At 34.8% G+C, this 72,089-nt stretch overlaps 1 protein-coding gene across 3 annotated transcripts; it reads left to right on the plus strand.

Annotated features, from left to right (window-relative positions):
- The first annotated feature begins 4,983 nt into the window (after positions 1 to 4,983).
- LOC101888984 (DNA ligase 1) lies at positions 4,984 to 44,949 on the plus strand. Of its 3 annotated transcripts, none has more exons than XM_020039985.2 (6): positions 4,984 to 5,570; positions 28,593 to 28,724; positions 30,084 to 30,234; positions 30,299 to 30,972; positions 41,811 to 42,016; positions 44,429 to 44,949. In XM_020039985.2, exons 1-6 carry the CDS (start codon positions 5,453 to 5,455, stop codon positions 44,618 to 44,620), a joined length of 1,473 nt encoding a protein of 490 aa, XP_019895544.1. In that variant the 5' UTR covers positions 4,984 to 5,452; the 3' UTR covers positions 44,621 to 44,949. The 3 variants fall into 3 exon arrangements, with proteins under 3 accessions (XP_019895544.1, XP_011296266.1, XP_005176798.1); XM_011297964.3 differs by having other exon boundaries at positions 30,299 to 30,957; positions 44,399 to 44,949; XM_005176741.4 differs by having other exon boundaries at positions 4,985 to 5,570; positions 44,399 to 44,949.
- The last annotated feature ends 27,140 nt before the right edge of the window (positions 44,950 to 72,089 follow it).

Below are 72,089 nucleotides of genomic sequence, written 5' to 3' on the forward strand. Positions count from 1 at the left end.
TTTAATGTATTTTTGATTTGGCCGGGACTAAAAATATTCGCGGTTTAGTGGAACTTTTCGTATTTTTTGATATTAAAGATATACCCTAGAGCTCCGAACCCCCAGAGTCCCGATTTGCGTCGTTTCAAGTTGCACCGCTTTTTAAAAAACAGAAAATTCGATCTGGCTATCAACATCACTGTATTGGTTAGAAGTGACCTTTTAATGTATTTTTGATTTGGCCGGGACTAAAAATATTCGCGGTCCAGTGGAATTTTTCTTTTTTTTTTGATATTCAAGATATACACTAGAACCCCGAACCCACATAGTCCCGATTTGCGTCGTTTCGAGTTGCGTCGCTTTTCAAAAACCAGAAAATTCGATTTGAGTCGTTGCAATTTCAAGTTGCGTCGGTCCGAGCTACATTGTGGATTACTATTTTTTGCGTTTGCAGTGCCTGATTTAGCATCTTTTCTGTCGTTTAGAATTTTTACAACTTCTGGCAACACTGATCGTCACCTATACGTTAATAAATTTTCAAATTGCGTGAAATAAGAGGAATTCCCTTTTCTTTGTGGTGCTAAGAACAACTGTCTGGATGTGGTAAGAATTTAGAAATAAATCCCTTATTGGTTAAGATGGAGTCCGTTTTTCAATTTGGATACATGATCAAAATAAGCGAAGAATGCCACTGAGCAAGGACGTAATAGAGAATAAAGCTCTTTCTATTTACTCCGACCTTAAAAAAATACTGCATCTAGTAGTAACGGAAATTCTGATTCTTTCGAAGCCAGCAATGGTTGGTTTAACCACTTTAAAACATGGGCAAACTTACATAATTTGGCATTAAAAGGAGAGTCAGCTAGTGCAGATTCAGCAGCTTCGGAAAATTTTAAGCTTGAGCTGATAGCCATTATTGAAAAAGTTGGGTATTCTGCTAAACAGGTTTTGAATGCCGACGAAACAGGTTTTTTTTTTTTTTTTTTTTTGGAAACGGTTACCATCGAGAACTTACTTGTCAAAAAATGAGAAAGCATGCCCTAGATATAAAGCAGATAAGGACCGGGTAACACTATGGTCAGCACTTATTGATGGAAACGAAGATAGTCCCGATGATGTTCCAAACGTTAGTAATGAGTTGGCTAATTTAGCTAGAGAAGCCGAATTCGAAGCAATGGCGGAATGTGATATTAATGAATTTTTGCTGTCTCAGGATGAGGATATTCAGCATGTTTCAGAAGAAGATGTCATAATAAGGGCGTAGCAGCATCTGTTGATCAAGCCATTGGTTGTTACAAAGAAATATATCAACAAAAAAATCTTTAAAAATTCAACAAACTTTAGACATTTTTGTTAAAACAAGTAAAAAAAGAGTAAGTTCGGCTGGGTCGATCTTTGAATACCCTTCACCATTTGGATGGTATTCCATTTTTAATGGATTTTTTTTAATTGCCAAATTTGTAATTAAAAAAAATCCATTAAAAATTCTGTTAAAATCTTAAAAATACCAATACGACAACGTGGACCTGCATAGGCAACTTTTGTCATAAACCATTACAATATTCAAAAGCGAAACTTGAATAAAAAAAAACGTCGAATAATGTAGCTAAAATCATCAAAATTCCAAAACGTGGACCTACATCATCCATTTTCAATACCAAAAGTCCTGCAGGTATAATACACATTTGAGTAAAATTTTATTAATCTACTTCATTTCTTTCGGAAGCTAGAGTGATTTTCACAGACGGACAGACGGACGGACATCTTTAAATCGACATAGAATTTTATGCTGATCAAGAATATACGTACTTTTTGGGGTCTAAAATGTGTATTTCGAGGTGTTACAAATGGAATGACAAACTTTATATACCATCCATACTATGGTGGAAGGTATAAAAACTGTAAGACCATCCAAACAAATGGATATAAGTGTTGTTGATTTAGATTTATAGAAAAAGGTGATTCGATACGCATCGTTTTGAGTTGCGCCGCGATTCTCCGGACCCAATTAACGACGCAAGTCGGGGCTCTATTGTACTTTATTTTACCCGCTAAATATTGTCCGATGACCTCCAAATTGGTAGACTTCTGCCCAGCCCTAAATTCTAACTCCATGCACAATTCCGTGGATTGGTTTATAATTGTGGCCCGTACAACAACAGCAAAATCAGGATATTTTTCTGTTTTTAGTCCATTTCAACCTCTAGTGATCATCTCCAAAACAATTTCGTGAGGATCGGGCCATAATTGCGACCTGTAGCGTGATTAAAAATTAACATGGACAGACGGACGGATGGACATACATAGCTAGATCGATTCAGCTCGGAAGATCCATTTATGTCGGGGACCAATATTTCGTGTTACATAAATGTTGGCCCAATCTAACTTATAATACCCCCAACACATAGTGTTGTAGGGTATAATCATATACTTTCTTACACATGTGTTCAAATATTTTTCCAAGTTTTTCTAATGAAACCCCAATATCACGTTTTCTCTTTAGATGTCTCTATTCCATTGAACATACAAATATTTAATATCTGAATATGAAAATATCACATTGTCATATAATAAGGACTGGTATGATTATCATTATTGATTTTAACACCTCTATTTAAGAAGGCATACACACAACCCATACATAAAGTTGTATCCATGTTTATGGAAATTATTGAAATACTACGGCTTTTGTCTATTCAAACCAAGCTCCAGATACATCTCTAATTTAGTCAAGTCATGCCTATATTCAATGATTTTCTTCTTAATAATTTCAATAATTTGTCTTCATATTTATTATACCCTACAACACTATGTGTTGGGGGTATTATAAGTTTGATTGGGCCAGAATTTATGTAACACCTCGAAATATTGGTTTCCCATATAGGAAAGTATATATGGATCTTCCTAGCTCGCCGAGCTGAGTCGATCTAGCTATGTATGTCCGTCCGTCCGTCTGTCCGTCTGTCCATATTAATTTGTAATCACTCTACAGGTCGCAATTATGGCCCGATCCTAACGAAATTTTGCACGAAGGTGGGGTTAGGGTCAGAATAGAAGCCTATTTCTTTTGGAGATGATCGCCAAATGTTTAGGGGTTGAAATGGACCAAATACTGAAAAAATTTCGGATTTTGCAGTAGCTATACAGGTCGCAATTATAGACCAATCGACGCGGAATTTCGCATGTAGCAAGAACTTAGGGTGGGGAAGAAGCCTACCAATTTGGGTGGTCATCGGATAATATTTAGCGGGTAAAATAGACCATATATTTTTTGTTGAAAAAATTCAAAATTTTTAAACCGCTAATATTTTAAATCCCTGCGAAATCACAAAGCCATGACAAGGTTACGTCTGATCTTTACATTGACGTTAAGATCCAATAAATCGAATATATAGCAAAATATGTGCGATATATATGTCTATCAAAGAAGATATGCTTGAAAGATCACTTATATGTCGAGAACGGCTGAACTGATTTCAACAGTTCTCATTAATTCAGAATGGCCTCTTGGCAGGAAAGAAAAAACGTCTAAAAAATTGCATAAAAATATCTCTCTAAAGATGAAAATATTGATTTTCTAACATTTTCTCATATTTTTTCAATTTTGTCATATTTTTGGCATATTTTCATTTTGAATTAAAAATTTGGTAATATTCCTACAGCTAACAAAACTAAGTAGTTAGGATATCAGGATATCATATACAGATCGCATTTATGGCCCGATCCTTACGAAATTTTGCATGGGGATAAGATGAGGGTCAGAATAGAAGCCTATTTTTTTGGAGATGATCGCCATATATTTAGGGGTTGAAATGGACCAAAAAACTGCAAAATTGTCGGCGGGTCGTAATTATTGCCCGATCCTCACGTACATTTGAATGGGGGTTACCGCACATTGCAAAAGCCAAGCAGTTTCGGATGGCCATCCAAAAATATTCAATGTGTGAAATAGTTTGCCAACTTTTCTAGACAAAATACGAAAATGTCCATTTCAGTGACTTTTTGGAGAATTCACAAATACAGGAAAGACGCACTTCTGACTATTTCGTTAACGCTGATTTCGTTGAAGAATATAGTCAAATGTCTGTATCTCATATAGATGCGTTTCAGTCAAAAACCAATAATAAATGTTAATATTTTCCAATTCTGAGAGATTATAGGTCTTTGCGAAATATTGGTTTCAGATCTAGGAAGACCATTTAGGTGCAACATCTTCCAATAAATTGGAAATGAGCAAATTAGTTTAAGTTGCTATTATTCGAAAATTAGAGAACGAAACCTGATGGTTTTCTTTATTTTTTTTGTCACAATTTCTTGTGGAATTCTGTCGAGTATTTCGCCTATATAAACTGTATGGTTTATTATAGTGTTGTAGGGTATTCAACGGTCGGCCCCGCTCGACTGTAGCCTTTGCTTACTTGTTTTTAACTTAAATTGGATCATTTAAAAATTGTTTAGTTTGGTTTTATAACTAAGATATATTTCATTAAAATACTATATGTGAATGGAGAAACACACGTGAAAAGTCTGAAGATACAAACTTGCAAATTTCAAATATTTTACCATTTTTGGTGACAGTGAACAAGTCCTTTATGTGGCAGTGGGCAATTGCGCTTTGTGCATTTTGTGGTTTGGCCACAAACAATTAGCACTGCGTTGCCACATAACTACTCACCGGTTAAGAGTCATGGCCAAAATAGCTAGCTCCCACCATGTGGTCGTTCAAACAAACTCTCTAACCGATTTCCATGAAGTGTTGGTGGTAAGTGTGTGTAATTGTTGTCTCTCCAAACTTTGGTGAACTTGTTGCTGTTATTCTCTCTTAAAACCGCTTTTCTCTTTCATTTAAAGACAAAACCACTCTTAACGCCGAGGTTGAATGTATGGCGCTGGGCTAAGATGACAGCCGGTATAAAACTTCTTTGGTATGCTAGTCATGGCTTAATATTACCTTGAACTTGGTAGAGTGCGGATGGTTTTTCATTAGTTCTCCATTCATTTAACTAAGTCTGTTGGTGCTTCTTCGGTGCATCTGTGTGTAGAAAAGTGTGATGAAATCAAATGTGTAACGCCAGGCACATGCGCATCTTTTGTTCATTAATGAATTGAGTGAAACTGTGTGTGTTGGTAAATTTGAAAAAAAAAATTGCTTTATAAACAAAAAAGCAGAAAGAAGTCGAAGAAGAATTACTCATAAAACGGTTGCTGCAACGGAAGAAAACTATAAATTTGATTTTGTAACCCAAAATTATGATAATGATGTAAAGACGACAAAGAACCGCTAACAGCTCCAAACTGGAAAATGGCATTACCATAAATGCAAGAGCATCTAAACAGTAAATAAACGAACATATCGATGACAATTAAAATAACGGTCTGTTGTTGAAGTGTGGGTTTGTGTGTGTGAGTGCCAGTTTTTTTTTTATCAATAATCAAGAACATCAACTAGAATTGGTCTCTGTGGATCCGTGCAATGGATCGATATTACAGCATGAGTTTACTTTTGCTGGTCATGGCTTTAATGACAAATGTCTACAGTTGGAGTGCAGTACCCGCAACGACACGAAGTATTAATGGACACCAAAGAAATGGTAAGTCTGGCAACTTGTATTATTGGTTTTCTTCAAAGCTTGTATTGATATCTTGTTATTGTTGTAACGATTTTATTACAATTTATATGGATGAGCATGTGGTCATCTGGCTTGACCATGTTTAGTTGGATATGTATTTCTCGAAATATCCAAACTTTTACTTTTTGTTTTTTTTTGTTTGTCTATTTTCTGTAAATTGGAAACAAGTTATATCAAAGTTATGCATGCAAATTCCCAAGACGCATAAAACTCCGCGTTTTCATCAAACGGCCAGAAGTAGGGAGATAATTGAACATGTTTCTGATGCAGTGCAGGAGACAAGTTTTAAACTCTCTGATGAGGTTTCTTTTATGCAAAACATAAATGGAATGTGTTATATTTTTGAAACTCCAAGTAATTGTGCCTATAGATGGTTTATCATTTCCTATGTAATTTTCGAAATACATGTTTTAAAAAAAACATGTTAAAAAGCAGTGAGTACGGTCGGGCCAGCTTTGGAAAAAACTTAGAAAATTCAAAAAAAAAAAAAAAAAAAAAAACGTATTCGTAAAAAATTCTGTTAAAATCTTAAATATACTGAATACAGGGAGTTATTGCTATTTTGGGGTCTATACGACGTCGTGCACCTGCATAGCCAAGTTTCTGTCACAGACTGTATTAGCCATTAAGAACTTCAAAAAGGAAATTTGGAACAATTGTTGTGAATAATTTCGCTAAAATCATCAAAATACCGAATATAGGGGCTATACGAACACCTGGACCTGTAGGCAATTTTCTGTTACAGGTTGTAGTTCCCATATCGAACTGAAAATACTACGTTTATACAATTCTAGTTAATAATGTCGCTGAAATCAGCAAAATACAGAATATAGAGAGGTACGGTTATATGGGGGATATAGGATATCAACAGACGGAGAGACTGACTGTGCTAAATCATCTTAGAACTTTTCGCTGATCAAGAATGTATATACTTTGTTGGGTTTAAAATTATTATTTCGATGAGTTATAAACGGAATGTCGAACTTAATATACCCTCCGTACTATATATGGTGGAGGGTAAAAAAATTAAGTCGAGGTTTTGACAAATTTATACCCTCATTTGACACTTAGTTCTTGTCGATGTCTGTCCGTTTGCGGATATCACTCTTGCTTCCGAACGAAATGAAGTAGGTTGATCAAATTTTACTCTGCTGTGTGTTTGCATCTTTTCTTATTGAAAATGGAATATATAGGTCGACGTTATGGTATAGTCCCCATATTACTGTACCGACAGATATAAGTTTTTTATGTTTAGTCACAATTTTAACCCGAATTCATACCCATTATATAAGAAACATCTTTCAAGGAACTGTCAATAAAGATCTAAGTTTTGGTATAGTCCTAATATCTCTGTACCTCCAGATATTCGGTATTTTGATGATTTGTGTCAAAATTTTCACCGGAAATGTTTTAAATTTGAAATTTAAAGTTCGCAATAGGTCTACTGCGACTTGAATTCATCAATCGACTTGAATTTGAAAGAAAATGGACCATGATTTATTATACTCTACACCTTGAAATAGAGGGTAACTTTGTCATTCCGTTCCGTCCCTAAATATTCGTGGTAGATTCCATAAAGTATATATATTCCCAATCAGCATAAAATTCGAAGTCGTTTTAACAGTGTCCGTCTGTATGTTAAAATCACGACACCCACATTATTTGACATAGAGCTTTAGAGATTTTGGACGGTCATCGGTCAATATTTAGCGGGTAAAATAAACTATAATTTTTTGTGTCAACAAATACGAAAATTTCCACTAAACCGGTCACTTCTGACTATTACAGTGATGCTGATAGCCAAGAATCGGATATATAGCAAAATAGGTACGATATATATGTAAAAGAAATAGATCTTACTTCTTCCGCTTAAAAGTCAAGAACCGCTGGACTGATTTTCACAATTCTGATCAGTTCGGAATGGTCTCTTGCCGGAAAAGGATAATATCTAAGAAAATCGCGTAAAAATATGACAATAAAAATGAATATTATTTGGCTAGGGTCAGAATTAAAGCTTATTGTTTTTGAAGATGTATATTTAGGCGTTAAAATGAACCATTAAAATAGTCGCTCTCTAAGTTATAATTGAAACCTAATCGAAACGGAATTTTGCATGAGAAGAGAGTCAAGGTCTAGCATAGAGCACAACTTTCGTGTGAAATTGATTTGAAAAAATAACAACATGACGGAGTGCGTAAATATTGGCCAAATGCCCCCGGTCAAAAAGCTAAAGGTAATATCCGGCCAACGCTCTATGACATACTTTTAAAAACGACATCTTCCAAAATGGATTAAGACATAAGGGGCTTCCAACATATGTAGTGTTTTAGGGTATCACTTAGTCGGCCCCGCACTTCTATAGCCTTTGCTTACATCTTTGATGATTATTTTGGCAGTAGGCAGGTTAAGTTCGTAAATGGGCCATGTGGATCCACGCGTTTGTATAGCCCCCATATAACAGTACCTCCCAATATTCGGTATTTTTATAATTTTAGAGCCATTATGGACCGAATTGTTTCAAATTTCGTATTTAAAGTTCGTAATGGGTACTGCAGCCTATGACAAAAAAATTCCTTTTGCAGATCGATGTCTTGGTGTAGCCCCCTTTTTTTTGGTGGGGGGGGGGGATTTCATTTAGGCGATTTTTCGATGGATTTTTTTTTGGAAAATTTTCAAATTCCTTCCAAATTGTGGAGGGTATTAATAGTTCGGCCCGGCAGAGCTTATCTGCTTTTTTACTTGTTTTTCATTCGTTTTCCCTCTTAGAGCACACTCTCACTCTATTTCAAGCGATTCCACTCCCATTCTAAACTGGAGTGACCTGGGGCGTTCCCACACAAAACAATAGCGCAGAGTAGTCTCCTTATACGACAACACTCTTCGAGCAATGCCGCTCGCGAGCAAGATTCACTCCCTAGTGAAAACGAGGAAATCTGTGCTCTGATTTAAATCCTAACCACAAAACAAAAATGGTAAATTCGCTAAATTCTTAATGTAAATGTTAGCTACATTAAATATGCACGGTAGTGTATTGCAAAATATAGTCGACAGCGGCCTTTGCCCTTTCTTTACAGATTTTAAAGCAGTTTTTGCAATAGTTTACTCAGGAATAGATTTTTTACAGAAACCGATTGTTGCTCTTAGGTGGTATGGTAATGCAGTGCCAATAACTCGAATTTGTCATATGAGACTTAATAATTTTCTGCAATTTTTTTATTGAAAGTCGCCATATTTCCCTTCGATGAAAAAAAAGAATTTTCTGAGTAAATCTTGCTGAAAACGTTGACAGATACAGCCAATATTGTTACTACAAATTTTGTATTGATTATTTCCAAGTGAACCTCTATCCAATCAATTTTTTTCTTTTACTCTGCTGTTAGAGCAAACCTATAAAAATACAAGTAAGCAAAGGCTACAGTCGAGCGGGGCCGACCGTTGAATACCCTACAACACTACAATAAACGATACAGTTTATATAGGCGAGATACTCGAAAGAATTCCACAAGATATTGTGACAAATAATAAAAGAAAACCATCAGGTTTCGTTCTCTAATTTTCGAATAATACCAACTTAAACTAATTTGCTCATTTCCAATTTATTGGTAAATGTTGCACCTAAATGGTCTTCCTAGATCTGGAACCAATATTTCCCAAAGACCCATAATCTCTGAGAAGTGGCAAAAGATTAACATTTATTATTGGTTTTTGACTGAAACACACCTATATGAGATACAGCGATTTGACTATATTCTTCAACGAAATCAGCGTTAACGAAATAGTCAGAAGTGCGTCTTTCCTGTATTTGTGAATTCTCCAAAAAGTCACTAGAATGGACATTTTCGTATTTTGTCTATAAAAGTTGGCAAACTCCTTCACACATTGAATTTTTTTGGATGGCCATCTAAAACTGCTTGGCTTTTGCAATGTCCGGTAACCCCCATTCAAATGTGCGTGAGGACCGGGCGATAATTACGACCTGCTGACAATTTTGCAGTTTTTGGTCCATTTCAACCCCTAAATATATGGCGATCATCTCCAAAAAGAGTAGGCTTCTATTCTGACCCTCATCTTATCCCCATGCAAAATTTCGTAAGGATCGGGCCATAAATGCGATCTGTATATGATATCCTGATATCCTAACTACTTAGTTTTGTTAGCTGTAGAAATATTACCAAATGTTTAATTCAAAATGAAAATATGCCAAAAATATGACAAAATTGAAAAAAATATGAGAAAATTTTACAAAATCAATATTTTCATCTTTAGAGAGATATTTTTATGCGATTTTTTAGGCGTTTTTTCTTTTCTGCCAAGAGGCCATTCTAAATTAATGAGAACTGTCGACATCAGTTCAGCCGTTCTCGACATAAAATAGATCTTTCAAGCGTATCTTCTTTGATAGACATATATATCGCACATATTTTGCTATATATTCGATTTGTTGGATCTTAACATCAATGTAAAGATCAGAAGTACCCTTATGATGGCTTTGTGATTTCGCCGGGATTTAAAATATTCGCGGTTTAATGAAAAATGTTGAATTTTTTCAACAAAAAAGATATGGTCTATTTTAGCCGCTAAATATTATCCGATGATCACCCAAATTGGTAGGCTTCTTCCCCGCCCTAAACTCTAGCTACATGCGAAATTCCGCGTCGATTGGTCTATAATTGCGACCTGTACAGCTACTGCAAAATCCGAAATTTTTTCAGTATTTGGTCCATTTCAACCCCTAAACATTTGGCGATCATCTCCAAAAGAAATAGGGTTCTATTCTGACATTAACCCCACCTACATTTTAAATTTCGTGAAGATCGGGCCATAATTGCGACCTGTAGAGTGATTACAAATTAACATGGACAGACGGACAGACGGACAGACGGACATACATAGCTAGATCGACTCAGCTCTGCGAGCTAGGAAGATCCATATATACTTTCCTATATGGGAAATCAATATTTCGAGGTGTTACATAAATTCTGGCCCAATCAAACTTATAATACCCCCAACACATAGTGTTGTAGGGTATAATTATTACCCACATTATTTTGCATCAAAGTGTCCATCTTCGTACATCTTTGCATAAATAACAACGTATCACATTCTATGGCATTTGATTGAATGCAAATTAAAATTGATGGAATAATAACAATTCGGGCATCACCTCAATGTGTCTTTTGTTAAGACCATTATTTTGAGTTCGTTTCTTAGATTGTTTGTTTTTACAACAGACTTGTGCAAGGTATTTTTTTTTTGTTCGTATTGCAAAAAGTTTCATTGCAGTATGAATATATATTTAGGAGGAGGGCTGAGTATGGCTTTCAGATCCTTTAATTCAAATGTTTTATTTATTAAAAATTTCGGCAATGTAATTAATGTTACGACGATTCGAAATGAACTCCAACTTCTTCCTTTACGTTGTAAGGTATTTAGAAAACCAAGTCGATTTAAATTGGCAATTCCATTGCATATACCTCAAATAAATCTTCATAAAGAAGGTTAGCCCGAAAAAAAACTCTAACGTAAACATGCCTTTAGGTATTATTTTATAGCTTTTCCCTTGGTCAAAAATTTTCGGTTATGCCAATTTTCAATTTTTGTGAACATGTGTTCTCAGATATGTCGGAATAAAAACATAAGCGGTTTTTTAATTATATTGTTTTTATACTCATTCCGCCTGTGGTGCACTGCATACAATATGATATCTTCTTCTCTCTTTCGCTCTCTTTTTGATATGAGTGTTAAAAAGGGTGTTGACTGCTCGCAACGTAAATGTTAGCCCCAATGTAGGTCATATATCCACGGTTATGGCTAAGAACAAAACAATTGAAAAGAATTAGTACGAATGTCAAAGTACTAAACCAAGTTACTGTTATTGTTTATGTTAACAAAATTATTAACATGTCTATTTGCAGAATAGAAAACAAAGTGGGTAACAAATAAACACAAATACAGTGGAAAGTCGAAGTGGTAAAATCTATGGTATGGGGTTATAAAATTCGTGATATACATTTTTAACAGAAGCAATGTTCTGTTTTCTTTGCGTGAGTTTTTGAATAATTTATGTGAAGAGTAATGCACAGCCAGCTGAATAATTCGTATTGCTGATAATTAACAAATCTGTAATCCCTGTTGAGTTTTTAACTTTGTTCTACTAAGTCCGAGGTGCAATCAATCAGTATAATTTCCTGAAAGACTGTCATGTTTTAGAGACTGAACTTACAAGTTCTTATTTTTTATTGTGGCCAGGTTATTTAGTCTACATGCAAAATGCAGGTGCATTAATTAATCTATCAAAGGGTTTCACAGTTTTGTACCCATATGAATGGGAAGTGACAAATGAGGAAAACATGAACAGAATGAAAACAACTTGTTTCGTATAATTTTGAATGATTCTGGCAGGAAGAGGGCATAGCCTCAGGGTAGTAGAGTTTTACGAAATTGTTCTACCTCCATATTGTACCATGGTATTCTAGAACGTTAGAATAAAAAGAAAAAAACAAGTAAAAAGCCGGTAAGTTCTGTCGAGCCGAACTTTAAATACCCTCCACCATTTCGAGGGATCTTACAAAGTTTGACACAAATCCGATGAATAATGTTGTTAAAATCTTCAAAATACCGAATATTGGGAGGTACCATTGTATGGGGGCTACACGAAGACTTGGACCTGCATACGAATTTTTTGTCATAGACTGTAGTACCCATTACAACTTTTAAATACAAAAATTGAAAAAAAAAATCCTTCCCAAGGTTTATTTTCTAAGACGATTTAGTCCTGTCCGTCCGTCCGTCTGTCCATATGTTTTAATCACGCTAGAGTCAAAACGAATTAAGATAGGAAGCTAAAATTTGGCAGAGATCAGTCTTTTGTGTGCAAGCAGGTCAAGTTCAAAGATGAGCTACATCGGTTTACGATATCGTATGGCCCCCATATAACGGTACCCCCCGATATTCGGTATTTTGATGACTTTAAGGACATTATACACCGGAGTTGTTACAAATTTGGTATTTAAAGTTCGTAATGGGTTTGACAAACAATTGCGTATACAGGCCAACGTCTTCGTATAGCCTCCCAATATAACGCCTATATTCGGTATTTTTAAGATTTTAACGGATATTAATTTTTATAAAATTCCAAATTCGTTGCAAATCGTGGAGGTCTTCCAAGTTCGGGCCCGGCCGAAATTACTGCTTTTTTACTTGTTTTCATTCAAAAATTTGCAAAAATAGTCAGAAAGGTATTTTTTACAATTTCTATAACAACTGTTCTAAACATTTGCAAATAAGAACTTAAACCTAAAAAGAATCAAATTTTGATTGTTGTTTTGTGTCACACATGAACCACAAACAAAACAAAACAACAGAGCGAATGACCACAACGCTGGGGGTCAATACAAAACCACCTTGAATGGTGATTCTGTTCTAGGTTTTACTTGGTCTAGGTAATTTTTGAAGAAAATTATCCTTTTTCTTGAGCCCATCAACTAATCAAAATACAACACATTTCCCAATTTTCGTGTATATCTTTTTTTATAACCCAATATAAACAATTCATTAAGAAAGACGAAATATTATGTTGTAGACAATGGAGTATTAAAGAATTAAACCGGTGTTAAATACTCTTTTTTTGTGTTTGGGTGTACTTTTGTCTAAATTAGGTTACAGCCGAGCTGTGTGATTTTTTTTTATTTGGGAACCAAAAACCTACTTAAACGGCCATCAGATTTGTTTTTGAGTTTTAGTGGTTTTTATATGCTTGTGTGTTTCTTTCTAAGAAATATAATATTGTAAATACTCTCTTTTTTAAAATAAAAACAAACTAGCTTCGGTTAAAAGTGAAACATTATTTGGTTTGAAAATAAATTTTGTGTTAAATTCATCAAAAATTAACTCGCAATACTTTGATTTGTTTTTGATTTTTAGTTTTGATTCCAAATCCAATAGGTGCTCACCCATGGTAAGGCGAATGTAGGCAATTAAGTTTAAAATGATAAATAAAAAATAAACATTATAAAACTGGTAAACATGTGGACAGTTTTACCAAAAAAACTTAAAACAACAACAAAAATGATGGCCAAGACGGCATATAAATAAAAATGCGTGAGACATCAAGTCTAACGAGTTGAATGTGTCTCAAATGAAAGTGGAGAGAAAGTACAAAGCGCTGCTAAACAAATAACTCGTCATGTGGAATTTTTGTATTCAGAAATTGATAAGTTTTGCAATCTTTTAGTATTAGGTAATATCTTTACAAAAAAAAGGTTTATTATAGTAATTGCAAAAAATAATAATAATAATTCATCTTTTTCTACATTGCCTTTTGGGTTTAAAAATTCATTTTAATTCACACCCAAAAATGAAGAAACTTTTGGAGATAATCTGTAGCGGTTATACCAAATAACAACAAGTAAAACAGTAACTAAGTTCAGCCGAGCCGAAATTTCAGTATGCTCCACCAGCTGGAAGGAACTTGCAAAAATGAAAAATGTCGCCAAATTTTAAAAATTCCAAATATCTGGGGTTTTACTTATATGAGTCAAAAGAATTTATTTGAATTAGATCATACCACCTATCAACATTTGGCTTTAAAGCAGTTATAGTTTGCAATAGATTGCATGATATCACTTGGAGAAGGGTTATATTAAAAACAAGTAAGCAAAGACTACAGTCGAGCGGGGCCGTCCGTTGAATACCCTACAACACTATAATAAACCATACAGTTTATTAGGCGAAATACTCGACAGAATTCCACAAGATATTGTGACAAATAATAAAAGAAAACCATTAGGTTTCGTTCTCTAATTTTCGAATAATAGCAACTGAAACTAATTTGCTCATTTCCAATTTATTGGTAGATGTTGCACGTAAATGGTCTTCCTAGATCTGGAAACAATATTTCCCAAAGACCTATAATATCTCAGAAGTGGCAAAAGATTAACATTTATTATTGGTTTTTGACTAAAACGCATCTATATGAGATACAGACATTTGACTATAATCTTCAACGAAATCAGCGTTAACGAAATAGTCAGAAGTACAAAAGTTGGCAAACTATTTCACACATTGAATATTTTTGGATGGCCACCCGAAACTGCTTGACTTTTGCAATGTGCGGTAGCCCCCATTCAACTGTGCGCGAGGATCGGGCGATAATTACGACCTACCGACAATTTTGCAGTTTTTTGGTCCATTTCAACCCCTAAATATATGGCGATCATCTCCAAAAAGAGTAGGCTTCTATTCTGACCCTCATCTTATCCCCATGCAAAATTTCGTAAGGATCGGGCCATAAATGCGATCTGTATATGATATCCTGATATCCTAACTACTTAGTTTTGTTAGCTGTAGAAATATTACCAAATGTTTAATTCAAAATGAAAATATGACAAAATTGAAAAAATATGAAAAATGTTACAAAATCAATATTTTCATCTTTAGAGAGATATTTTATGCGATTTTTTTAGACGTTTTTTATTTCCTGCCAAGAGGCCATTCTGAATTAATGAGAACTGTCGAAATCAGTTCAGCCGTTCTCGACATATAAGAGATCTTTCAAGCATATCTTCTTTGATAGACATATATATCGCATATATTTTGCTATATATCCGATTTGTTGGATGTTAACATCAATGTAAAGGTCAGAAGTAACCTTGTGATGGCTTTGTGGCCTTTTTCGTAAAACACCGACTTCACTTTTTTATGTTTTTGGAAATCGTAGGTATTTGGAAAATATTTGTTTAAGGTTTACGAGAATTATGTAAAAGGAGGAATAATAACGTCTGTTTTTATATCCTCAGTCATATGGCTACAAAACTGCTGGCTGGTGCGCACGAAAACTCTCGAAGGGAGTGTGCGATTTTGTCCAAACTTCGTACATCGTAATATCATTATCGTAATATCATTATTAAACCCACTATCAAACTTAAATCGAGTTCGGAGATGGGCAATATCGGTTCACTCCTTCTGCTACCTCCCACACAAAAGATCGACATTTTCAATAAAAATATTGTACTGCACTGAAAGAGAAAGAATAATCCGATTTTGCAAATCCTAATGTTTGAATAAGTTCTAGATCAGGTGAGAAAATGGATAATATCGGTCCACTGCATCTAGTGTCTCCCCCAAAAGGGGTGAACATTTTGAAAAATGTGATGTAAGGGTCCGATTGTCTTTGAGTTACAAACATCACAATATTTTTATTAACCCATGGTCTGGTGTGAAGATAGAATATATCGGTCCACTCCTTCTGGTACCTCCCCCACAAAGAGTCAACTTTTTGAATATCCATGAAGCTCATAAAACGCGAAATATTTCTGTCAACACAAGATCTGTTACAAAGATGGTAGTGATCGGACTATTCCTTCTGGTACCTCCCCCACAAATGGCCAAAGCTTTAGATAAAAAAAAAAAAAAAAAAAAAAAAAAAAATCCGAAATAAGCGTGCGGGTTTTTTTCGTATGTCACACATCCCATTATTTTTACTCACACAAAATCTGCTGTGAATATGGAATATATCGGTTCACTCCTTCTGGCACCTCCCCCACAAAGGGTCAACATTTTAAAAACCCATGAATCTCATAAAACGCGAAATTAACATCCGATTTCATTCAGACTTCATACATCTCAATAATTTCGTCAAGATCTGTTATAAAGATGGTAGAGATCTGACCATTTCTTCTGGTAACTCCCCCACATAGCGATCAGGATTTGAAAAACAAAACGCTCACAAAAAGAGAAATAGGCATCCAACTCTTTTCAAATTTCCCACATACAAACACCTTTGCTAATATAAGATCTGTTGTGAAGATGATATATATTTGCGAACCCCTTCTGGTATCTCACCTACAAAGGTTCTAAATTTTCTATACATTTATCTGTCATAACTTTCGAAAAAAGTCAGCGATTTCTTACATCTTGCTATATCTAAATATTTCTATTAACCAGAATCCTGAGATGAATATGAAATTTTTTGTTTCGCACAAAATTAGATATAAGTGTTCGGTTTCCTAATAATCTTGCCCATACCAATATTTATACCCTACAACACTATGTGTTGGGGATATTATAAGTTTGATTGGGCCAAAAATTATGTAACACCTCGAAATATTGGTTTCCCACATAGGAAAGTATATATGGATCTTCCTAGCTCGCCGAGCTGAGTCGATCTAGCTATGTATGTCCGTCTGTCCGTGTGTCCATGTTAATTTGTAATCACTCTACAGGTCGCAATTATGGTCCGATCTTCACGGAGAATGGAGGTGGGGTTTGGGTCAGAATAGAACCCTATTGCTTTTGGAGATAATCGCATAATATTTAGGGGTTGAAATGGACCAAAATCTGAAAATTTTCCTGATTTTGCAGTTGCTCTACAGGTTGCAATTATAGACCAATCTACGTGGAAGTTAGCACGGGACTAGAGCTTAGGGCTGGGCAGAAGTCTTTCAATTTTGATGGTCATCGGGTAATATTTAGACGAACAGGTCAATTCTGACCGTTACGTAGATGCCGATATTAAATATATCGGATATATATAGCGAAATATATAAAATGTATGTATACAAAGGAAGGGGATGTCAGCTAGAATGCTTATATCTTAAGAATGGCTGGACCGATTTTGACAAATTTTGTCAATTCAGAATGCCCTCTTGACATAAAAGTATTATATCTGAAAAAATCGCACAAAAAGATGCCAATAATGGTGTTATTATAGATTTTGTAGTATTTTGTGACATTTTATTATTTTATTTTTATTTTTCATAATTTTTATCACACGCGATTTTTTCAATTTGACTTATAATATCGAAGTATACATTTTGTAATATTTTTTCACCTTACAACACAGGTTGAGGTTATTATATACAGATTGCAATTATCGTCCGATCCTCACGAAAATTTTCACAAGGGTAGGGTTAGGCTCAGAAGGGTTAGGTATATATTTTTCAAAGATGTCGCAATATATTTAGGAGTTAAACTGGACCAAAAACTAAAAATGTTTCTGATTTTGCAGCCGTTATAAAGGTCACAAATATAAACCAAATGACACGAAATCTTGCACGAAATTAGAGTTTAGTACAGCGGGTAGAATGGACCACTACTTTTGTGTAAAAAAATACCAACATTACTTACAGACGATATCCGAAATACACAAAAGGCGAACTTCTGGCATTTTTATGCTGATTTCATTGATGAATATAGCCAAATATCGTAGATGCAGAGTGGGTTCTTGCTTATGGAGATGATCGCAAAATATTACGGTGCTCAAATTAACCAAAAACAGAAAAAAACTCCTGATCACACAATTGAAGCCAATCGACACGCCTGAGAAGCGAGTTAGGGACAGGGAAGGATTCTAGAATTTTGGATGACCATTGGATTATATTTAGCTGTAAAATGGACCACAATAACTAACAGCTCGACGGAGTGCGTAAATATTGGGCAGATGTCCCTGGTCTAAATGCTAAGGGTAATATTTGGGCAGTGCTCCGTGACATAATTCCAAAAGCGAAATCTTCCAAAATGTATGGAATGGACATAAGGGGGTTTCTAACATATTGTAGTGTTGTAGGGTATCACATGGTCGGCCCCGCACGACTATAGCCTTTGCTTACTTGTTTTATCTGTATAAGGTGAAGCGTGAAAATGGAAAACTATGGTCTACTATATCTGGTACATCACGCACATTTCAACCTTTTTTCAAAATTATCACATATCTCATATAAATTGAAGGAAGTAGTCGATATAGTCCAACACGTCGCAATGTTTATGTCATATTTATTTAGGTCCGATACAAAATGGACAGCATTGACCCATTCCTTTAGAACCTGAGTCATAGAGGGACAAACAATTGAATACTCACAACAGTAGTCAAAATATATTTAAATCATTGAGCATTGGCTGAGGGTATACATCTATCGGCAAAACCGACTGATACTTTTTAACTTTTTATAATTTTTTTGTTGTTTAAAGTCCTACATCGACACCAAAATATATTTTTTTTTCGTTTGCCGACGTTATTTATTACTTGTTTTGTAGTTTTTTAAGCCACATGTAAACAGAGAACAGCTCGTTTTCATCAACTTTTATTGGGTTATTCGTCTCAAACACAAACAAAATTTTTGTTGGGTATAAAAAAACTCTATACAAATTTGCATTGATTTGCTGAAGTGATAGAACATTCGGTTGCTCCTATGTTCCAGATATTATTTTTATAAATTAATTTTAGTTGCTGTTGTTATCTACGGTATACCAAAAAAACAGAAATATGTCATATATTCTATTCCATATTCATTTTTGGGATTTATTATAAGCTTAAAAACTTTATTATGTTAATATATTGTAACGGATATTTCAAAATTACAACTATACTATTCACAAAATATAACTTTTCTAAATTTATCATTTATAACAGAAGAATATTTTATTAATATTCACATGGAAGATCTACCCAAAGAACGGCATTAGCTATTGTGAATTTAACTTGTTTTCAGTTCGGTTTGGTATTCAATAAAGCTCTTCGATCGTTGGCTCTGAATGAATAACAGATTGGCCAACAATACCACCTCCACCTCTTTTCAATACACAGTTTGAGTCTCGTGCCTTCGTATCTGCTTTTGAGTTGAATTGATTTTTTTTGATTTATTTGTCATCGATTTTATTACAAGCAGTGAAAGTTGTGGGTTAAAGTCATCAAATAAATGCCATTGGTACTTAAGGGCAAAACTATAATTTATTTATATTTTCTTGCGAGGCGGAAATTGTAGGACTACATTTTTGCGGTAAGCATTTGGCCATAGTTATTTAAATAATTTTGTAAAACGTTGCTGCTGAAGTAGCTGCAAAGACTAGACTTTTCCCCAAATGCAAAATGGGTTTTTATTGATTTAATAAATTTTGCCCAACAACAACCTTTTCGGAGGTAACTTTAAAATAATTTGAATGTAAGATAAATGTAATTTATTGGTACATATTTTGTTCGCTGTGAGATATTTTTGGAAAATGGCAAATGTAAATTAGAAAGTTTGGGGAGTGGGTAGATTGTTGGGTTGTAGGGTTAAATATTAAATATGAGACTTGATAGTGAAATACTTTTATTTGAGTGAAAAAATTACAACGATGAATAAGGTATTCTTACAATATGAACAGTTGATTTAGTGGTAAAATGTTTTATTGTACAAATTATTAAAAACAATTTTTTTTAAATTATGGCTAAAATCCTCGAATATCATTAGGAAATATGTATTTGCAAAAGTTAATTTAACCTTTGAAAATATTTCTACCAAAAAGGTTACACATTATAGCTTTGTTCTAGAATTGCAATGTACAATTTTTACTACCGATATAACCGATTTGCCCTTTATGACCTTTGTGCCCTATTTTGGTGGAGATACCAGAAGGGGTGGGCCGATACTTATCATATTCACACCAGATCTCATGTTAGTAGAAATATTGGGATGTGTGAAATTTGAAGGAAATCGGATGCCTACTACGTACTTATAAGCGTTTTGGTTATTCAAAATGTTTACTCTTTGTGGGGGAGGTACCAAAAGGAGTGGACCGACATATTCCATCTTCACGCCAAGTGTGTGTTGTGTTAACAGAAATATGTGGAATGTGCCAAGTATGAAAATAATCGGATGCTCACTGCACGTTTTATAGGCTTCATAGTTATTTAAAAATTTTGATCCTTTGTGGGGAGGTACCAGAAGGAGTGGACCGACATATTCTATCTTCACACCCGATCTTGTCTTAGCAGAATTACTGTAATGAGTGGACCGATATTGTTTATTTTCGCACCTGATCTAGAACTGATACAAATATTGTGATTTGCAAAGTTTGCACAAAATTGAATGATCATTTCGTGGACAGTAGGGTTTATATAAGGAGGTGATTGTGGAAATGTGTATTAAGTGCGAGCAACCGTACTAAATGGTACTATATTTGGTACAATTGAGCTTTGGGCGAATGGATAAAGATGGAATGTTGTGTATGCGTTTGACATAAAGAGGTACTAAATGGTACTAAATTTGGAAAATGGTGTGGAAATAGAACTGGAGTTATACATTTTGGATTTAGGATTACTGTGAATGCGATGAGAGGGCGAATTTGAAACAGTGTACCATGACGTTTATGAAATGTACTAAATTTGCTACAGAAAATAGGAACATGCTAGAGTGGTGAACATTTGTATAGGAATCACTGCGACTGTGTGTAGAATTTAGATAGGGTGGTGAATTTTGGATATCGTACTATAACGTGTATGAAAACTACAAAATGGTACTTAATTTGATGTAAGTGTGAAGTTATGAATTTTGAAATAAGGGTAACAGGAGTTAGATAATTAAGAGTTTTTGAAAATACGTCTTGCTCGGTCTGGAGAGTTGGAATAGTGTTGAAATTATAAATTTTCGTATTAGGATCATTGTGTGTGTGTGCAATTTTAAATAATTTTTATACCCTCAGCCATATGGCTATGGGTATATATCATTTGGTAAGGGCAAAATGTATCAAATGTATCGAAATAACGGTTTCAGACTCTAGGTCTCTTTAGACCAAATTCATTTCAGGACATTTGGAGGTGATCTAGAGGTGTCCGTCCGTATGTCTGGCTGGCTGGCTGGCTGGTGCGCACGATAACACTCAAAGGGAAAGAGTATCCGATTTGGTCCATCGGCAATATCGGCCCACTACTTCTTGTGCATCCCACACAAAATGCTGAAATATCCAAAAAAAATTTTGTCTGCACATATATAAAAAGTATAATCCGATTTTGCTCTAATTTTGCGAATCTTAATATTTGCATCAATGCTAGGTCAGGTGCGAAAGCGGACAATATTGCTTCACCCCATCAAGTACCTCTTCCACAAGTTGTCAACTTTTGGAATAATTATAACTCTTATAAAATGTGATGTAAGAGTCCGATTGTCTTCAAATTGCACACATCACAATATTTTAATTAACCCAAGGTCTGGTGTGAAGATGGAATATATAGGTCCACTCCTTCTGGTACCTCCTCCTTAAAGAGTCAACATTGTAAATATCCATGAAGCTTATAAAACGCGAAATTAACATCCACAAGATCTTTTATAAAAATAGTAGAGATCGGACCATTTCTTTTAGTACTTCCCCCACACAGGATTCAAGATTTTGAAAATGAAAACGCTCACAGAAAGCGAAGTAAGCATCCAACTCTCTTCAAATTTCACACATACAAATATTTTTGCTAACACAATATATCTTGTGAAGATGATATACATTTGCAAACCCCTTCTGGTACCTCACCAACAAAGGGTCACAATTTTCAAATACTTTTATCTGTTATAACTTTCGAAACAAGTCTGCGATTCCTTACAACTTGCTATAAATAAATATTTTCTGAGCCAGAAACCTGAGTTGAATATAGAATTTATTATTTTGCATAAAATTCGATACAAATGTTCGACTTTCTTGTAAATTTGTACGTACCAATATTTGTATCTGTATTAGATGAAGTATAAAAAGGGAATACATCCGTCGACTATATCTGTTACCTCACGCAATTTCCAAAAATTTGCACATATATCATATAATGAGAAGGACGTAACCAATATAGTCCAAATCTGGCAAGTCGCAATACTTATATCATTTCGATATGATTTAAGTTCGATATGAAATGGACAATATTGGTCCATTCCTCCCAAACCTACTCTATAGAGGATCAACAATTTGAATAGTCATAACAGAAGTAAAAATATATTTAAATAATCGAATAATCGCAAAACCAACTGATAGTTTTTAACTTGTTTTTGGTGATGTTATTCAAATGAGACTCATGGAAAAAAATACGATACGAAATAGAAACAATGTTGAAATTTTATTACATGAAGTGATGTTCATTTCAATGGTGATCGTCATGATTCTCAATACAAAGTGGGAGAAAGCGAAAACAACAAAAAAGCAAAAGTTCGGGTTTCACTTCAGGATTTTCAATAACACAAACATCAAACACTGAATGTAAATGACATTTTGTGGGAAATCAACAGCAACAACAACAACAAAGACATGTTTTGGCAGTATCCATAATTTTTCCTCGCATTGACACAAAGCAAGGACAACAGAGAATCCATTGTTTAGTTACTGGAACCTTTTTGTTTTGGTGTGGCTATAAAAACATTGTTTGGAATCTTCAACGAAGCGATGTTGCTGTTGCTGGCTGGTTGCTGTAACCTAATGATTTGACTTGTAACCTTAGAGATAAACCTGTACTCTGGGTAAACAGTTGCTGGTGTAAAGTTTTTTTCCAACAATTTTTGATGCTTTGTGAAAAACAGTTGGTAGTTATATGCAATTAAGGTTGCAGTTGTGTATCTTTGCCATGGCTTACCATCCATGCTACTGGGCGGAAAATTAATGAGGATATCTGAAAAGTGTTGGTTTTTCCTGTTCACCCAAATCACCTTCTTTTATATTGTATGAGTGGAAAGTGAAATATGATGGAACATTTTCTAGGAAAAGCTTTAAGCTGTTAAGTTTTTTTAAAACGATGTAGGTGGGAGTAGAATAGCCTCATCATTTAAAAAGAAAGAAAGACAAAATTCGGATTGGGTCTACAGGACATGGAATTTTTGTTAGTCACGTTATAACTGAAATCGAATGGGATATTAACATCGGAATCCTATATATGGGAGCTACAGGGTTGCCCATATTCGACGGACCCATGGGCCCATTCCAATCGACGAGGCTTGTCCGCAGGCAACATTCTTTGCGTCAATTAAATTTTGTACGGGAACAAATGCAAATCAATGCGAATAATCCGTTGTAAAGTGGACCGAGCCATGCCCAACTGCTGAGAACGGCGTTTTTGGAATGTTCTTGGGGACCTCTCAACACTGGCTTAATGGTGTTCTTAGAAGGCGCACTTCTCACATTTTTTAATGTTTTAAAAGCACGTTGAGTTTTCACAATTGACTTCTTCTGTTGAATGTAAATTTCAACTATTTCAGAGCGCTCGCGTGGCGTGTATTGGTTCATGGTAAAAATCTGCTTGGACTGACGCTTCAAACGCGGTATGTCACTAAGCGATGTGACATCTCTGTCAAAAGTTATGGCGTTGCCAGATGGGTCCGTCGAATATGGACAACCCCGTATAACCACTTTTAAACTGTATGCTCAGCAGCCATTAATTTTTTATACCCTCAGCCATATTGGCTAGAGAGGGTATATATCATTTGATACGGCCAGAACGTGCCCCATCGTAATAACGGTTTTATACCCTAGGACTCTTTGGATCCATTTCAGGACATTTGGAGGCAATCTAGCGATGTCCATTCGTCCGTCTAGCTGGTTGGTGCGCCCGATAACCCTCGAAGCGAGTACCCGATTTGATCCAAACTTGGTACATCGTAATATTATTGTCAAACTTAGATCGAGTTTGGAGATGGGCAATATTGGTCCACTCCTTTTGATACCTCCCACACAAAATGTCCACATTTTCAAAGAAAGTAATTTACTGTGCAGAAAAAGAAAGGATAATTCGATTTTGCTCCAACTTTGCGAATCCTTATATTTGCATCAGTCCTAGGTCAGGTGCGAAAATTGACAGTATCGGTCCACTTCATTAGGTACCTCCCGCACAAAGGGTTAACATTTTGAGTAATTATAACTCTTATAATACATGATGAAAGTGCCCAATTGTCTCCAAATTACACACATCATAATACTTTTATTAATCCAAGGTCGGGTTTGAAGGCGGAATATATCGGTCCTATCCTTTGGGTACCTCCCCCACAAAGGGTCAACACTTTGAATATTTATGAAGCTCATAAAACACGAATTTAACACCCGATCCCATTCAGACTTGGCACGTCTCAATATTTTCTTCAACACAAGATCTGTTATAAAGATGGTAGAGATCGGGCCATTCCGTCTGGTACCTCCCCCACAAAGGGTCATCGTTTTGAATACCCAAAACCAAACGAAAACAATCTGCACAAAAGGCGAAAGGTTAATCCAACTTTGCAAATCCTAATATTTGTATCAGTGCTAGGTCAGGTGCGAAAACGGACAATATCGGTCTACTCCAACAGGTACCTTCCCTACAAAGGATTAAATTTTTGTAGAATTATAACTCTTATAAAATGTGATGCAAATGTCCGATTGTCTCCAAATTGCACACATCACGAAGATGTGAAGATAAAAATATATCGGTCTACTCCTTCTGGTACCTCCCCCACAAAGGGTCAACATTTTGAATACCCATGAACATCGATGCCATTCAGATTTGGTACATCTCAATATTTCCATCAACACAAGATCTGCTATAAAGATAACAGGGATCGGACTATTCCTTCTGGTACCTCCCCTACAAAGAGTCAAAGTTTTGAATAACCAAAACGATCATTAAATCCGAAATAAGCACTCGGTTCGCTTCTTATTTCTCATATCCCATTATTATTACTATCACAAGTCGAGATCGAACCATTTCTTCTGATACCTCCTCCACATAGGGTTCAAGATTTTGGCAAACAAAACGCTCAAAGAAAGCGAAATAAGCATCCAACACTCTTCAAATTTCACATACACAAACATTTTTGCTAACACAAGATCTATTGTGAAGATGATATATATACGCGAAACCCTTCTGGTACCTCACCCACAATGGGTCACAATTTTCAGTACTTTTATCGGTCATAACTTGCGAAAAAGTCCCCGATTTTTTACAGCTTGCTATATCTAAATATTTATCCCGACCAGAAACCCGAGATGAATATGGACTTATATTGCCCCTATCCCTCAGAACCTACTCCATAGAGGGTTAACAATTTGAATGATCATAACATAAGTCAAAATATATTTAAGTAATGTAATATTTTGCGGAGGGTATACATCTGTCGGTAAAAGCGACTGATACATTTTAACTTGTTTTTTATACATTTGACATTTCGCCAAAGTATTGAGGATATTAATTAAACACAATTTATATCGAAACTTTACAATCAACACTTCTGGGAAAACGTGACTCGTCTAGAGATTGTCATTATTACCCCACAAGGTCATCACCATATATAAGAGAAAAACAAAATTAAAAATAATTTCAACTTTTCATTGCCAATAGCTGCAGGCAATGCCTTACCAAAATATTTTTTTTTCTTTCAATTTCATTTCGATTTGTTGCGCATTTGATTCCGCTTAATACGATATATGGACCAGATTAAATAAAGTCAAAATCAAAATCACTTCACAACCACAATTGCAGTTATCTGTGCAGTGAAAGCTTCAAAGCAAACAGCGGTTCGTGAAAACATCAGTAACAATGATTTTCCTTTTTGTGGTTGTTGTTAGTTTTCCTCAGTCTGTCTCTCACTGAGATGGAACTACTAACTTGGGAATATTGAGGCAAATAGTGAAAATGTGCAAAATGTTAGCAATTTTAAATATGATCGCGCACCTACAATAACATTTCCCACAAAATGTCATGTGATGACAGTAAAATCTTTTCAATCTATCAAGGTTTGCTTATAAAAACTTGCAGTGATAAAATCTTTTGAGTTTTTGCTGTTTTCATTTAAATCGAAGAGGCCCAGCGTTGCAAGCAATGTAGGGAAGTTATGCTTTTGAAAAATATCAATGGTGGCGATATCAATTTGTAGGGTGCTATACAGGGTGAGATGAAAAACTGCAACCAAATTCAGACTGTTGCCATTTCTAAACCACTCGTCCGACAGCTGTAAAAATTATTCCAGTGACAGCTCATTATATTGTTTACAAGCGTACAAAAGCATTTTGTTGAGAATTTTCCAGAAGAAAAGTTATTCGTGATGGAATTCAAGCGTGATAGTGTGATTTCTTTATATTTGACTGGAAAACCACAAGTGGCTATCGTTGGAGCACTCCACCATTTAAATATGAATAAATCTTTCGTGTCTCGTACCATCGTTCGTTACCGTGATACTGGTAGCGTAGTTCGACGTCAAGGTAGTTGACGGAAGAAAACAGCAACATCAGCAGAAATGGTTCGAAAAGTAAAGAAGCGACTTGATTGAAACCCGCATCGCAGTGGCCGAAAAATGGTTCATGAGCTGAACATATCGCAATATTCCATTCGGCAAATATTGAAAAGCCATTGAAATTCCAAAAAGTGGAAGAACTTACACAGCAAAAAAAAAAAATGAATAAAAAGAGGTAAAGAGTTGCTTCGTTTGTCCGAAAGTGGTGAACTGCCGAATTTGAGAAAATATTCATTGTCCAGCAGTTTGTAAACAAACAAAATGATCGAGTTTACTTGCCAAAGAGGTCAGCTGAAAATGTGCACCTTCGGTTGGCTACCAGAACTCAAGCGCCGGTCATGGTGATGTTGTGGGCCGCCATAACAGCCGAATGGTCGCTCTCCGCTCGTATTAATCAACCGTGGCATCAGAATATTATCGCTAAAATATTCTGGAGGGTGTATTAAAGCCTTGGTCACGCAAACATTTTGGCCGCAGACCTTGGACATTCCAACAGGACTCAGCACCATCGCACTCAGCACGCGCCACCCAAGAATTGTTACAAAATGAGGTTCCTCGCTTCATTTCCAGCGCACAATGGCTATCAAAATCTCCGGATACCAATCCGTTGGACTATTGTGTCTGGAGTATTTTGGAATGCAAGATTGGCACTAAAAAATACCAAGTGTCGATCACCTCAAGCAAGCACTTCGCCGGGAATGGATCAAAATACCGCAGTGCAACATTCGGATAGCGTGTGACGGTTTCATTGACCGTTTGAAGGCCATAATTCGTGACATAAAGGTGACAAATTCGAACAAATCTAAACTTATGCTAAAATCTGATACTATTTCCTACATTTTTTGCTTTCATTCAATAAAATTAAGAAAAATTTGAAAATTATGGCGTTTGACTTTGTTGCAGTTTTTTTATCTCTCCCTGTATTTACACATAAATAAGTTCGGCTCTCACAGCTTTCAAGTTTTATAGCCCGCATTAAACTGTACCCCCAGCAAGTTCACACCTCTAAGAGAATTATTTTGAACGAAATTGCGAGCGAGTCAATAAAGTTGTGTTTTCGTCCTTTATTGAAAATACGGTTAACAAGTTAAAATATATCAGTCGATTTGGTCGACACATACATACCCTCAGCTTATGTCTGATAATAAAATATATTTTGACTTGATTATTCAAAATATTTATTTTTCCTTTATTGGGATGATACCGAGGGAGTGGATCAATATTTTCTAATTCATAAAATCTAAAATCTTTTTATACTCAATCTGTACCATGAGAAAATGTCATAAATCTCTGTTAAACCTTGTTTATATCTGAAAAAATTTGCACTTCGCTGTAAATTTGTGAAATATGGGACCCAAAAAATTGTAAAATTCTCTCAAAACGGTGCTGTAAATCTTTACGTCTTATATGCACTCTAAATACGTATGTAACTATGTATGCAAAATTCAAATAAATAAGGCTTTACGAGGTGTGTATTAAAATTGTGTCCTCAGCGATTTGATAACTATATTTCAGATTGGCAACAAATTAAGCACAGTTTGAAAACATCATTAAATCGCATTACGTGCTAACAAGGCATGCCATGACAATTATTTTATTGAGAATAGTGGAATACAATAGCATTAAAAATTAGGCAACTCCAAAAGAGAGATACGAAGGCATAGAGACGGCGGCAATCAACCGACCAAATAAACACAACTTTCTCCAAATGTTTATTTACTTATCAGCTTGGAAACGATGCTGCAGCGAAGATCCAATAACGTTAGGCGCATGCAGTTTCCCCTTAGACTGGCAGTTGTTTTTGCCTTGCTTTTACATCTATGCACACACGCATTACAAAGCCGAACTGGAATTTCATTAAACAAAGCGTAACCAAAGTAAATGATTTACTTACCTCTTCTTTAAATGCCATAAATAGTTATAAACATAGCACAATTAAAAAGTGTAAAAATATCGTAAAGCCCTACTTTGATGTTATGGTTTCATTTTCCTTTCTTTTCAGAAGTATCACCATACTTAGATTTAGTATTATGCCCAATACGAGCGGAACCCTGGTCTTGTGCACGCCAACAATCTGGTCGTATTTTGGATATCTGGGACAATGAGCTGCACTCGCAGTGGCAAAAGTTGAAAGGTAAGTTGCGGTCGCTATTGTGTAATCTGTTGGATATTTAATTTTTTAAATTGTGCAATAAAATTGCTTTTGATGTGGGGAAAAAAAGATCTGCAATGAGTTAGCCGTCCTCTTTAAATAGAGTTATTACATCTTTGTTTACAATGTATCTCGGAAACGATTTATGTATTTTTATGCGCATGCGCACACTGGCTAACATATATAATGTTCAACTCATAAAGAGGAGTTAAACGCCAGTGTCGGCTTGTCTCATTGTCCATGGTCTGTTTTGTGGTGACAGTGATAATTGACGAGTGTCTGTCAATGCCAAAAGAGACGTGGTAGCAATGTTTAGATGATTTATGTGTTTTTACTAGCTTAAGTTTGAGGAAATTATATTGGGGGTCTGCAAAAGTTAATGGCAAGAAAAATACTCTGTTGCTATAGTAAAGTCCTTTAGTTCAACTAAGCGGAACCGATTACATTGTGACATAGTAAAGGGATCAAAAATGGGGTGGGAGAATTCTTTTTGAGAAATTGCATAGTATATTATTAAGAAGCCAGAATGATAGATTCGCCGTGAGTCGAACTTCTGAGATATTGCGTGACTGACTGACTTTATGATTGATCAACGTCCAGACGAAACGGCTGACTGACTTAATGATTCATCAACTCCCAGACGAAACGACTGAAGCTATCGTCTTGAAATTAGGTAGGGGTCATTTTTGGTCCGAGGGTATCAGATAAGGCTAGGTTTTTGGAAATTCGTACTAGGATGGTACGAAAAGTTCTAAAATGTGTTAAATATGCTACCCTTTATTTCTGACGAACCTGTAGAGGTAGAACTTGAAGTGAGGGCCACTGATAGAGTGTGTAATCGAAGGAGTGTACCAAAAGTACTAAAATGTTCTGCATTTGGAGGATGTAAGGAGGTAATTTTGGAAGTATGTGTATCATGTATACGAAAAGTTTTAAACGGTACTAAATTTTGTACAATTTGAATTTGAGGGACCGGATGGAGCTGGAATCCTGAAATTTGAAGTTAACAATACTGGCGGAGTGTAGGATTGTGATATGGAGGTAGTTTTCACAATATGTACTTTAGATTTGGAAACGTATATTTACTTTTTCGAAAAGTCCTAAATTGAATTTTATTCGGTATTGGGTAAATGGCCTCTGGTCACTCTTGTATTCTTGGGTTCACATATGGAGACGTTGAAATAGTTTTAGATAGAAAATTTCTAGGGGAGTTGTACCATCTAAAAAACAGAGGGATTCCACGTTGCCATACGTTATCTTTAAAAAAAATTAATAGAAAAAATTTATACATATTTAATAAATGTTATTAATTTTTCTAAATTAAATTTTTTCCAATTCCAGTTGAAGCCGATCAGCAACTAAATGCAACGTTGGAGAGACGTGGATACAGTGCCTCCGAATTAGTGATCAAAGAGAAACCATCCACAATTTTAAAGAAAATCGAAATTGGTACCAACTACATGAAGGAGTACCTATCGGAATCTTTAGATGGGTAAGAGAATGCCAATATGCCACAAATATACCTTCGAAAAATAAAAACAATTTTTTTCATTTAGATTTCTTGGGCGAGAATATGATTATGGTCAAAGTTTTAAAGTACACAACGATATACAAAACGATCAAGCACCCAGTGAAAACGATGAAGTTGATGATACGGAAAATGATGACGAAGCAGGCGATGGTGATGATGATGATGATGACGAAGATGAAACTGATAATGACAACGATGATGAAGAGGACGAGGGTGATTCAAAAAATACCGCCATCATCAATGACAATGCATCCAATGGCAATGAATTCATTGAAATTGAATCGCACGATAATGGCGATCAGCACACCACGGACGAGCTAAAAGATGCCAACGATCGTTTCAAGAGGAAGAAGGGCAACAGAAATAAGAACAAGAAAAAAGGCAGCCAACATGACATTGCATCACAAGCTGCTAATCTATTGGTTATACAACCGTTAGAACATCAATTAGCAGAAGCTGAACATCATGTTCAGGAAGTTGTCCACAAAGTGAAACCGGCTAAGAGAAAGGGCAAACCCCTTAAAGATAAGAGACGTAAACGAAAGAAGGGCGACGACGTTACAACCGTAGTCGTTGAACAAGAACCATCAACGGACCATTTATCGCTGGGACTGTTGGATGCACTGAGCGATTTTGATGTTCTGGAGGAAGGCGGAAAACGCAAAAAGCGCCCACTGAAATATGGTAGAAGTATTGGAGGTGTGTGTTTGAATAACTTTTGTGCACCATTTCCTATCACCCGCATGCTTTTGCTTTTCTCGTCCCTATATCTTTTGTAGCTTGAAAGGAGAAGTTGAATTGAAGAATCCTTATTGATTTGCCCATTGACAATTCATGGGTTCTATGAAGTTGGTACTATGAAAGTTTTCTGAGTTATCTTTAAAGTAGCCTTTAGTCAGAGAGAACTATAGCCGAATTCGGGGATAAGTTAACTTTAGACAAATTTGATTGTCAGGACTTCAATTTGTCAAAAAATGGCATTTTCAAAAAAAAAAAAAAATATTTCTTTAAAAAATTGTATAAACATTTATAAAAAAAATTATTATAAAATTAATTGCTAAAATGTGATAGCTTCAGTTAGATTTTCTGCCAAATCTGCCTACCTAGTTTGATAATCACACTCAGGATGAAAATTTTTTGCTTAATCTTAGTGAGCAAATTATATATCTCTAACTATCGGAAACTTATAACATTGACCCTAAAGCAGGATCATACACCATCTCTGCTTATTTCTAAATGTACCTTCTTCAATTTAACTTCTCCAATTGTATATTTTGATTTATAAATAATATAGTTGTATGGAGATGGGTATTATATTTTAGTATAACTCTGATAATTTAAATGTCGATTTATCGAAGGTCTGTTCGGGCAGTTAAGTTTTAAATTCTTTTTTATACCCTACACCACATAGCGATAAGGGTATTATGTCTTTATGCATTTGTTTGTAACATGGAGAATGAAGCGAGATAGGCCCACAGTTACTTCATAGAATCACTTTCTGAGTCTATTTATGCATGTCAGTCCGTTTAACCGTCCGTCTGTCCATGTATTTATGTGAACAAATTGCAGGTCGCATTAATTATCCAATTGAGAGGAAATTGTTCAAACAATATTCGTTTGGCCCAAGGACGAACCCTATTGAAAAAAATCGGTTCAAATTTAGATATATATTTTCGACCGACTTCAGGTTTATTGTGCAAGAGATAGTTAATGTCCATCGAAATGGAAAGAATTTTTGACACTTCCGACCACAATCAACCCAGAAGTATGTACTTCAAATTTGGTGAAAATCGGTTCTGATATAGCTATATCTCCCATATATATGTTTCGTCCGATTTGGGGTTTTAAATACCTCTCATGAGTAATATGCACTCCACAACAATGATCTTTGGTATTAGATATCAGATACAGCTCAGAAATAAGTTCCCAAAATTTTGCCTGGATCGGATCAGATTTGGATATAGCTTCCATGAATATCTTTATCCGCTAATATCAGCCCAAATGAAGTGAATCTTGGCAATTCCAATGGAATTATCCTAGAAATAAATACTTCAAATTTGGTGATAATTGGTTCAAACATAGCTATAGCTCCATATATATGTTTCATTCGATTTAGTGTTAAAGTCACTCACATACGTAATATGTACTCGACATCAGATACAGCTCGAAAATACCTCTATCAAATGTTTTCGAGATCGGTTCAGATCTTTATATACCTTCGATATACATCTTCATCCGATTTCAAAGTTATTGTTCACCATATATGTAATATCAGCCCAAATTGGATAGATTTTTTCATATTCCATTTTGTGAAACTCGGTCCGATATATCTATTGCTGGAATAGATATTTTGTAATATAATCTTTATCGAAGTCATATCATGCACTATATGTTTTTATACCCTACAACACTATGTGTTGGGGGTATTATAAGTTTGATTGGGCCAGAATTTATGTAACACCTCGAAATATTGGTTTCCCATATAGGAAAGTATATATGGATCTTCCTAGCTCGCCGAGCTGAGTCGATCTAGCTATGTATGTCCGTCCGTCCGTCTGTCCGTCTGTCCATGTTAATTTGTAATCACTCTACAGGTCGCAATTATGGTCCGATCTTCACGAAATTTAAAATGGAGGTGGGGTTAGGGTCAGAATAGAAGCCTATTTCTTTTGGAGATGATCGCCAAATGTTTAGGGGTTTAAATGGACCAAATACTGAAAAAATGTCGGAGTTTGCAGTAGCTATACAGGTCGCAATTATTGACCAATCAACGCGGAATTTCGCATGTAGCTAGTGTTTAGGGCGGGGAAGAAGCCTACCAATTTGGATGGTCATCAGATAATATTTAGCGGGTAAAATAGACCATATCTTTTGTGTTGAAAAAATTCAAAATTTTTCATTAAACCGTGAATATTTTAAATCCCGGCGTAATCACAAAGCCATGATAAGGTTACTTCTGACCTTTACATTGATGTTAACATCCAACAAATCGGATGTATAGCAAAATATGTGCGATATATATGTCTATCAAAGAAGATATGCTTGAAAGATCTCTTATATGTCGAGAACGGCTGAACTGATTTCGACAGTTCTCATTAATTCAGAATGGTCTCTTGTTAGGAAAGAAAAAACGTCTAAAAAAATCGCATAAAAATATCTCTCTAAAGATTAAAATATTGATTTTGTAACATTTTTCATATTTTTTCAATTTTGTCATATTTTTGGCATATTTTCATTTTGAATTAAACATTTGGTAATATTTCTACAGCTAACAAAACTAAGTAGTTAGGATATCAGGATATCATATACAGATCGCATTTATGGCCCGATCCTAACGAAATTTTGCATGGGGATCAGATGAGGGTCAGAATAGAAGCCTACTCTTTTTGGAGATGATCGCCATATATTTAGGGGTTGAAATGGACCAAAAAACTGCAAAATTGTCAACAGATAGTAATTATCGCCCGATCCTCACGCACATTTGAATGGGGGCTTCCGCACATTGTAAAAGCCAAGCAGTTTCGGATGGCCATCCAAAAATATTCAATGTGTGAAATAGTTTGCCAACTTTTGTAGACTAAATACGAAAATGTCCATTCCAGTGACTTTTTGGAGAATTCACAAATACAGGAAAGACGCACTTCTGACTATTTCGTTAACGCTGATTTCGTTGAAGAATATATTCAAATGTCTGTATCTCATATAGATGCGTTTCAGTCAAAAACCAATAATAAATGTTAATCTTTTGCCACTTCTGAGAGATAATAGGTCCTTGGGAAACATTGGTTCCAGATCTAGGAAAACCATTTACGTGCAACATCTACCCATAAATTGGAAATGAGCAAATTCGTTTAAGTTGCTATTATTCGAAGATTAATTAATTAACACAATATCTTGTGGAATTCTTTCGAGTATCTTGCCTATATAAACTGTATTGTTTATTACAGTGTTGTAGGGTATTCAACGGTCGGCCCCGCTCGACTGTAGCCTTTGCTTACTTGTTTGGTACTAGAGACACAAAAGCCTCCGTAAAATTTGTTGAAAATCGATTCAGAGTCGGATATAGTTCCCAAAATGCAACTACTCAGAAGCCATATTACGCATTCAAATAAGGTTCATAGTTGGTATAATCTACTTCACATAAATTCCAACTATAAGTATTTTTTTTTTTGTTTGTTTCTGGAACTCTAATAAATACGCATAGTGGTGTAGTGTATCATTAGTCGGGCTCGCCCGACTTTTGACCTTTCCTTACTTCTTTTCCATATATAATGTGAAAATCATATTTGGAACGGTATCTTTAATTCGAATTCACTTTCGAATTGTCATACAGAGGCAGGCCCGTAAGGCTAGATTACACATAATGTTAGATTCGTATGTAAAGTGAATTTCTCCGCAATTATCTGTAGCATTTTAATGGTATACTTTTAGACGCACCCCAGAATTTAAAATGCAAGTGTTTCAGAGTATAGAAATTAGCGTTATTTATGAATTTAAAATTTACTGGGAGCACCTTACCAAAATGTAAAATATAAATTTTGAAAAACACACTTTAGATAATCTTTAATCGGTCTTTTCATAATTTTAAATTTAATTTTCTTTCTCGTTATAACATTTTATCAGGATTCTAGAATATTTTAACTTTGAAGTTCCATATCGCGATTATGTCATATCTTGATATATTTGGCATATATATTATAAAATGTATCTAAAAGTATGCTATAGATAATCGTGACAAACAGTCACTTACGTATGACTCTAATATCATGTGTTACCTAGCGTTTTGACTCCTTATCTTCTACTAAACTCCTAAAGGTCGATTACATATAATGCTAGAATCATATTTATAATTAATTTTTAAAAATGGTTGTAAGCGCTTTAAAGAATGTTAAAGCAAACATAAAATGTAAAAAACCAATTTACATATGACTCTAACATGATATGAAAAACGATTCATATTTAGGTAAAGCCTCATGAACTCATAAATTGGATGTAATTTGAGACATCAGTGTTTTGCATAAAAAAATAGGTCATTTCTTTTGGGTATAAATGTACCTCTTTGATTGTCGGACTTCAATTTGCCAAAAAATGGCATTTTCAAAAAAAAAAAAAAAAAAAAAAACATTTCTTTGAAAAATTGTATAAACATTTATAAAAAGTTATTATAAAATTTATGCTAATATGTGATACCTTCAGTTCAATTTTCTGCCAAATCTGCCTGCCTAGTTTGATAATCACACTCAGGATGAAAATTTTTTCTTAATCTTAGTGAGCAAATTATATATCTCTAACTATCGGAAACTTATAATATTGATCCTAAAGCAGGATCATACACCATCTCTGCTTATTTCTAAATGTACCTTCTTCAATTTAACTTCTCCAATTGTATATTTTGATTTATAAATAATATAGTTGTATGGAGATGGGAATTATATTTTAGTATAACATTGATAATTTAAATGTCGATTTATCAGTGTTTTGCATAAAAAATAGGTAATTTCTTTTGGCTATAAATGTGCCTCTTGATTTTTGATATTTACTATAAAGCATTTCTATCTAAAGCTAAGTTATGAAATGCTACAGATAATTGAGGAAAATTTCGAATTTCATATGTCTATATTAAGATATTTTTCGTAGTTATGCTTTGGATAAAAATAAGCAAATTGACTAGAACAGTAGATGCTCTTTGATTGCGATGACTTCTGCTGAAGAATCGTACCAATGTCCGTTAAGCGGTATTGTTTTCGGATTTAAGTGTCTCTCCCTAGCATTCAGCCATCTACTTAACAAATAAGGCTTGCTCAGACTACTCAGAGCCATTTTTGTACCCGAAAGGTATTATGACTTTGATAACTCTATTATATATTTAAATGAAATACATTTTTAAACCTAAATGCCTTTAGTTCCACGATATTTTCGTATAGGCGAATTTTGATTTATATGAATTTAAAAAGCCATACTGGTATAATTTACAACAAGTTTACAACATTTACAGTAAAACAGAGTCGACGGTCAACCACCCTGTGAAGATGTTTGAAGTTATTGTTCATATTAGTTAAGACACACACCACTTGCAGCACAGTCTTATCGACTTCCGTATTTTGTTTACTCACTAATGACAAACCCCAAGCAATGCCGACAATTTTATTTTAGTAATTCACAATTTCACGGACAGATGGCGTGAAGAGAACATATGGCATCAAACAGTTCAATTTCAGGGATTGACAGACCCAATATGTATACAATATATTAAATAGGAAATAATATACAATATTAACAAGTAAAAAATCAGCTAAGTTCGGGGTAGCCCATTCTCAAATATCCTCCACCTTTTGAAAGAATTTTGTAACTTTTTCGGGGTGTAGTACTATAGGGAGCTATACGAAAACATGGACATATATAGCCAAATATCTATAGAGCAAGCGATGGCTATTGCGAACTCATAATATCAATCTTGTGATAGTCCTGTTTAAAAATGTGTATAAAATCGGAAATAGTCCGAATTTACTTTAGGCATGTGTTCTAGATGTCATTCGTTGTCTGTTCCTACTGCAATTAATTCTGTGTTTTTATTTTTATACACAAGTATAATAAAAAATCGCAGAAAAGGCAATGATGAAAAAACAATAAAAATTGCCTCCATTCAACTTGTCTATGAAAAAATAAGGACATACCGAATATCGGATACTACCATCATATGTGGGATATACGAAGATAATACTTTTCTTTGCTAGGAAGTTGTACCAATTACGAACTTCAAATACCTAATTTGAAAAAATTACGTAAAAAATAACATAAATTATCAAAATATCGAATATCGCTCGGTATTGTTATACGACGATAATACGAAAATGTGAGAACATTTTGCCGAATCCGTGGACTTGCATCTGCAATTTCCTGTCACATGAAGTAGTATCCATTGCAAAGTAGTATCCATTAAATTTAAAACAATTCTGGTGAAAAATAAGGGTAAAATCGTGAAAATACCGAATATCGAGAGGTATATATGGGCGCTATTTGAAGACATGGCCCCGTTTTTGGACAGTTTTTTTTATAGAGGTAGCACACATCACGAACTCCAAGTTTATATATTATCGTGAATATCGGAAGGTACAGTTATGTGGGGACTTTGTCAAGACATAGACCTATATAAACAGTTCTACTACCAATTTGCAAAAAATTCAGTTTAGATAGGGTCTCAAATGACCAGAACATATTAAATCTTCCGGTACAGTTATATAGTGGTAGCAAGTTCGACAGGGACGAACTTTGAACACCCTCCACCATTTGGAACAAATTTGGAAATTTTCAAAAAAAAAAAAAAAAAAATAAATAAATAAAAATAAAATAAAATAAGAAAAGATTTTAACAGAATAGTTAACGTATTTTAAAAATTCTATTGAAATCGTAAAAATACCGAATAAGCCCTTATATTGGGGTAAATACCAAGACGTGGACCTGCATAGACAATTTTCATTAGAAACTTCAAATACGAAATTTACCTGAAATCGTCATAATACCGAATATGGGGAGGTGCTGATGTATTGGGCCTATACGAAGATATGGACCTGCTCAGACAATTTTCTGCATTAGACTGTAGTTCCTATTAAAAACTCTAAATTCGAATTTTGAAACAACTCCGGTGAATAATGCCCCTAAAATCATCAAAATACCGAATGTCGTGGTATGGGGGCTATACGATATCGTGGTCCTATATAGACAATTCTCTTTCAGGGCGTAAACTGCATAGAAAGAATTTCTTATGTGGATTTTCAGAATATAGGGAGGTACCGTCATATGGGGATATACGATATCGTGGAGCTATATGGACAATATTCTTCCAAGGGGTAAAGTACTCAGAAGGAACTCTTTGTGTGGATTTTCAGAAAATTTCATTGGCAAATTTGGCTACAATCATCAAAATTCCGAATATCGGGGGGAACTGTTATATGGGGGCTATGTGATATTGTGGACCGATATCATAGACAAAAGATTGATATGTGCAAATTTTCAGCTTCCTATTTTTATTCGGGTGAACTCGTCTTAAAATTTAGTAGGTTGAAATACATTTTAGGTCCCTAGAATTCTTTATACCCTCCACCATACATAGTGTGGAGGGTATATATATATATATATATATATATATATATATATATATATGCTTTGTTAGCTCTAAAATTATTATTTCGATGAGTTACAAACGGTATGATAAACTTAATATACCCTCCACACTATGTATGGTGGAGGGTATAAAGAATTCTAGGGACCTAAAATGTATTTCAACCTACTTCATTTCGTTCGGAAGCAAAATCGCACATTGAACCTTTTGCTGGTTAAGAATATATATCCTTTATGCGGTATATGTAATATTTATACCCTACACCCACAAGGTGGTCAGGGTATAGACCCATAGACACCCGAGATAGACCCATAGTTCCTTTTGATGATCTGCATAGAATCACATTCTGAGTCGATTTATGCATTTCCGTCCGTCCGTCTGTCCATGTATTTTTGTAAACAAAGCAAAATTTAGATATAGCTCCCATGTATATCTTCGTCAGATTTGCCTTTTATTGTGTACCAAACGTGTAATATCAGTCCGAATAGTATGGAATTTTGCACATACAACCTAATTAAAAAATAAGTATGCCAAAATTGATCGAAATCGGTTCAGATATAGCTATAGCTCTCATACATATAATATTCATCCGATTTCTTATTTTTGTCCACCGCCGCCGTAATATGCACTCTGAAACAACAAATATATCAAATACAGCTCAGAAATACATTTGCTAAATTTTATCGAGATCGGTTCAGATTTGGATATAGCTCCCATATATAACTTCGTCCGATTTACCTTTTATTGTGCAACAAACGTCTAATATTTGTCCAAATGGGATGGAATTTGGCACTTACGACCAAATTGAGTCTGGAAGGTAGTATGTCAAAAGAAGATCGGTTCAGATATAGCTATAGCTTCCATATATATTATTCATCCGATTTGTTATATTTGTTACCCACAACCGTAATATGCACTCCGTAACAACGATATTCAGGGAAATATATCAAATACAGCTCGGAAAAATCTTTGCCAAATTTTATCGAGATCGGTTTAGATTTGGATATAGCTCCCATATATATCTTTATCCGATTTCAGATTAATTGTGCACCAAATGGGCAATATAATTCCGAATTTAAAAGAAACAAATGCTTCGGCATATTTAGTCTTTTGAACTTTAAATTATAATTATAATCATAGCGTGTATGATTGTATTCTCCCATAAAAAAAACTTTTAATTGTTATGTGGAGCTCTACTAAATTAGCAAAGTGGTGTAGGGTATCATAAAGTCGGCCCCGCCCGACTTTAAGACTTTCTTTACTGGTTTTATGTTGATTACATTTGAATTTAATTAACAATTTGTGATCTTTGTAAAATCATGTGTATTATAAAATTATTTGTATTTATACCCTACAACACTATGTGTTGGGGGTATTATAAGTTTGATTGGGCCAAAAATTATGTAACACCACGAAATATTGGTTTCCCATATAGGAAAGTATATATGGATCTTCCTAGCTCACCGAGCTGAGTCGATCTAGCTATGTATGTCCGTCCGTCCGTCTGTCCGTCTGTCCCTGTTAATTTGTAATCACTCTACAGGTCGCAATTATGGCCCGATCCTTACGAAACTTTGCACGAAGGTGGGGTTTGGGTCAGAATAGAACCCTATTTCTTTTGGAGATGATCGCCAAATGATTAGGGGTTGAAATGGACCAAATACTGAAAAAATGTCGGATTTTGCAGTAGCTATACAGGTCGCAATTATAGACCAATCGACGCGGAATTTCGCATGTAGCTAGAGTTAAGGTCGGGGAAGAAGCCTACCAATTCGGGTGGTCATCGGATAATATTTAGCGGGTAAAATAGACCATATCTTTTGTGTTGAAAAAATTCAAAAATTTTCATTAAACCGCGAATATTTTAAATCCCGGCGAAATCACAAAGCCATGACAAGGTTACTTCTGGTCTTTACATTGATGTTAACATCCAACAAATCGGATATATAGCAAAATATATGCGATATATATGTCTATCAAAGAAGATATGCTTGAAAGATCTCTTATATGTCGAGAACAGCTGAACTGATTTCGACTGTTCTCATTAATTCAGAATGGCCTCTTGGCAGGAAAGAAAAAACGTCTAAAAAAATCGCATAAAAATATCTTTCTAAAGATGAAAATATTGATTTTCTAAAATTTTCTCATATTTTTTCAATTTTGTCATATTTTTGGCATATTTTCATTTTGAATTAAACATTTGTTAATATTTCTACAGCTAACAAAACTAAGTAGTTAGGATATCAGGATATCATATACAGATCTCATTTATGGTCCGATCCTTACGAAATTTTGAATGGAGAGGGTCAGAATAGAAGCCTACTCTTTTTGGATATGATCGCTATATATTTAGGGGTTGAAATGGACCAAAAAACTGCAAAATTGTCAGCAGGTCGTAATTATCGCCCGACCCTCACGCACATTTGAATGGGGGTTACCGGACATTGCAAAAGCCAAGCAGTTTTGGATGGCCATCCAAAAATATTCAAAGTGTGAAATAGTTTGCCAACTTTTGTAGACAAAATACGAAAATGTCCATTCCAGTGACTTTTTGGAGAATTCACAAATACAGGAAAAACGCACTTCTGACTATTTCGTTAACGCTGATTTCGTTGAAGAATATAGTCAAATGTCTGTATCTCATATAGATGCGTTTCAGTCAAAAACCAATAATAAATTTTAATCTTTTGCCACTTCTGAGAGATTATAGGTCTTTGGGAAATATTGGTTCCAGATCCAGGAAGCCCATTTACGTGCAACATCTACCAATAAATTGGAAATGAGCAAATTAGCTCAAGTTGCTATTATTCGAAAATTAGAGAACGAAACCTGATGGTTTTCTTTTATTATTTGTCACAATATCTTGTGGAATTCATTCGAGTATCTCGCCTATATAAACTGTATCACTTATTATAGTGTTGTAGGGTATTCAACGGTCGGCCCCGCTCGACTGTAGCCTTTGCTTACTTGTTTTTTATTATTATTTTATGATAAAATTATCTTTCAAGTCTGATAGTTGATTTGGGTTAAGTGTTGGTAAAAGCGCATTTTTCCCAGTAAAATAGCAATATTATATCAAACTACAGATACAGTGCCATTTTAAGATATTTATTGTCTTGTATTGCGTCCCAAGCTTACGCTTGTCAGTGAATAAGTGACCAAGAATTCATGATAAACCAATGTTTATAATTTTGCGTTGAAAATGTTGTAATTTTATCAAACACTACCGATATTTGTATATATTAACTATTTTGCTTATTTACCTCCTTGGATATTAACGCACTCAAAAACGCACCCATTACTAACAAACACCAACCTCCCAGTTTTTTGCTTTATTTTATTATTTTGTAGTTCTAAGCTCCTTTGCCTGTGCCTAAAACGAGTGATTACTAATGTCTCGCATTTATTCATATTTCAGTGACTCGTGGCAAAAAGAAGAAGAAGAAGAAGGCCATCCAAAAGTTCATTCTACTCGGCTCATTCCTGAAAGCAAAAATTGAGCTACTTTTGAAAATTCTAGGAGCTCATTTACAAATAAAATTCTTTGCCATAGCTCTAATCGGTTTGCTGATAAATATTGCAAGATTTTGGATCGATGTGAAACGTGGCGGAGTACCACAAAAGGTATGAATGTTTATTATCCAAAAAGGTTTTTTAACTACTATTGCTGTTGTTGTTGTTTTTAAGTATCCTGTAAATTAGAGTTATATTGTTTAATTATTTTGTAAAATATGTTGAAAACATTTTTTTTTCAAATTGGTGAACAATTTTAAAATGTCCGAATTTATATTAGGCAAGGTTTCTGACGGCACTTCTTTGTTTGTAGAAGCAAGAGGCAAATTGAAAAGAGAAAAAAAAGGTAAAAATTGACACAAGTAAACTTGTCTAGTATAAATCCGGACAAAAAATAAGAGTCGAAACCTATCCAACCAGTAAATCAAAACTTATTTATTCTTCATCAGTCAAAAAGCCCATGCTAACATACGCATGAAGGCTGTAACAGAATGAAGATGTAGAGATGTGCGCACCTCAGCATTCAGTATTAAATGCTATGTACATGTAGCCGTGTCCGTCCGTGTATGGAAACCATTCTAGCTTCCAAACGAAATGAACGAAACCCTTTAAATGTTTTGGGCGTTTTATTAATAGTTTTAAAACAAATTTTAGGCAATTTTTCCTAGTGCGTAACAAACATCCTTGCCACATTTTTTTAAAGCAATGGTATCAAATTGGGTTTTTTTGAAGTTAGCAATGGATATCATCCATTTCCAAATTGACACATATCACTGTACCTCCCGACATCCAATATTTTAAAAATGTACGTCGCATTTTTCAATGATTTTTTTCTGAATTTGGTAAGTTCGGCCTGAACTTTGGACCAAATTTGGAAATTAAAAAAACAATAATAATAAAAAAATAAAATCCATTAAAAATTCTGTTAAAAACTAGAATAACAAATATAGGAAGTCACCATCATATCGGGGTCTATACGAAGACGTGGACTTGCATAGGCAACTTTTGTCACAGGCCATATTCAAATACGAAACATGAAAAAATTCCTGTAAATAACGTAGCTAAAATCATCAAAATATCGAATATAGGGAGGTACCGATATAGGGGAGCTATACGAAGAATTGTACCTGCAAATACAGAGTGAGAAAAATTTGAAGAGAGTGTGAAATTTGAAGAGAGTGGATGCTTATTTCGCTTTCTTTGAGCGGGGGAACCTTATGTGGGGGAGGTACCAGCAAAAATGGTCTGATCTTTACCATCTTTACAAAAGATCTTGTGTTGGTGGAAATATTGAGATGCACCATGTCTGAATGGAGTCGGATGTTCATTTCACGTTTAAAGAGCTTCATGGTTATTCAAAATTTTGACCCTTTGTGGGGAGGTTCCAGAGGTAGTGATTCGATATATTCCATCTTCACATCAGACCTAGCACTTCTGATTTTAGCGACATTATTCGCCATATTTTGTACTTGAAGTTTGTAATGGGTACTACACCCTGTGACAGAATGTTGCCTATGTAGGTCCAAGTTTTCGTGTAGCCCCCATATAACGGTATCTCCCTATTTTCGGTTTTTTGATGATTTGAGCGACATTATTCACCGGAATTGTTTCAAATTTTGTACTTGAAGTTTTTAAAGGGTGCTGCAGCCTGTGTCAATTTTAGCAATCTTATTCACCGGAATTGTTTCATATTTTGTGCCTGAAATTCGTAAAGGATAATACAGCCTGTGACATAAAATAGTCTATGCAGGTCCAGGTCTTCGTATAGCCCCAAAATAACGGTACATCCCTATACTTAGTATTTTGATGATTTTAGCTACATTGAATTGTTTCAAATTTCGTATTTGCTATAACAGAAATTTTTCTATGCCGGTCCAGGTCTGCGTATAGCCCCCATTATAGCGGCAACTCCCTATATTCGGTATTTTTAAGATTTTAACAGAATTCTTAACCAACTTTATTTTTTCGATTTTTTTTTTTAAATTCAATCCAAATGGTGGAGGGTATTTGGTCGGGCCGAACTTACTGCAGTTTTACTTGTTTGTACATTGTGACGTTCCCATTGACAATTTAAGAGAATCTATCACTGAGATGTTTCGACTCGAAAAATAAACAAATTTGAATGCATTTAGAACATTTTTTCTTTGTTAAATTATAACTAAATATTGTTTTATTGTTATTGTTATTATTGTTTTTCTCTAGTATACTACCTCCTCAATAACACTGCACAATGACACATACATACATTTATACTTACACCCAAACTCCCAGACATCACAAACTCTCTTTTCACTCTCTATAATTCCTTACACCACACAACATCTAGGGAAGGACAAATGAGTGCTTTGGCCCCTAACCCTGTCCTTCTCTCGCCCGCCTATTCCAAACTGTAATATGTTTGGTTGGTTGTTTGTTTGTTGTTAAATACACCCGGTCTCTTTGGTATTTCCTTGGGTAATTTTTATTTCAAAGAATAAATCTTTCTAACAACAGGTTGTCTATGTTGAACATGCTCATCATCAGCATCACTATGAGGATCATGGCGAGGATTGGAGCGAATCGGGCGGTGGCTACTGGAAGAGATCACTGCAAACGGATAATCCAGTGGATGAATATGATTCGACAACGGACAGCTATCAGCCCAGACCGGTGGAACCGCAGCAGGCCTATGATGCTCAATATATGGCTTATCGCAATCAATGGCAGAGAAAATGAACTGAGTAGCAGCGGAGTATTTGATTAAAAAAATATGAACCAATCAAATTTTGTTATAAAAATTCTTAGTTTGGACTTTTTAGTGTAATTTAGAAACGAAACTAGATATGTAAATATCTGTATAGAAATTATTCTTTTGAAACGAAATTATCGACAATACAAATTAGAAATATTTTACTTCCATAAGGCCAATTATTTATTTTAAAATTAATTGTTTTGAAGAAAAACAAAACACATTTAGTTAATTATTTATTTATTTATTCTATATTAAAGTAAACTATTTGTTAAATGATATGCATGTATCAATCTATATTATTTAAAGAGAAAAAAAAAAACAAGTTAAAAATTAATAAAATATACAGATAAATAAAATCTAAAACAATTTCATTTTCAATTTTCGAACAAGTGTTGATTTGGCGATTTCATTAAATATTGACCCAGTTTTAACAACCACTACCACTTTCTTTTTAGGCATTCCCGGCCCGGACTACGAGCACAGCAGCGTAGCCCAGCAACAAAATAAAATAAAAAAAGTTAAGTGAAACGAAACAAAAACAAAATCTATGTTTGTAAAGCACAATTGTTGGAGCATTGTCTGTTTTATTTCCCCAAAATTCTAGTCCAGAATTTTAAGTAAGTATCGATATGGCACACGCATCTCAGTTTGAAAGAAACAACAACAGAAAAAAACATCAGCCACCCAGTCGCCCACCATCGTCCAAATCACGCAGCATTGTTGTTGCCTTTTCCTCTACGGCTGTTTCTTACTCTAATGACCCATTTATCCATGGGTAGTTTTATTCATAAGAAAATCTTGCCCAAAATACTAAATTAGCTGTAGATTCTTTTTTTGTTTTCTTTAAATCGCACATTCAAAATTTTCGTTAAACAGCAAGCACCATCAGTACAACAGATTCCTTAGATATATTGCTGACGTTGGCGACCATGTTCCACACCTCTATTATGTTTGATTTTTGCGGAAACTCATGATTCAAGCACGCAACCGCACCAAAAATATCCACGCACAAGTTCCATAGAAAGAAATTATTCGAGCGAGGTTAATACACTCGTGGGTGACTCAATTGCACAGTGGCTAAAGAAGAGCTTTGTAATTATTGTATTACCAACACATTGTCGACGGATATATAACCTCAACTTATGTCTGACAATAAAATATATTTTGACTTGATTATTCATTGATTTCATTCGAAAGAGCGGAGCAAAATTTTCTATTTCGTATATGACCTGATATAATTGTTGTGGGTGCCAGGTTTGGACTACATATATCTACTCGGCTATTTTATAGCCTCCACCTTGGAAAGGAGGGTATATTAACTTTATTATTCCGTTTGTAACATCCTTAAATATTCGTCGTAGACCCCATAAAGTATATATATTCATAATCAGCCTAAAATTCTAAGTCGATTTAACGATGTCAGTTTGTCTGTTGAAATCACGATACAGCCCACATTATTTGACGTAGAGCGCCAAAATTTAGCATGGCAATTTGTATTGTATCTAGGATGGTTGGTATTGAAAATGTGATATATCGTTTTACGTTTTGATATAGTCCTCATATAATGGTACCTCCCGATATTCGGTATTTTGATGATTTATGCCACATTTTTTCACGGATTTGTCTGAAAATTGGTGTTTGTAGGTCATAACGGGTCCCAGTTCGTGTGGCGAGACATTGTATGTATAGGTCCACGTTTTGGTATAGCTCCCATATACGGGACCTCCAGATATTCGGTATTTTGATGATTTTTGACACATTTTTTCACGAATTTCTCTGGAAATTGGTAGTTGTAGGTCATAATGCGTCCCAGTTCGTGTGGCGAATCATTGTAATTATAGGTCCACGTTTTGGTATAGTCCCCATATAACGGTACCTCCCGATATTCGGTATTTCGTTGATTTTTGCTACATTTTTTCACGGATTTGTCTGAAAATTAGCATTTTCAGGTCATAATGGGTTTTAGCTCCTTTGGCGAAACATTGCATGTATAGGTCCACGCTTTGGTATAGCCCCCATATAACAGTACCTCCCGATATTCGGCATTTTAATGGCTTTTGCCACATTTCTTAGCGGATTTGTATAGAAATTGGTATTTGTTGGTCTTAATGGGTTCTAGCACTGTGTGTATAGCCTCATATAGCCGTATTTCCGATATTCGGAATTTTGATGATTTTTGGCACACTTTCCCATGAATATGTCTAAAAATTGGTATATGTAGGTCATAATGGGCTCTAATGTTTCCTTTACCCTAAGGTGGAGGGTATTAAAAGTTTGGCAGGGCCGAACTGAATGTTTTTTTACTTGTTTTTGGAAAATGTTGAACTTTTGTGGAGGAGCTTTGAGAAAGAGTGAACCGAAATATTCCGTATTTACATTATATCTTTGGCTTATAGAAAAATTTATTATTTTTCCCTTTATGGGGTAGGTACCTGAAAGACTGAGCCGATGAGTTCCATATTCACTATAGAACTAATGTCGATGAAGGTATTGCTTTCTGCGAAGTTAGAAGAAACATCGAATAATTATTTTCAATTGATATGACACTTGACTTATTAAAAATTTTGACCGCTTGCGTGCGGAGAGATCTAATGTACATATCGACCCCTTGAGAGGGTCGATATGTACATAAGATCTCGAGTTTAGTCAAACATTAAGATATACTTAGTATATCTAACCGCTGACATGCTTCTCTGTTATAAGGATTGTGGGAGAGGTACCAGAAGGAGTGGTCCGATATATTCAATATTAACACCCGATCTTGTATGGCTAGAAATATTGAGATGTGCCAACTTCGAAGACAATAGGACTTTTTTATATTTTATAAAAGTTATAATTGTTCAAAATTTTGGCCCGTTGTGGGGGAGGTATCAGGAGGAGTGAGTCGATCTCTACCATCTTCACATCAGATCTTGTGTTGGAAGTAATATTGGGGTGTTCGAATTTTATATTTGAAATTTTGACTCTTTGTGGAGGAGGTACTTGACGGAGTGCACCAATGTTGCCCATTTTTGAACCCAACCTAGCACTGGCACAAATATTAATGTTTCCAAATTGTGAACAATATTGAATAAACCTTTCCTGTTCTATGAGGTCAAATATTTTCTACGAAAATTTTGACCTATTGTAGGGGAGGTATATTAACCATTTGGCGCGTAATAATCGAGAAATCGAACGAAGATATATATGGGAACTATATTCAAATCGATCGCGATAAAATTTGGCATAGGTATTTATGAGCTGTATTTGATATATTTCCCTGAATGTCGTTGTTACGGAGTGCATATTACGTAGCACAAAAATGACAAATCCGATGAACTAAATTTAAGGGACCTATAGCTATATCTGAACCGATATTCACTAAATTGTACATACTTTTTTTAGCCTACAATACTATGTGTTGGTGTATTATAAGTTTGATTGGGGCAATATTATGTAACACCTCGAAATATTGGTTCCCATGAGAAACTATATGAGAAACTATATATGGATATTTCTATCTCGCCGAGCTGAGTCGATCTAGAAATGTATGTCCGTCTGTCCATGTTAATTTGTAATCACTTTATAGACCGAATTTATGGTCCGATTAAAAAAAATTGAAAAATGATGCTCGGGAGGGGTCAGAATAGAAGCCTATTGTTTTTGGAGATGATCGCAAAATATTAAATGAACGAAAAACTGAACAATTTCTTGAAATTGCAGCTACTCTACAAGTTACAATTATAGACCAATTGACGCGTAATTTAGCATGGAGTTAAAGTTAGAGCAGGGCAGAAGCCTGCCAATTTGGACGGCCATCGGTACAATCAACCATAAGTTTTATGTACAAAAAAAAAAAAAATAAATAAATAAATAAATAAAAAAAACTAGCAAATTTCCACTAAATCACGAATATTTTTAATCCCGGCCAATCACAAATACATTAAAAGGTCACTTTTGACCATTACAGTGATGCTGATAGCCAATATATCGGATATATAGCAATATAGGTACAATATATACGTTACATGAATATATTTTAGTTATACCGCTTATAAGTCAAAGACCGCTGGACTGATTTCCACAATTCCCATCATTTCGGAATAGTCTCTTATCAGAGAAGTATAAAATCTAAGAAAATCTCGTAAAAATATGCCAATAAAAAAGTGAATATTTTTGTTAAATTTTTTCAATGTTTGTCATTTTTTTATCGCATGCAATTTTTTCCATTTGACTATTTTGAATTGTACATTTTTTAAAGTTTTTCTACAACCCCCAAAACACTATGTGTTGAGGGTATTATATACAGGTCGCAACTACCGTCCGATCCTCACGAAATTTTGCATGTGGGTAGGGTAAGGGTCAGAATAGAAGCCTATTGTTTTTGGTTCAAATGAACCAACCATCTGAAAAATTTACTAATTTTGCTGTTCCTCTACAGGTCACAATTGAAAACCAATCGACACGAAATTTTTCATGACAAGAGAGTTAAGGACAGAGAAGAAGTCTAGCATTTTTGATGACCACTGAATTATATTTAGATGTAAAATGGACCACAACTTTCGTGTGAAATTGTTTTGAATATCTAACAACACGACGGAGTGCGTAAAGAAAACATCTGGGCAGTGATCTATGATATCATTTCAAAAATGAAATATTCCAAAATTGATTTTGACATATTGTACTGTTGTGGGGTGTCACATGATCGGCCCGCACGAATATAGCCTTTGTTTACTTGTTTTCTTTGGAAATGTTTACCTTTTGTGGGGGAGGTACCAGAAGCAGTTGGCCTAAGTTGCCTGTCTCCGAATTCGATCTAAGTTTGGTAATAATACTACGATGTAGCAATTTTGGGCCAAATCGGATACTTGCTTCAAGAGTTATCTTGCACACCATCCAGACAAACAAAGAGACGGACGCGGGAAACCCTAGATCTAATCCAAATGTCCTGAAAATGATTCGTTCCCAAAAGACCTAGGGTCTAAAACTGTTGTTTCTATGAAATGATATATACCCTCTGCAGTCATATGGATGAGGGTATAAAAATGAGCTGTTCTTCCATCGATTTAGCTATGCTTTATATTGCTACTGTCTCTAGAATATTGTTGTCCATAAAACTTCCATAGAAAAGTCACTACCGCAGTTCTGACCAGTAAAGAAAGGTCAAAGGTCGGGTGAAGCCGATTATATGATACTTTACCACCACTATGCATATTTAGTATAGCTACCCGTAATAAATATATATTTTATATTGGGTTATTTGTAAAGTATATCATACCAACATTTGGAGAAAATTTCAAAAAATCAAAAATTCCGAAAAATACCTTTTAAGTGATGACATGGACCTGCATAAGTAATTTTTGTCATATTCTGTAGTATCCATTAGAATCTTCAAATACGACATTTGAAGCGATTCGGATAAAAAATGTCTCTAAAATCATGAAAATACCGAATGTCGGGAGGTACCGTTGTATGGAGGCTATACGAAGACGTGGATCTGCATAAGAAATTTTTAGGCATAGACTGTAGTACCCATAACAAACTTCGAATACGAATTTTCAAACAATTCGGGTGAATGATGTCGTTAAAATCACCAAAATGCCGAATATCGGGAGGTGCCGTTATATGTGGGCTATACGAAAACCCGGACCGACACTTTGGCCCATTTACGAACTTAACCTGCCTACTGGGAAAATACACATGCATGTATTTATTTTAGCCTTCTATTTCAATTCGTTCTAAAGACGGCGTGATTACAACAGACAGACGGACATCGCCAATTCGTCTTAGAATGTTACGCTGATCCAGAATAAATATAATTTGTAGGGTCTATCATGAATATTTCGAGGAGTTACAAACGGAATGACAAAGCTAAAATACCCTCATAGAATGGTGGAGGGTATAAAAACATAATACCTTTGTGCGTGGAATTTTACTACAATCTCTTTGACCAGAAGAAAATTTGGCACCATTGCGGTTGCTGCAGGATTAAACATTTTGTTCCATGCCATCAATAAAATTCCTAACTCTTATTTTACCGCAATGAATATGTTTTATTTTCATTTTGGCCACATTTTCATTGAAGCCACGGTGCCTTAGCATTCATCTGCATATCTTAAGTGTTCTGCACATTTGTGTATCAGCGTATCTTTCACTCTCGATTTAGTATTCTGGCAATGTTATATGTTCTCATATCGGTTCGCGTGTATTTGCAATTATTTTTTTTTTGTCGAAGTTTGTCGAAAATCGTATTAAGCCATAAAACTGATGGCTTTAACATGTGGCCATAATAAGTGTTGGCTTGTCATGTCTGCTGTATGTTTTTGGTCACTGATTGTAAATGTCTCCCGGCCGATTGATAACATTTATTAATAAATTCACGAAGAATGCAACAACAACAATTTTGGTTTCTTTTTAAATTTGGGCCGAGTAGCGCTTACGGTACAAATAGCACGAGCGCTATGTCTGAATGAGCAAATAAAAATATTTCTTTTGAGAATCATCAATGAATAAATTACCTGGATTTATGAATGAATGTGTTGTGATTGATCCGATTGAGCGGACAATTATAATTTATTTTAATGTTTAGCATAGAATTAATTATTTTGATTACTTCTTGGAATATGTAGACTAAATTATTATCATATCTAATTGATGATGGTTTAAGGGAATACTCGTTTAGAGAGACAATGAGGTATTTTTAATAGACGTAAATAAATTAGAGGACATGAAAACTTGATCTATAAAATTTGACAGAACTGTATGTAAACGGGCACCTGTTTTGAAGTCAAGCTACTTTTATGTACATTTTTGCAATATTAAATAAATTAAGTTAAGGTAAGGTCCAGATTTGATAGATCTCAATTATACACTCAAAAATTCCGTTCGAACTCATGTTTTCATATCAGACATGCACATTGTACAAGTTAGCAATTCAATAGTCAGCATTGAGTTGATAACAAATTTCTATCGCTGAGCGCAATAAACTTCAGTTATGATGTGACGAGTCTTGTTTGGCTAAACTCCGGACTTGAATTGTAGTAATTGTAGATGTATACTCTCAGCCAATATTCGATTATTAAAAAATATTTTGACTTCTGTTATGATTATTCAAATGTTTAACCCATTATGCAGAGGGTTCCGAAGGAATGGACCAATATTTCGTATCGGACTTAAATAAATATGATATAAATATCGCGATGAGCTTGGTTTGGACTGTGTTGTGTTAATGGAAATTTTGGGATGTACCAAGTTTTGAATAGAATCGGATGGCAATACCTCCCCTCCTTTGTGGGGGAGGTACCAGAAGGAGTGGACTGATATATCCCATCTTAACAACGTATCTTTTGTTAGTGGAAATAATGAGATGTATGAAATATTAAGAGAACCTGATGCTTATTTCGGATTTTATAAGCATTTTGGTTACTCATCACTTTGACCTTTTGTGGGGGGAGGTACCAGGAGGAATGGTCCGATCTCTACCGTTCTTTTTTTTAACAGATCCTGTTTTGATAGAAATATTCAGATGTGCCCAGTCTAAATAGAATCCGATGTTAATTTCGCGTTTTATGAGCTTAAGGAATATTAAAAATATATTCCATCTTAACACCAGGTCTTAGGTTTATAAAAATATTGGGATGTGTGAAATTTTATGACAATCGGATTCTTACATCACACTTTATAAAAGTTACAATTATTCAAAATTTTGACCCTTTGTGGGGGAGGCACTTGATGGAGTGGACCGATATTATTCATTTCTGCACCTGGCCTAGAACTGACACAAGTATTAGGATTAGCAAAATTGGAGCAAAATCGGATTATTGCTTCTTTTTCATTGCAGAAAATATTTTTTTGAAAATTTCGACCTTTTGTGTGGGAGGTACCAGAAGGCACCAGACCTTGGGTTAATAAAATTATATCGATGTGTGAAAATTGAAGACAATCGGACTCTTGGATTAAATTTAATAAGAGTTGTAATTATTCAAAATTTTGACCCTTTGTGGGGGAGGTACTTAGTGGAGTGGACCGATATTGTCCATTTTCGCACATGCCGTAGCACTGATAAAAATATTAGGATTTGCAAAGTTGGAGCAAAATTGGATTTTCGTTCCTCTTTCTGTTCCAAAAAAAAAATTTTTTTTTGAAAATTTCGACCATTTGTGGGGGATGTACCAGAAGGAGTGATGTACCAAGTTTGGAACAAGTCGGATACTCCCTCGAGAGTTATTGTGCGCACCAGCCAGAGACACGGACGGGCATCGCTAGATCGACTCCAAATGTTCTGAAACGGATTTGGTCCAAAGAGACCTAGGGTCTAAAATCGTTATTTCGACTATGATATATACCCTCTGTAGACATATGGCTGAGGGTATAAAAAAACATTGTTTTGAGAAAAAACACATTGAGCCAAAAATGAACTTCGTTGTAGAACATAATTTTTATACCCTACAACACACTGTGGTCAAGATATTATGTCTTTGTGCATTTGTTTGTAACATAGAGAACGAAGCGAATTATACCCATAGTTCCTTTTGATGATCTGCATAGAATCACGTTCTGAGTCGATTTATGCATGTCCGTCCGTCCGTCGGTTCATGCATTTTCGTAAACAAAGAACAGGTCATGTTTATTGCTATAGCTCCCATATATATTCTTCATCCGATTTGTTAAAATTCTCCTCCACAGCCGTTAAATGCACTCCGTAACAACGATACTCGGAAAAATAGATCATATACATCTCAGAAATACTTTTGCCAGGTATTATCGAGATCGGTTCAGATTGGAATTATATATCTTTACTCGATTTCAAGTTTATGTGTGTCAAATGGTTACTATAATCGACAATTTCCTTCACAAAATGAGATTTTTGAAAAATGTTGCGATGTGCGTAAGGTACGAAATATGAAGATAAAAATATTGGGATCTGCAAAATTTAAAGAAAATCTAACATTTATTTTCAATTCAAAGCGAATAATTGCTAATCAAAATATTTAACTTGTGTTGTGGTGTTGGCAGGAGGAGTGGGCCGATTAATTCCACATTAAGATCAAATATTTGATTGAAAAAAATATTTAGATATACTAAGTTTTAAAAGAATTGCTGAATTGATTCCCAAGCTATGAGAGATGTAGGAGTTGAAAATGTTGACACTTTGTTGGGGAGGTCCCAGAAGGGGTGGGCTGATATATATCATTTTCACTCCAGATCTTGCGTTAGTAAAAATATTGGAATGTGTGAAAGTTAAAGAGAATCCGATGCTTATTTCGCATTTAGGGTGCGTTTAGTAGTTTAAAATGTTGATCCCTTTTTGATATATTTCAGATCTTGTGTTGGTAGATGTATTAAAATGCGTAAAGTTAGGAAAGAATCAGATGATTATTTTGCATTTCATGAGCGTTTCAGTTATTGTTGATCTTTCATATCCCATCTTCTTGGCAGATCTTGCATTGATGAAAATATTAGGATATGTGGGAAATCTGAAGAGAATATGATTAATAATTCGGTTATTAGGGTTGTAATTATACAAAATTTTGATCCGTTGTGTGGAAGGTACCAGAAAAAGTGGCCCATATATCTATTATTTTCTCAACTAAATTTGTGTTAATAAAAATATTGGGATGTTAAAAAAAAAGTGGATGCTTCTTTCGCATTTTATGAGAGTTATAATTATTCAACATTTTGACCCATTACGGTGGAGTTACTAAAAGGAGTGTTCCAATATATAAAAGATTTTGGGTTGGTATAAATATTAAGAGTAGGGAAATTAGAAGACAATCGGACCCTTATTTTACATTTCATAAGAGTTATAATTATTTAAAATTTTTACCCTTTGTGAGTGAGGCACTTCATGGATGATAAAAGTATTACGATCTGCTAAGTTTGAAAAAGATTGTATAATCGTTTCTCGATCAATAAGGTAAATTATTTTTTGTGTTAAGGATTTTGACATTTTGTGAGACTGATATGGCCCAACCGGAGTTCGGTAAAATTATTAGGATTTACCAAATTCGGACGAAATCAGACACTTCCTTTGAGAGGTATCGGGCGCACCAGCCAGGCATTGTTTGACTTATGACACTCTTTGATTAAACGATATATGTAATTTGTCTGTATGTAGTTCAATTGCGAAAATGGGGCATTTCGGTCCGATTAGAATTAGATTAGATAGGTTCACGTTTCCCTTTGGCCCTTATATAACGGTACCTCCTGGAATTCTGAATTTTGAGAATTTAAGACACACTTGTTTGAAAAGAAGTATTTTAAATTTGATAAGGATTTTGACATTTTGTAAGACCGATATGGCCCATGGTACATAGGATGTACCAAATTCGGACGAAAGCGGACACTTCCTTAGAGAGCTATCGAGCGCACCAACCAGCCATACAGACAGTCGGAAGCATTGTTTAACTTATGCCACTCTTTGATTAAACGATATATGTAATTTGTCTGTATGTAGTTCAATTGCGAAAATGGGGCATTTCGGTCCGATTAGAATTAGATTAGATAGGTTCACGTTTCCCTTTGGCCCTTATATAACGCTACCTCCTGGAATTCTGAATTTTGAGAATTTAAGACACACTTGTTTGAAAAGAAGTATTTTAAATTTGATAAGGATTTTGACATTTTGTAAGACCGATATGGCCCATGGTACATAGGATGTACCAAATTCGGACGAAAGCGGACACTTCCTTAGAGAGCTATCGAGCGCACCAACCAGCCATACAGACAGTCGGAAGCATTGTTTAACTTATGCCACTCTTTGATTAAACGATATATGTAATTTGTCTGTATGTAGTTCAATTGCGAAAATGGGGCATTTCGGTCCGATTAGAATTAGATTAGATAGGTTCACGTTTTCCTTTGGCCCTTATATAACGGTACCTCCTGGAATTCTGAATTTTGAGAATTTAAGACACACTTGTTTGAAAAGAAGTATTTTAAATTTTATATTTTTTTGCTCGCCACATATATCCTCGTTTTCCAAAAGTCTCCATGTAATGGTACCTCCCGATATTCTGAAGACATATGAAAAAATGCGACAAAAATCATCAAAATGTCGTTGTTTGGGGATATATGAAAACGTGGACCAATACATACAATGTTTCGGCACCGGAGCTAGAACCTATTATGATCTACAAATACCGATTTTAAGACAAATCCGGAAAAAAATGTGGCAAAAATCAACAGAATACCGAAGATGCCATTGTATACAAAAATGTGGACCTATGCATACAATATGTCGCCACCGGAGCTAGAACCCATTATGACCTACAATTACCAATTTTTAGATAAATCCGTGAAGAAATGTGGCGAAAATCATAAAAATATTACAAATTGTTCTGCCAAATAAAGTGGGCTGTATCGTGATTTCAACAGAGAGACAGACGAACATCTTTAAATCGACTTCGAATGTTATGCAGATCATGAATATGTATACCTTATGGGGTCTACAATGAATATTTAGGAATGTTACAAACGGAATGACAAAGTTAATATTCCCTCTGTTTCAAGGTGGAGGGTATAGTAATCTAAAATTTAATTTCGAGAGACAGAGGGGCAAATCTTAAACGACTCAGATTTTTTTAAAATATATTCATGGAGGATTTTCAAATTGTTAAATGTTATCCACATCATAAAAACTCCATCTTAATATATTCATTTTATGACATTCCTTACTTAAAGTCTTTATCTATCTTTATTTCCGAACATGCACTTAGCAACAAAATTTACGAAGATTACGATACATTGTAGATTTTATACTAACTCAACTGGAGTTGGGTATATTCCATCCAAAGTACGTTTATTTAGCCACATTTATGACAAAGTGCATTTTAATATTCAATTGCAATTTGTTGCGGGAGCTACGTGTCTTTTGGATCGGTGCAAAAACATACTTCCATCCACCATAGCGTAGCGTCAAGGCATGACCAGAATTATGAGTTGTTGTCAAGCTCTTAGCTGTGTAAGTGGGCAGTGACTTGCATTTCGAGGCATGAATAGCCAGCCGCAAAAGAAAAAAATTAATTTCTTTTTTTCTCCCTATTACCTACCAGTGATTTTGAAATGATACACATTGAACTTAAATTACAGCGACTTTTTCATTTTGATCCGAATGCATTTCGTTTGTGAAATGCACAAACTGTTTAAACTTTCGTTTAATATGATCAAAAAAAAAAAAAAAAAAAAAAAAAAAACGAAACGAAACGCATTTTTAAACATTTCAGTTTTACAAAATATAACATTTGCATAAGTAATTACGGCCACGGTTCAGTTAAGAAAATTGCCCTTTTTGCCAACGCCTCCACAATGCGCCAGCACGTAAATGTAAGCGTTTAGTGTAAATTTAAAATTTAAATCCAATTCAAAAATAGTTTTGACCGCTTTGCTCACAGACAGAGAGAAAGAGATATAGAAATGCCCTTCTCTGTGCAACACGTGTTGTGCGTTAGCTGGGGCTTTCCAAATTTGAAATGAAATTGTCAAATGTGTGCAGGGCATTTGTCGTCTGCAATGGTGTAATTATTGGGCAATTTGACATTGTCTAAAATATACGATCACATTAAATAACAATCTAATCAAACGTAAATTAATCCCACAATTGTCATATCTGTTGGAATTTCATTGAAATTCAAATGGGTGGGAGCGTAAGTGTCTGAAAGTGTATCAAATTAATGGACTTAAAGAAAATTGTTAATAGCTACTACCATTGGCCAAGACCATGGCAATTTGTAAAATGACACTTCACATTTATGGTATTGCACTAAGGAATTTACTTAGGAAATCTATTTAGATTAAAGTCGGCAGCACGTTTATACAATACCTTTCTTTAGTTTGAGTTAATCTCGAGGCATTCTGCAATAGAAATAGTTTGATCTCTACCATCTTTATAACAGATCTTGTGTTGATGGAAATATTGAGATGTACCAAGTCTTGAATGGAATCGGATGTTTATGTGGATTTTTATGGATATTCAAAATGTTGATCCTTTGTAGGGAAGGTACCAGAAGGAGTGGACCGATCGCAACAGATCTTGTGTTGGTAGAAATAATGGGAGGTGTAAAATATAAAGAGAACTTGATGCTTATTTTAGATTTTTGGTTATTCAGTACCAGAAGGAGTGGACCTTGGGTTAGTAAAAATATTGGGATGTGTGAAATTTGAAGGCAATCGGACTCTTACATAACATTTTATAAGAGTTGTAATTATTCAAAATTTTGACCCTTGGAGCAAACTTGAATAATATTTTCTCTTTCTATGCAGAAAATATTTTTTTGTTAGAAGATTTCGTTTCGATCTTTTGTGGGCGAGGAACAAGAAGGAGTGGACAGATATTACCCATATCCGACCTCGATCTAAGTTTGGCAAAAATATTACGATGTACCAAGTTTGGACAAAATCGGATACCCTCTTCGAGAGTTATCATGCGCACCAGCCAGACAGATGAAAGAACAGACAGACGGACATCGCTAGATCGACTCCAAATGTCCTGAAACGGATTTGGTCCAAAGAGACCTAGGGTCTCTAGGCACGTTTTGATCGTATCAAATGATATATACCCTCTCTAGCTATATGGCTGAGAGTATAAAAACCGTTCAATTAAGTAAGGTTCTATGGGAGCTATATCAAGTTGTGGACCCATATAATCATTATTTTGCGAATGTATCAGGCAACCATGAAGAACGCCAAATATGAAATAACAGTATATTTTAATTAAAATTTTTCCTAAAATCATCAAATGACGAAACATGGACCAATCTTCACATTTTATTGGTTACATTACTTTTTTACTTAGCTTATCTAAAAAACCATACACCCACTGTGCATTGTACTAAATTTTTAGACTTTCAGGGTTTTATATGTTACTAGCAAGTGCCCGCTACTTCGAATGAGGAATAAGAAATTTATATTAAATTTATTAAGATAATTTTTTACCCCAAATAGAATGTATTAAATAAATTTCCACAATTTATTAATATCAAGTAATAAATTGGATGAATAATTTCTACCTCCCAACAATAAATTAAACCTAATGCCACATTTGAGATTTTAAGCAGTATCTCACGTATAACAAAATCATCTCCTATATTTCAGACTTGATTCTCATATCAAATTTCAAGGGTTTTTCTCTATCCTTTATATAATTCTAAACTGTACAAAATTTAGTGCACATTAGAACTTCTGGTACACATATTCTTAAAATTTCGAAAAATACTTTAGTTGGTTTATACTACGCAACATCAAGGACTCTCACTCAAAATTTCATATTTCTTGCTCTATTTCTTTCCAAAGTTAATACTATTTAGTAATTTGGGTACTTTTAGTAGGTATTTCAAAGTTCCCCGCCATATATCAACAAATTCGCACAAAAGGTGATCCTAATTACAAATTTTCAGACTTCCAACTCAATTCTATACCCAAATACCAAATTTAGTACCATTTCAAAACTCCAGCTCCATAGGTTCCCCAAATCCAATTTATGCCACCTTTAGTACCATTTAGTACACATAACCTAACCCTAAAAAAAGTAATATTAATTTTAAATTGTAAAATTGTACCAAATTTAGTACATATAAGTACGAAACTTTCTACGTAACTCAATTCTACACTCCAAATTTCCAAAAAAACATTTATACCTCAATCATACAATTCATTGAAATCTTATACCAAATTTTAAAGTTTCAGTTCAACACAATTCCAACTTGTACGAAACTTAGTACCATTTCGATAACAACAGTATCATACAATCCCATAGAAATCTCTCTACCCATTTTAAGGATTCCAGCCATATCGTTTCACCCAAATCGAAATTGTACCAAATTTAGTAACATATAGTACATATAAGTACTAATTTCCAAAGCTTATGTAAGAAGCTCCAATCCTACGCTCCAACAGTAATCTTAATTCCAAATTTCAGGATTCCAGCTCTATCTGTTCACCAAAATCCAAATTGTACCAAATTTAGTAACATATAGTACACATAAGTACGAATTTACAAAACTACTACATCATATAATCTAATAAAAATCTTTTTTTCAAATTTCAGGCTTCCATGTTTACCGGTTCACTCAAAATTTAAATTGTACCAAATTAAGTACCATTTCGTACACATAAGTCCGAATTTCCAAAACCAACTATACACCTCAGCCCTACAATGCAATAGTAATCTTTGTTCCGAATTTCAGGATTCCAACCCTATTGGTTTTCTAGTACTAATTTCCAAAAACCCAGCCTTGTCTGACCCCTTCGGACCAAGAGTGATCCCCACTCAAAATTTCAAGCTTTTAGCTTCAGCCGTTTTTTCTGGGCGTTAATGAATCAAGGAGTCGGTCAGTCAGTCAATTACTTTTCACTTTTATTAATTTTTCATTTTTCGGAACGAAATTGTTTATCTTTTGCACTAAAAAATCCCCAAAATCTTCCATATTTTAACCACAGACATCAACAGTAACATCTATATTAAATTTGAGGATTCCCGCCCTATTCCTTCACCCAATGCCAAATTTAGTACCATTTAGTAGTACTTTTCGTACAAATATACGACACATTTCCAAATCACCGCCACATCTCAAACACATATACCATGAGTAATCTAAATTTCTAAGTTTTCAAATTTGTGAATGGTATCTTTATCCCTTCAATTAATACCAAAATTTAATTGGACCTTTCGTGCAATTAAAGTACATATATCCGAAACCACCATCATGTGTACAGGCCACAGTCTGTCTGTCTGTTGTAATCACGCTTGAGTCAAAACGTGCTAAGATAGGAAGCTAAAATTTTGCACAGCTCAGTATTTTGCCTGCAGGCAGGTCAAGATGGGCTTTATCGGCCCACGATATCGTGTAGCCCCCATATAAAGGAGTTCCTTCTAAGTACCGTACCCTCTAAAAGAGAAATGTCTATATGGGTGAGATAAAAAAACTACAATAAAGACAAACGCCATAAGTTTTACTTTTGTTTTTTAAATTTTATTAAATGAAAGCAAAAAATTACGGAAACAGCATCAAATTTTAGAATAAGCTTAGATTTGTTCGAATTGGTCAGCCTTGGCACGAATTATGGTCTTCAAACGGCCTGAGACCGTCACACTCTGCCCGAATGTTACTCTGCGCTATTTAGGCCCAATCCCGGCGAAGCGCTTGCTTGAGGTGATCGACACTTTGGTATTTTTTAGTGCCAGCCTTGATTTCCAAAATACTCTAGACACAATAGTCCAACGGATTGGTATCCGGAGATTTTGGTGGCCATTGTGCGCTGGAAATGAAATGAGGAACCTCATTTTGTAACCATTCTTGGGTGGCGCGTGCTGAGTGCGATGGTGGTGAGTCCTGTTGGAATGTCCAAGGTCTGCGGACAAAATGTTTGCGTGCCCAAGGCTTTAATACACCCTCCAGAATATTTTCGTGATAATATTCGGTATTTATTCTGATGCCACAGTCGATTAATACGAGTGGAGAGCGACCATCGGCTGTTATGGCGGCCCACACGATCACCATGGCCGGCGCTTGAGTTCTTGTGGCCAACCGAAGGTTCACATTTTCAGCTCACCTCTTTGGCAAGTAAACACGATCATTTTGTTTGTTTACAAACTGCTCATCGGAGAAAACCAAATTCGGCAGTTCACCACTTTCGGCCAAGCGGTGTAAGTTGCTGCACTTTTAGGAATTCTAATGGTTTTACCCCGAGCTCATTTTTCAATATTTGCTGAATGGAATATTGCGATATGTTCAGATCACGAGCTATTTTTCGGCCACTGCTATGGAGGTTTCGATCAAGTCGCTTCCTTACTTTTCAACCATTTCTGATGATGTTGCTGCTTTCTTCCGTCCACTTCCTTGACGTCGGGCTATGCTACCAGTATCACGGTAGTCAGCGATGGTACGAGACACAAAAGATTTACTCACATATAAACGCTGGAGTGCTTTAACGATAGCCACTTGTGGTTTTCCAGCCAAATATAAAGAAATCACACTATCACGCTTGAATTCCATCACGAATAACTTTTTTCTGGAAGATTCTCATCAAAATGCTTTTGTACGCTTTTAAACAATATAATGAGCTGTCACTGGAATAATTTTTTATATATACATAAATACTAAAAAAATACCAAAGTGTCGATCATCTCAAGCAATCGCTTCGCCGGGAATGGGCCAAAATACCGCAGAGCAACATTGAAGGCCATAATTCGCGCCAAAGGTAAACAATTCGAACAAATTTAAACTTTTTCTTAAATTTGATGCTATTTCTGACATTTGTTGATTTCATTCAACAAAATTTAAATCTCGATTCTGATACTACATTTCAAGTTTTTAGCTTTATCCGTTCACATAATACCAAATGGTACTATTTTAAAAGCTTCGTACCATTTTAGAACTATGCAAAAGATTTTTGTGCTATAAAAAATATTTGATTTTTTGTACATTTTAGGATACGAAAAGATCCTTTTTAGTACACATTTCCGCGTAATTGTCCCTTTGGTGAAAATTAGAACATCATTTTATTAAATAACAAACTCTACAAGTTTTTTGTGTATTTAAATGGTTAACAGGATAAACTTATTGCCAACCATACGAATCAACTTAAATTCAACTGATTTATGGTATGACGTGATCCAACTTCACTAAGAGCTTGTGATTTAACGTAACAACACTTTTTTGGACAGAACTTGTCTAAATACCTTCAAAGTAAGATGATGACGATTCTGACGAAAAAAGTGATGAGTAATGACAATTACAAGTGATGTTGCATAATTTCAGTGGGAAAGGCTGTGGCGTCAAGCTATTGATTAAAATGAAATTTATGTTTTTGTTTATTTACAAATGTGAACGAACTCTTTGTAAAGAGGATTAGTAAATATGTTTACACTAGAGTACCAATAATTTGTCGTAACAATAACTTGTAGTAACAAATACTATGATAAATATGGGACATAGAAATATTTGTTAACAATTTTAAAATTTTTCATTTTTCTCACAAATTTTAAAATATTGGAATATGGAACAAATACACTAATTTTTTGTCATCTAAATCAAACCCTACAAATTACCTATATCTCATCCAAATATCCACAATAGGGCATGGAACACTTAAGCACTTTACTATCACAATTTCTGCTGTTGGCCAAGAAGAGCCAACGCATCGGTCATGGTGGAAAGAAATGATAAAGCGGACAAAAACAAATGTACACTGTACACACATAGTTAATTGAAATAACAACAAAAGCGAAAGCTTCAAATGTCATTGCCTTCGGAAATGCTTCACAAATACCCGAAAAAAGCTTGGATTTTTATTCGAGTTCCACGTTTAAAACTGTATTATCAAATAATCCATAATTTCTATTCGATTTAAACGGTTTTCGCGTGCAAAATATGGCGTTCGTTATGACTGGTCATAGCTTTGGCAATTTTTGTACCACTTAATGATTTTTTAATAACCAAAAACTAACTAAATTGTCAATTCGCAATAAACAAAAATGTTTTTGCACGAAATGTGTTATATAATTTTGCACACCCTCACAGCACACGTCCGACTCGTCGAAAAGATTCCTTTTTGGGCGATTGTTTTCGTATCGTTCGCACTTATGAGGTTAGTCTGAATTAACGGATACTTCCTTTGTCACATAGACTTGCGTGACATAGACATAAAATGGAGTACAGCCCTGCAAAAACCCAAAAACAAAAAAAAATATTAAATAATTTGAGTTATTTAGAAATACAAAAATGCAATTAAATAGCTTGGATCAAATGACAAAATTGCGATTCTGCTCATTGACTATACATAATAGCGGAGGATATAAATATATAAATAAACAACGAATTATTGAATTTTTTATAAGTCATATGGCTAGAGAGGGTATGTATCATTTGATTTGTCCATACCATAATTGTATCTCATCGAAATAAAGGTTTTAAAACCAAGGTCTCTTTGGACCAAATCCGCTTCATGACACTTGGAGTCTATCTAGCGCTAGCTGGTGCGCACGATAACTCTCGATGGAGTATCCGATTTGGTCCAAACGTAGTATATCGTAATATTATGATCAAACTTAGATCGAGATCGGAGATGGGCAATATCGGTTTACTCCTTCTGGTATCTCCCCCACAAGAGATCTAATTTTTCATAGAAAAACAAATGTACCTAATAGAACAAGCAAAGATTATTCTATTTCCATAGGAAATCCTAATATCTGTATTAGTGTTGGATCAGATGCGAAAATGTACAATATCGGTGCATCCCATCAAGCACACAACCCAAATTAAAAAAAAAAGACAAAACGCTCAAAAAAAAAAAATATATTAGCATCCAACCCTCTTCAACTTTCACACATACAAAAATTTTTCTACCAAAAGATCTGTTGTGAAGATGATACATATCTGCGAATCCCTTCTGATACCTCACCCACAAAGGGTCACAATTTTCAATACTTTTATCTGTCATAACGTGTGAAACAATTAAGCGATTCTTTACAACTAAATATTTCTCTCATCCATAAACCTGAATATGGAATTTATGATTTCGCATAAGATTGGATATAAATGTTCAATTTTCTCTCTTTCTTTCTTTCTTATCTGCATCAGATCAAGTACTAAAAATGTAATAATGTACTGAACTCAAAATGTAATAATGTAAGTGTCAGAGAAAAATTTCATAGCGATAGAAAGCTTCCCTGAATAATTCTCCGTTCTTTGAGGATCTAACCACACTGGGCGTAGGTTACATTTTCTTCTTCTATAGCTATAAAAGAGGAATAGGATTGTTCGTTTGTAATTCATAGAAATCGCTAAGCTGATTTTCCTGAAAATTTCCAAATATACTACAGCATCGCCTGAAAATGGCATAGGCAATATACATTTTTGAAATTCCACTTGGAACTAGAGACATATCACCACAATTGGAGGTCCCTCCAAAAAATTTCGATTTAATATATCTCCTGATCGGGAATGAGCCAAAATACCGCAGAGCAACATTCGGGCAGCGTGTGAATGTTTCATTGCCTTTTTGAAGGCCAAAATTCGTGCCAAAGGTGACCAATTCGAACAAATCTAAACTTCTTTTTTTTTGCTTCCATTCAATATAACTTAAAAACAAGTGAAAAAGCTGTAAGTTTGGCCGGGTCGAACTTTGAATGCCCTCCACCATATGGTACAAATTTGGCAATTTTTCTGCCATAGGCTGTAGTATCCATTACGAATTTTAAATAAAAAAATGAAATAATTCCGGTAAATAATGTCCCTAAAATTATCAAAATACCGAATATCGGGGGGTACTGTTATATGGGTGCTATACGAAGACGTGGACCTGCATAGACAATTTTCTGTCATAGGCTGTAGTATACATTACGAACTTCAAATGCGAAATTTGAAACCTTTTCGGTAAATAATGTCGCTAAAATCATCAAAATACCGAATATACGAAGTCGTGGACCTACATGGCCCATTTTCTCTCTTAGGCTGTAGTATCTATTACGAACTTCAAATACCAATTTTGAAACAATTCCGGTAAATAATGTCGCTAAATCACCAAAATGCCGCATATCGGGAGGTAATATATATACGAAGGCGTGGACCTACTTGAAAATGTGCCATTTTCAATTATAAAAGTCCTGCAGACATAATACACTTTTGAGTAAATTTCTATCAACTTACTTCATTTCGTTCGGAAGGTAGAGTGATTTTCACAGACGGACAGTCGGATAGACAGAGAGGTGGACATCGAATTTTATGCTTATCAAGAATATATATACTTTGTGGGGTCTAAGATGTCTTTGTCGAAGTGTTAGAGGGTGCGTCCCAATTTTCGGTATTTTGATAATTTTTTCCACATTTTTCCACGGACTTGCTAAAAAACTTGTATTATCAGTTCGTGATGGGTTCAGGATCCTGTGCGGAACAAAGTATGTATAGGTACACGTTTTCGTATAGCGCAAATATAACGATACCCACCTATATTTGGTATTTTGATAATCCTTGTCACATTTACCCACGAAATTGTTTCAAATTTGGTATTTAAGAAAATTTAAGTGATTTTGCTTCACTTTTTCCCTCGAAGCAAAAAATTGCAAATTTTAATATTTTCCCTTGTTATGGGGTTGGCCAGATTAATTAATGCTTCTACAGTAAAATTCCGACAGAAGGCCAGCCTAAATTGGATTTATGTTCGCAAAAGACTGTTGGATATAATGCCTGTAGTTCGTTTGACAGAGATAATTCTTCTGAAATTTTAAAAATCTGCAATTTTTCTTGTTAAAAGAAATCTTATTGCATTTGAATAAGCAAGGAATATACAGCGTGAGGCTCCCTGATTGATCAAGGGGGGATAGCGTGAACAGATGTATTATTTATCAGTGATCAGAATAATCGGATGAGCATAAAAAGTAGAAGTAATTTAAATATCAACCCGAGGAGCATATGACAACGACATTTTACCGATTGTGTTAACAACTCATTAAAGAGCTAATATTAAACATATTTTTTAACTATTTAAAAATTCAAATAAATTTGATAAGTATGCTCTGCCAATTTTTTAACAATTGTTATGTTATCCGTTAAAATAGCAACATCATAACTTCCCGATTTAAACAGTCAGACAACGAAGCGAATACTGGAAACGCATTGGCATGTGCGCTGGCTTTCACTTGTGGTTATGTGTATGTAGATCAAGGGACTTACATTAAACAGTGGATAATTTTCCAAATTGAAACCATTTCAAAAAAATAAAAAAAAAAAAATAAAGAAATTATCATAAATCACATCGCATATAAAGCCCCACCACCGATCGCCAGACAAGCACGAGGATTTAGCATAATGTGTCAACTTCAATGACAAAATGACACATGAGTTCATGCCACCCACCCATCCCAAAAATTCAACTCGAATCGAAAATGAAACGAAATTAAAGAAATGACCGAATATGTGCTCGCTACACAATTAAATAAAATGCCACATGCGTCTACACAAATGCTGACATCTAGCTATGTATCCGCCAACAAATACTGCTAACGACTCAATTCAAATCAATTTTGTAATTGTTTATCCGTGTCACATAAACTTAACAATACCAAAAAACCAAACAAAAATAAATATCCGAAAGCCACAGACAAACAAAATACTTTCTTTGGCCAAACAAATTTCAAGCCAGCAGCAAACAGGTGGCAGCAGTGACACCAACAACATCTTCATTTGTTGTTACATTTAGCCAATTGTGGTGGCTTCTCGGACGCCTATACTGCAACTAAGCCTCTCCAGCCGGCAGCCAAGTGATCGCTGATCCCACGCATTCTAACACGTCTCAGGTTTTTGTATTGATATTGACCTTGTTTTAATGAGAGTTGTAAACGGGCAAATTAAATTTGCTTATTTTGCTTTGGGTACACGCCTCTTGCGGGCCTAAGCTAAAATCTCAAACGAGCGAAACACCAAACAAAGCAATGTGTGGGAAAAGTGACAAAAAAGAAAATCAAATGCCTTGTGTTTGGCAATTGAATTGTAAACAGCAACAGTGGCGACAAGTGTTTGAATGGGCGTTTTCAAACACGACCGCATCATATTTACTTTATTTTACATTGGCTACTGAATGTGAATCTCCATGAATTTGGGTGGACAAATTCAATTTTAAAATACAGAGTAAACTAGCTTATAACTGATCTGAAGCGAGTGTTTTATATACCCTAGAAATACATTTTTGATCAACGTTAAATTATATATATAAAGTTACAATTTCGCACATGTGTGTATTTTGTTGGTAGGCACGTTATCGTACAGTCGATATTGGTTACTGCCAAACATTTCAACATATTGTTTAAAATTCGTTAATTGAAGTTCGTAATAAGTTATATCTCATGTGGCAGAACATTGCCTATATAGGCCCACGTTTTACAGCACCTACAGCTCTTACATAACGGTTCCTAAGCCTCGTTTTGGTGCACCCTCTTTATTTTATGCTGATGACTTTTACAGAATTGCCAACAATTTGGCAAGAATGCTACTCCCTCGAATTAATTAAATTCGTGTTAGGACTTTTTATAGTATGGAGGGTATATTAAGTAGAAATCACTTCAGCTTCCGAACGAATTGAAATGTGTGTTTCGTTTGCAGGACTTTTGGTATTGAATATGGGCTATAAGGCCCATGTATAGTCATAGCCCCCATATAAAGCTGTACCTCCTTATATTGGGTATTTTGATGATTTTAGAGACATTATTCACCGGCAATTATTTCAAATTTCGTATTTGAAGTTCCCAAGCAGGTCCAGGTTTTCTTATAGCTCCCATATTCTGGTACTTCCCCATATTCGGCATTCGGCTGATTTCTGCGATACTATTCACCGGAATTGTTTCAAATTTCTTATTTGAAGTTCTTATTGGTTACTACAGTCTGTGACAGAAAATTGTCTATTCAGGTCCAGGTCCCTTCCTATATTCGATATTTTGATGATCTTGTATACATTTTTTTCCGGAATTGTTTCAAATTTGTATTTGCACTTCGTAATGGATACTACAGCCTGTGACAGAAAATTCCCTATGCACGTTCACGTCTTCGTATAAATATATTGGGTATTTTTAAAATTTTAAAAGATTTTTTAACGGATTCTATTATTTATTTATTTATTTTTTTGTTGAAAATTTCCAAATTCGTTCCAAATGGTGGAGGCTATACTGCTTATTAACTTCTTTGTACTCAAAATGCGATTTTTTTTGAGAATTTTTTTCAAATTTAACTTCATCAGTCATCGTGCTTATTCTTTTTTTCTTTTTGAAAAAAAAAAAAAATAATAGGAAAATATTTATCTGTTACACCAAAAAGTATGCGGAATATTTAATTTTGAAGTTGACTGAGTAGGATATTGGTAAAACGACTGCATTCAGTTTTTCTGTTCAAAACTATTTTAACGTCTCCAAATGTAAACCCCAACCTCAACAGTAAATTTCAGAATTTCAGCTCTATCCCAGTAACAAATTCAATAATATTTAGTGACGATATCAAAAAAACTATCCCCACTTCACCATCCTAGACACCAACAGTGATCGAAAATTAGTGTCATATAGTATTTTTCAAAAAATTATGATTTACAGTTCCAAAACTACCTCCATATCTCAACACCAGATACCAAGAGGGGCCTCAATATTAAATTTTAAAATAAATTTTAAATTTCATTTAGTACTTTTCCTATAATTTTAGTACACATTTCCAAAAACACCTCTATATCTCAATCATACTCGCACGCATTTCCAAACCCACCTCCATATTTGAAGCACAGACCCCAATAGTGACATCTATATTAAATTTTAAAATTTCAGCTCTATTCCTTCACACAATATCAAATTATGTACAATTTAGTACGTTTCGTACAATTATAGTACATTTTTCCACAACCACCTACATATCTTAATCTCAGATACTAACAGAGAACTCAATATCAAATTCCGGTTTATACCCAATTTTGTACCACTTAGTACTTTTCGTTCAATTATAGTACATTTTTCACAACCACCTCCATATCTTAATCTCAGATACCAACAGAGAACTCAATATCAAATTCCGGTTTATACCCAATTTTGTACCACTTAGAACTTTTCGTACAATTATAGTACATATTTCCAAAACCAATTCCATATTTCAATCCAAGAGGCCTCAAAATGAAATTATAGAATTGCACCCAGTACCATATATAGTAATTTTCGAACAATTCTAGTATGCATTTTCAAAATAATCGCCACATGTCAACCTCTGATACCAACGGTGACCTTAATATCAAGTTTTAGGATTTCCAGTTGCCAAATCTGCCCTTTATTAACGCCTTATATCGTGGTAATGAGAATTCCATACAATATTTCAAAAATTTAGTTTCCTCAGTATGATGTGCTACATCTCCGATATTTGGTCATATTTGTCAACAAAATCTGCATTAATATAAAGGTAAGAGCTGCTTCTTTCATGTATTTGTGATTTCGGTAATTTGGTTTTTCTTCACACAAAACTAGTCCATTTCACCAGCTAAATTTTGTCTTTTGGTCATCCAAAATGCTAGGCTTCCTACACTGTAACTTCATAAAAAATTCCATGTCCATTCCTCTGGGCCGTTAAAATGGCTCGCGAAGATCTTTCAAAACAATAGGCTTCTATTCTGATGGGATTCTGATAATTGCGACCTGAATATAATAACCTCAACACATAGTATTCTAAGGTGAAAAAATTGACAAAATCAAAATTCAATAATGTAAGTCCAATTGAACAATTAAGCAAAGGCTATAGTGGTGCGGGGCCGACCATGTGATACCCTACAGCACTACAATATTGTATAAGTCCCCTTATGTCCAAAACCATTTTGGAAGATTTCGCTTTTGAAATAATGTCATAGACCATTTCCCAGATATTACCCTTAGCTGCACTTCGTCGTACTGTTAGTTACAGTTAAATATAATCCAATGGTCATTTAAAACGCTTGACTTCTTCCCTGTCCTTAATTCTTTTCTCAGGCAAAATTCCGTTTCGATTGATTTCAATTGATCAGGAAAATGTTCCTTTTTTTGGTTCATTTGAACCCTTAAATATTTTGCGATCATTGCCAAATGCAAGAGGTCCGCCTGTACCTCAAAATTTAGACTCATCTTTATGATTTGCTTTTCTACGATATTTGGATATATTCGTCAACGAAATCAGCATAAAAAAGCCAAAAGTTCGGCATTTTTCGGTAGAATAGAAATGTCGCTGTCCTAAACTCCAACTTCATGGGAGATTTCGTGTCCTTTGGTTTCTATTTGTGACCTTTATAACGGCTGCAAAATCTTTTTAGTTGTTAGTTCATTTCAACCCCTGAATATATTGCGGACATCTTTGAAAACAATAGGTCTAGCCCTTCTGAGCCTAACTCTATCCTTTTTTCGTGAGGACCGGACGATAATTGCAATCTGTATATAATAACTCCAACGCGTGTTTTAAGGTGAAAAAATATTATAAAATGTATACTTCAATATTATAAGTCAAATTGGAAAAATCGCATGCGCACAAAATACAAACAAATTTATATTCACATCATTATTGGCATCTTTTTATACGATTTTTCTTATATATTATCCTTTTATGCCATGATTGCATTCTGAATTGACTATATTTGTCAAAATCTGTCCAGCCATTCTTGAGATATGAGCATTCTAGCTAACATCCCCTTCCTCACATTGTATATATTTCGCTATATATCCGATATATTTACTATCGGCATCTTCGTAATGGTCAGAATTTAAAGTCAGAGGCTTAAAGTCAGTCCCTATACCACTTTGTATATTTAGTAACAACAACAAATAAACGTTTTTATGGATAATTTTTGAAAAATAAATCATACTAACCATGATTGTTTTTGAATGCGTATTATGGATTTAATGCAGTTATAATTTAAAGTTGAAAGGAACTAATATATGTGAGTAATATCCTCATCTGAATCGATTTCTACTAAATTTGCATAGGCATTTGTGTCTGAATAGAAATTTATCAAAATCCATCTTATTTGAGTTGATATTAATCTTTTAAGGATCAATAAACGTGAAATCGGAAATGGGAGCTATATCCAAATCTGAACCGATCTCTGCAAAAATTTGCATAGGTATTTATTTGACGTATCTGCTGGCGTCAAGTATCGTTGTTGTGGCGAGTGTTTTGCGGGTTGAGGGACTTAAATACAAAATCGGATAAAACATATATATGAGACATTATACCTATAATTTAACCAACTTTCAGAAACTTTAATACATTTTCTTCCAGGATAAACTCGTTCGTATGTGACAAAATCCGTTAAATTCGAGCTTATATTAACCATTTTTAGCACTAAATGAAATCGGGTTAATATACAGGTTAAGATGAAAATAAACTTCAGATATCTGTAATTTCTAAGCCACTCGTCCGACAGCTGTTCAAATTATTTCCGTGACCGTCTATTATATTGTTTACAAGCGTACAAAAGCATTTTGGTGAGAATTTTCCAGAAAAAAAGTTATTCGTGATAGACTATCAAGCGTGATAGTGTTATTTATTTATATTTGGCTGGAAAACCACAAGTGGCTATCGTTACTCCAGCATTTAAATGTGAATGAATCTTTTAAGTCTCTTACAATAGCTCGTTACCGCGATTCTGGTAGCGAAGCTCGACCTTACGGAAGTGGAAAACAGGAACATCAGCAGAAATGGTTCGAAGAGTAAAGGAGCGACTTGATCGAATCCCACGTCGCAGTGGCCGAAAAATGTCTCGTGAGCTGAACGTATCGCAATATTCCATTCGGCAAATATTGAAAAATAAGCTCTGGGTAAGGCCATTGAAATTCCAAAAAGTGCAAGAACTGACACCGCAACAGAAAGAAAATAGCTTGGCCGAAAGTTGTGAACTGCCGAATTTGGTTTTCTCCGATGAGAAAACAGTCGTTGTCCAGCAGTTTGTAAACAAACACAAGTAAAAAAGCAGTAAGTTCGGCCGGGCCGAACTTTGAAT

Source organism: Musca domestica, unplaced genomic scaffold, assembly GCF_030504385.1.
Source record: "Musca domestica strain aabys unplaced genomic scaffold, Musca_domestica.polishedcontigs.V.1.1 29, whole genome shotgun sequence".
Lineage (NCBI taxonomy): Eukaryota > Metazoa > Arthropoda > Insecta > Diptera > Muscidae > Musca > Musca domestica.

What these genes read in the sequence shown, in the direction of transcription:
- LOC101888984 (XM_005176741.4), top strand. Translation starts at nt 5,453, where the DNA reads ATGGATCGATATTACAGCATGAGTTTACTTTTGCTGGTCATGGCTTTA. An exon ending in CTATCGGAATCTTTAGATGG is followed by an intron (nt 30,235 to 30,298) that starts GTAAGAGAATGC and finishes TTTTTCATTTAG; the next exon opens with ATTTCTTGGGCGAGAATATG. An exon ending in GTGGCGGAGTACCACAAAAG is followed by an intron (nt 42,017 to 44,398) that starts GTATGAATGTTT and finishes TTCTAACAACAG; the next exon opens with GTTGTCTATGTTGAACATGC.